Source organism: Vombatus ursinus, unplaced genomic scaffold (genome assembly GCF_900497805.2).
Source record: "Vombatus ursinus unplaced genomic scaffold, bare-nosed wombat genome assembly UNPS02015088.1, whole genome shotgun sequence".
Lineage (NCBI taxonomy): Eukaryota > Metazoa > Chordata > Mammalia > Diprotodontia > Vombatidae > Vombatus > Vombatus ursinus.
Genome location: NW_020954866.1, coordinates 167,807 through 221,949, shown reverse-complemented (window position 1 = coordinate 221,949; position 54,143 = coordinate 167,807). Strand labels below are relative to the sequence as shown.

Here is a 54,143-nt window from a genome sequence, read left to right as displayed (position 1 = left end):
GTGCACACCCCATATATAATTCCTATATGTCATCATTCTTCCAATGTTGATGTGTGTATTTCTGGGAAGACATGTCCTAGCTACAAAAGAGAGCAATGCATTGTCTCAACCTTGCATCTCAGGGCCTTGACCCAGTATCTGATGGTACCACAATGCCCAGAGGTGTCCAGAGATCAGGTCACATCCCAAGATCACTGACTGTCCTGTCCTTGACACCGGGTAACTTGGATGTTGAGTGACCCTAGCATCCAAATGACCACCTGTGACGTAAGAAGAGGAAAGTAACAGATTGAAGGAAGAGAGTTTCTATTGATGTGCCCAAGGGAAATATTTAGAGGTAGAATCTCAAGACAATTTCTTCATTGGAACTAATTTTCACCGGCCATCAAGAGATAAAATATCATACAGAAGAAGAACTTAGAATGCAGGGTAGAGTCAGGTCTGGAAGAGAACATTTCCCCTTCAGGAGTCTGCAGGGAGAGAGGGTCCTCTCTCTGATAGGTGGAATATCCCTGGGATATCACTGTTCCTGATGACCATCTCCCTCCCCCAGTCTGAGATCCTGCTCTGAAATGGTGCAGGCTCAACCCTGTCACTACCTCGCCATCATCTCCATGTCATTAATGATGTCCTATCTAGCAGGTGTGAGTGGCAGTAAGTATGTAAGAATATAGTGAAGGAGTGATCCCCCTTCACCCAAGCCTTAAATAATATTTATTTGGGACAGTTGTTCCCTCTGTCAACTGAATTTTGTTTGAAAAATCAATTACAAGCTTCCTACTCCTTTAATACACATATGTGGGATAGGATTCTGGGAAGATGGCAGAGTAGGTCAGAAAATCCAAGCTCTCAAGATTTTCTCCCACCAAAGAGATAAAATAGCTCCTTAGGGTGAACATAGAGTGGTAAAAATAAAGAAGAGTAGGTGCAGAACAGGGGTCCTTCCAGGAAAATCAGAGAAGATCTGAAGAAAATCCCAGAACAAGATTTTGTCTCTGTGAAGAGTAAACACATCCAGGTTAGGTCTATTTAAACAGCAAGTAGCAAGTCCTGGGGTTAGCTGTGTTGGGATGCTGCACTGGCCCCAGCCGCAGGAACTTTTACCCCCAGGACAGTGAGGGGAGTTAGGCGTCTGAGCCAGGGAAAATCAAAGAAAACTCTGCTGACAAGGAATGCCAGACTCAAGAGTGCTATGGAGATGTGTCCTAGGGTGAGAAGGAACCAGCATATTCCCGGTGAGTGCAGAAGCAGTGAGGCAAGAACACTGCTGGCTCTGGGCACTTAGGGGAGGCTGGAGGTCTTGGTTTCAGTTACAGGCCAGAGGGGAGAACTGAAGGAGGATCTGAGGCCACAAGCCTCATAAAAGTGATTACGTGTGCTTATACAATCTTAGAAGCAAAGACTATTAACAGAAAGATAGAGAGATAAAGAGGAAGAAATACATCACCAATCCAAGGAAGCACCAACTCCTGAACATCTGGCTGGGGGAGTCCTGGATCACAGCTGTCAAGGTCTCGGTTGGGAAAGTCCCTATGGCAGAGTGTCCTCTCCGAGGGAGACTCCCAAAGTCAGTTTCCCAAGAAAGACCCTTTTTATCAAAGAAGGCAGGGAACCAAGGAACAGGTGATTGATCTTAAGGATCTGAGAGTTTTGACCGAAACTCTCCAACCTCAAGAACAATCTTTGTTATGCCAAATATGTCTTGGGTCAATACCCAAGAACTGGCCAAGTCCCTGGGTGTTTACCTCAAGACTTGTTTTTTAAGGAATAGCTCCCCAAGGTGGGTCTGGGTTGAAACAAATCCCAGAACCATACATTAGGGAGGCTGTGGGTAGGGAAGATCTTATACATGAACTCTTCAAAGGATAAAATATTATGAGCACCAAGGAAAAAAAAACAATTTAAATATGGCAGTGACACAATTAGAATCACACAAGACCTAGCAACAGCTACACTAAAAGACTGCAGGTTTTGGAACACTATATATGGAAGAACAAAAGAACTGGTGTTCCAGCTGAACATATCATACCCAGTATAACTAAGCATGATTCTGAACAGAAAAAAATGGATATTTAAAAAATTGTCAGACTTTCAGGACTTTGTTTGAAAAAAAAAAAAACAACCTGAACTTAATAGAAGATTTGACATACAAGAGCCAAGAGAAATATAAGATACATACCAAAGACTAATTACAAGAGACTCAATAAGGGCAGACTGTTTACCTTTTATGTATGTAAAATGTCAAACGTATTAGTAATTGGGTAGTTCATAAGAAAGATTGGGGTAGATATGACTTTAAAAAGTAAAACCATTAGGAATAGCTAAAAAGAGTAATTATCTTATACAAATGAGGTGTGAGAGGAAGAAATGACACAAAGGAATTAGATGGAGAAGGAGGGCTGTTAGTTCTGGAAATCTACTTTCATCAGGAATGGATTCAAGAGGGACATATATGTGTGTGTATGTATGAGTATAAAAGTCTTCTAAATTCAGAAAGAAATGAAATATTAAGGGTTGGGGGTGAGAGGATAAGGGAGGGATTTCTAGAGGGGAGGGTGAGGAAACAAGTTAAAGGGGGGTATAGAAGGTGTTTAGATTTACAGGAATGGGAGGATAAGAGAGGGGAGGTTAAGTAATAGGAGGGCAAGGTAGCTGGCAGAAGTAAAGTAGAGGAGTCAGGAGGAATACGAAATAAGAGATACATGCAAATATAAGAACAAAGATCAGGAGTAGAATTTGTTAAGGAAAGTATATGTCTATATATGTATATATGTATGTATATATATGTATATGTGCATGTATATATATCGATATCTATACATAAATATATATGTGCTTAATTGTAGCCTTCTTGGGGGGGGAGAAGGAAGAGGGAAAAAAGAATAAAGTAAAAAATGCACAGCAGAGAACAAAAGAAAACTTACAAGGAAGCAAAGAAAAGATGGATAGTTCTCAACACAATGCATAGTATTTATTATAAAGGCTTTCTTAAAATGGAAATGTATTGCTATATATTTTGAATCCTTTCTCATGTTCTGCTATGCACGACATACCTTTTTTTCTTTTCTGATTTTGTATTTGTTTTAATATTTAAATTTATAATGTTTCTTTTTCTTTTCTTATTATATAATTTAAGTTTTAGTATTTAAGTCTAAAATAAAAAAGAAAAATACAAAGCTTTGCATCAGGACTGACTTCCAGGACACAAGGTGGTCTTCCTAGAACTAGCCAAATATGAGTGGTGGATATAACAATCACGCCTCTATTTGAGGATTCTCTGTGTTCTTCCCAGAACCATCTGAATTTGAGTGGAACCATAGCTCCTCCTAGTGGCCAAAGGTGTCATAATCACTAGGATTTGCCCTTGCTCCTTAGAGGAGATGGGGGTCAGAAGGTAGCTGTGGCCTTAAGAGAAGAAAGAATAGAGGGCTAAAAAGATGGTCTTATGATTTCAACAGTAAGACCTCCTCCTTCTGTTCTTAGTCCTAAGCACTCGTTATAGCCAAATTTGAACTTCAACTCTTCTTACTCCTGAAAATTCCCATTACCTGTACTTCTATCCTTCAACATCCCCTTACGCAATAGTAATAGTAACAATTACAATTATAATGATGACAGCAACAATAATAACTAGCACTTATATAGTATTCTGTGGTCTGCAAAAGCATTTTGTAAATATTATCTCATTTTGTCCTTACATATACTCTGTGAGATAAGTGCATTTATTATCCCTATTTTACAGATGAGGTAACAAACATGTAGAGGTTAAGTGACTTGCCCAATCATACAGCTATTAAGTGTCTCAGACTAAATTGGAACTCAAATCTTCCTGAATCTATGTCCAGCACTCTATCCACTATCCCCAACTGCCTATCAGCTTTCAAATAGGATAAAATATCCAACACAACAACTTATCTTCTGACTCTCTCCCACTGCTCCCTACTACCACCAGATAAAGTCTCTATAGCAGTTGCCAATAAGGGATTGAAGAAAGTCTCCTCCAAATATGTCACTGTGGAGTTGTAGTCTTTACTTTTTTTCCCTCTTTGTTACCTCTCTATCATAGTGACCCTATACATCTCACATGTACGGTTGGTCATTTAGAAGGTAAAGATCATTATGAAGAAACTGTCATAACCACAACTTATCAATCAACAAACATTTTTTTTTCTGGTGAGGCAATCAGTGTTAAGTGACTTGCCCAGGGTCACACAGCTAGTAAGTGTCAAGTGTTTGAAGTCTGATTTGAACTCAGGTCCTCCTCACTCTAAGACCGGAGCTCTATCCACTGCACCACCTAGCTGCCCCAACAACAAGCATTTATTAAGCACCCACTATATGCAATGTACTTTTCTAGGTACTAAGGATACATAGATCAAAATCAAATAGATTCTTGCCTTCAAGGATATTGCATTCTGTCAAGGGACTCATCATATTCACATGTAAACATGTCAGATTTGGTGAAGGTCTTATTTACCCACAGCAAAGGGACCATGCAATAAGCTGTCAGAGAAAAGGTAATTTCCCCTCCCCTTAGGCCTTGTGACCTCAAGAAATGGGCTTGGGGTTTTGATCTGTTTTGTTTGTGATTTTCCATTCTAAGTTCAGGGATAGGGTTACCAGATTCCAGACCCTGAGCCATGTGATTTTGAAGCCCAGGATTTCAGGTGAGATGTTTCAACCAGCCCAGCAAGGAAGTCCTGGGAAGCCCAGGGGCACTTTGGACTTAGAACTTGGTGGTATTAATGCAGTACTAATAGGAATTGAGTTATGTTTTGAACCTAACCCCTCTCTCATCCCCAGAGACTGATGGAGGTAGGTGGGGAATTATGACCAGGAGAAGTTGTGGGAGAAGAGGATGTTTGTGTATTTGTTTTCACTTCATCTTTGAAGTCAATATTCCTTCATAAAAGCTAATCTGATTGTTAAGTAGTTAAATGAAACTGGGATGTTAGGACCCACCAAATTAGGAGAATATAATCAGTGGGGGATTGAGCCAGTAGAACAGACTAGACACCCCCTCCAACCACATAAGGAAAGCAATAGAAATGTAATATACCTGACCTTCAGACAGTGGGGCTTCACAGAATCACTGTCACATACCTAATTTGGGGGTAGAAGTACTGCCATCTGGGGAGGGAGGTAGAACCCTAGCTATGCTTTGAAGAAAGCATAATGGAGGTAAGGAGGGAATGGTAAAGATGAGGAGGGAATGTATTCCAGGCATGGGAGATGGTCTGTGGGAAACAGTGGGGAATAGAGATGAAATGATGCATGTGAGGAACAGCAAAACGGTCAGTTTAGCATGAAGGGACATAATGTGTAATAAACCTAAAAAGGTAAGGAATAGCAAGGTTGTGAAGGGCTTTCAATTACAAGGGAATTTATATTTAGTCATTTAGATAAATAGGGAACCACTTGAATTTATTGATGACAGGAATGATACCATTATATCTGTGTTTTGGGAAAATTGCTTGGCTAGGGAAATAGTTTTGGTGTGGAGTCTAAATTGGCGAGGGGACAGACTTGAAACCAGGAAACCAATTGGAAAGCTACTGCAATTATCCAGGTGAGAGGTATGTAATCTAAAGGTATTCAGTCTAGTAACTGAATCCATTTGGATTTGGCTTAACAAAATTAAACAAATTTTACATTTTATTTTAGGTCTATAGTGCTTTCTTGTTGCTCGGTTCTCATAGTAAAATTTCTAATGCCCTTCATTGATATTAGATGACTTATTCATATATAAACAGGTTAAATGTCTACGTAATAAACTGCAGTGCGAATATTCTTTTTTTTTCACCCAGGCTCAAAGAACAGAAACATGGCATCCCAATTGCAGCAATGGGGGGGAGGGGGGAGGAGTGCACTTGACTTCCCATCTCTCCCAAACTCCTTTATTCCCCATGACTTAGTGGGCGCTCTGATCTTTCTGTGTGTTAGGTTGATGAGTTTCTACCCTGTGTCTGTCATAGTGAGTGCGATTCATTTTAGATAGTAACTGCAAGAAAGAAAAAATCAAGGATGGAACTTCCTGTTTATGACACAGCACAACTCCACACATAAATAGTGATGCAGTTATTCAGCGGAGAGCACGCAAGAGCATATGACGAAGAAAAGGAAGTTCTAAAGCCAGAGTTCTTAACCCATAGTCCTGAGAACTTTGCTTTCAATATATTAATAACTAAATGTTGATATAATTGGTTTCTTTTGTAATTCCATAAATTTAAGACATTTTGAGAAGGGATCCATAGGCTTCACCAGACTGCTGAGGGGGTCCATGATATACAAAAATAAAAATAATAATAAATTGTTAAGAACCCCTGCCCTAGAGGGAAGAAAATATATGCAAATTAATAACCTATAGTGTTAATGAGGAAGATTTCCCCACCATATCTCAAAACTGGGGTGGAGGGTGAAAGGGGAAGAACTACAGAAAGAAATGAGCCCACTGGGAAAAGGATTGAAATGAAGACACCCCATAGTATAAAGTAAAGATTATTCCTGGTGTTATCTAACCAGGACTCAGGAGCAAAGCAGCAAAAACTTAGAATGCTACAGACAGAAAAACAGAGAAAGAGAGCAAAACAATTCAGTCATTACAATGATCACTTCCTAAGAACCAAGTGTTGTGACAGGCACTGGGCTAGGCACAGGGAATACAAAAAAATAAATAAATAATAAGACAATCCCTGTCCTCAAAGAGTTTATGTTCTAGTAGGGGGGAGATAATGAATAATATGTATTGCAAAACAAAACAAAAAAAAAACAAAAGACAAACTAATATCTATATAATCATCCCAGTAGAGAACTCCCAGTGAGGAAACTTCCTCTACCAATGTAAATCAATAACTATTTTTCAAGTTACAGTATTAGAGATTTACCTGAGGTGCTGGAGGTTAGGAGACTTCCCCATGAGTACACAGTCAGTATGTCTCAAGGCTTGTAACTTTAAGCCACGTCTTCCGTATTCCAAGGGAGGCCAGCTTTCTATCTGCTCCATTCTCAATACTCTTAAAAATATTCCCATAAGAGCCCCTCTTCTCTGCTTTTTACTGTTTCTTGACAGCTCCCTCACTTCATCTTCTACCCCTTCTCTAGACTTTTGGTGGCTTTCTAGGGAATGCTTAAATTTTGACAGAAAACTACAATCTATCCTCTGCAACCATTCCCAGTCACAACTACTCCTATCCCATATCCATTCTCATTCCAATCATCAATAAAGAATTATAAAAATTTATAAATAGAAGCAACTTTAGAGATCATTTGATTGAGCCCCTTAATTTTATAGTAAACTGAAGTCTAAAGATTTTAAGCCACTTCCCCAAAATCATTCCTCTTATAAATGGTTTTAGATTGTTCAATAAGTATAGTTTATTAGGATTTAGGATGTTTTCTTATCTTGCAATAGCCATGAGGAACTTTCCCAAGGAAGGCAAAGCCAAGAGATATATATTTGAATACCAGTAACAGCAGAGTAGCCAGGAGGACCGATGGATACCTGATCTAGTAAGGGCTTTCTTCTTCTGGAAAGGCTAGAGGCTAGAGAAACCATTTGAGGACTTGCCCAGGTGACCCTCTTGTTCATGGGTTAGGTGAGGGGTTCTTATCTTTTTTGGAATCATAGGCCCCTTTGATAGTCTGGTGAGGCCTTTGCTCCTTTCTCAGAATAATGTTTTTAAATAAATAAAGTAAAATAGGATTGCAAAGGAAATCAGTTATATTGATATAAATATGTATTTTTCCCCATCCAAGTTCAAAGACCTCACCCTTTAAAACCTGTACATGGACTTCAAGGGTCTGTGGACTCCAGGTTAAAAACTCTTTGATTAGGAGAACCTAAAAGATTGGGGGAATGAGGGAATGATCCTGGCTAAACACACAAACAAATTCTGAACTCAAAATTTAGGGGCCCTCCAGTCAGAAACAATGACATTTCTCTCAGTTGTCTCATTTCTACATCCTCAATTCCTTAAAAAGAAAATTTTAAGGTAGTACTCTTCCCTAGAGGTCATCTGGTCCATCCTTCCATTCAGGACGTAATTCCTCTTGCAAGGATTTTCCGGAGACCCTGATTTGAAAGCCTAATATGTTATTAACATTTAGAGTTATGTTTAAGATTCCTCATTTCTTTCCCTTTCTATCCATGGATACTTATTGCTGACTTTGTTCTAGTCTCTAGACATCATTTATCTACCATCTATATCACTATATAGATTTTATTTTTTATAGGTTTTATTGAGGGCCTATTGAATACCTAGGTGGTACAGAGAATTGAGTGGCAGTCTTGGAGTCAGGAAGACCTGAGTTCAAATCCAACCTCAGACACTTACTAGCTACATGACCGTGGGCCAGTCACTTAACCAATGCTTGCCTCAGTTTCTCATCTGTAAAATGAGCTGGAGAAAGAAATGAGTTTACGAAGAGTTGGACATAACTGAAACAACTGAACAACAACTGAGTGCCCAGGTCCTAACTGTTGCTAAAGAGTTACAAACATGAATAGGAGCCACATACTGGACTTGGCATTACCAGGAGAATATTGGTGTTAAAAAAAAAAGATGGAATCGGTTGCAAGGAGAAGCATGGGGTTCAGATAGAAACAGGGCCCACTAAGCCTTGTAGAAGGATCCCTGTGAGCCACTTATAGTCTCATAAAACCACATATTAACATTATCTTTTTTTAAAATTTTTACTATTTTGTTAAATATTGCTCAATTACATTTTAATCTGATTCAGCTGCCCTCCAGAGTGTTGCAGGCTGCAGCAGCCAGAGAGCCACACGTTTGACCTCTCTGGACCTAATGCCCTCTGAAAGCCTTTCTTTTTACCTTTTCAATCTCTATAACCCTGTTCTGTGATCCCTTCTTGACCAACATCCCATAGCCCTGCTCATCCCCTGTTGCTTCTCAGCTGGTGTCTGATGAGGTTTATGCACGGGGACCAAGGAACTCTGTAACTCTGTGGTTGAACTGCTGGCACAGAGATATGTGGCTGTGTCCTCTGGTTGAAGAAGTTTTATCTGAAGATTCAGTTCTGTCTTGAGAGATTCCACTTCAAAGCGATTGGAATCAGTCTCATTTATAACAGGTTTTTGATAATTGTAGACAAACATAACACGGATCTCATGGTTGGTGTCCTGCCGATACCAGAACATAGCATCATCACCTAAGTCCTGTTCACATCTCAGGATCCCCTTCTGTCCCTTTCCCTTGATCAGAAGCCTTGGGATCTGTGTGACTCCAGCATCCATAGGGTCTGCAGGGAAGAAAAACAGTAGCTGGGAGAGAGAGCTTGGAAATCAGTTTATTTTATTGCAGTCAAGAGAAAGGTTTGGAACAGTGCCTTAGCAAATCAGGAACTAAAAATTCCCAGTTATTCAAAGCTCACCTGTCCCCAGGAGAAAAATGGTCACTAAAAAGAGAAACCTGGTGCTCATTTCAGTTTCAGTAGAAAAATGGGTCTTTTCCTATCACAGGGCTTTGTTTTCTAAAATAAAGAAAAATAAGAGAGGTCCACCCATAGGTGGAGACAGTTTGTGATGTCACTGCCTTTATTAGCTCTTTACTACTATTACCTGTGAGCTGAGATAGGACTTTAAGAATATCAATCTGGCAGCTGAGTAGAACAGAGTGGACTAGAGAAAGGGGGCACCAAAGGCAGAGAGATGGGGGATGGCTTCATGAAAATCCAGATGAGAGATGAAGCACTTAGCTTCTATCAGTGAGACAAAAAATCACCATGTTCTTCCCAAGCCAAAAACACATTCAGCTATGACTGCCTCCTTCAGAAAAGGAGGGTCTTTGTGGTTATACATGAGTATATTTTCTCTTCTCAGTGGTTTTTTATGGAATCCATACATTTTTCCAATATTCCTGAATGAAGCCAATATATTAGTACTATCTCTCCTGTCTTCCTGTTCGGAACTTGATCGAAACCTTTTTCTTTCAGTAAGTCTTCTCTGGCAATCATAAATTCACTCTAAATTTCAATTCTATCTTCACCTTAACACATACTCCCAATTTCAGTCATGAAACCTATATTAAGCATGTGCTAGTTACTATGCTAAGTACTGAGGGTGCAAAGAAGGGTAAAAACACAGTCTCTGACTTCAAGAAAATCACATTCTAATGGGTAAGACTACGTATAAACAGTTATGTGAGAACAAGATACATATGGGATAAATTAGAAGTAATACAGTCTGAGAGAGAAGGCATTGATGGGGATTGGGAAAGACTTCTTAGAGAAAGTGGGATTTTAGCTGAGACTTGAAAAGCAGGAGAGAATTGCAGGCTTGGGGGGGGGGCAGCCAATGAGAATTCACTGAGTCAGAAGATGGAGTATCTTACGTGAGACAAAGCAAGGAGACCAGTGTCACTGGATGTTAGAGTGAAATGGAAGAAGACATTTGTTTTTCATGTATCCCCTGTAGTCTTTGCTTATTTTCTTTAGACTTGTATATGCATCAAATCTGGTTTTATTTTTTTTTCCATCCTCTTCTCATAGGAATAATTGTTCACAACATGCAACAAGACAGTCAGTCAGCCAACAAAGGATTAGAGTTCAAGACTATCTTGAAGGACCAAGCTCTGTCAATTGACATAGAACATTCTTTTGAACCCATGAGGTAAAGAAATTGGAGATAAGATGAAGATTTTTACTTCAGAGTAAAATTTTTTGATAAAAATTTTTAAATTTTTGCTAAATATGATAAAATTTTTGCATTATTTGATGATCTAGTTCTTCTAATGTTAAGTACTTTGTATGTGCCAGGCACTATGCTGAACCCCAGATACAAAGAAAAAGAAAAATATAGTTCCTTCCTTCAAGGACCTCACATGCTAATGGGGAGAAAATGTGCAAATAATCACCTATATACAAGATATGTACAGAGGTAATCTGAGAGAGAAAATGCTAGCAGGGGGCGAGGGTCAGAGGGGGAAGGGCAGGAAAGGCCTCCTAGAGAAGGCGGTATTTGAGCTGAGACTTGAAGGAAGCCAGGAGGAGAAGGTATCAAGGGAGATCATTGTGGGGCAGCCCATGAAAAGTTAAGTCATGAGGTAGTAAAATGGCATGGAAAACATAATGATAATATAAGAAAGAAGGTGGTGAGGGCAAGAATCATAGACATTCCAGGTGCGATAGGATTGCAGCAGACACCTAGGTCAACTCACATTTGATATAGGAAGTCCTTCAATCACCCAGGCCCTGCCTGAATTCCCTTAGAGGCAGAGGAGGTGAACTCTTTATTTCCCAAGGCAGCTTGAGCTGGGGTAATACCAGATCTGGCAGGTCCTAACCGGCTTGCTAACAAACAATTCAAATTTCCCCATTCTCTTCGAAAACCTTGAGTGAAATTTGAGTTGCTCATTAGTAAGTACATCAGGACATAACAGGTCTGATATTACCCTGGCACTTAGTCCTATGCAATATGAGGTTACTTCATGCCACAAAAAGACTTCTAAGCAGTAAAAAGAAAAAAAATTATTATTATAGTAAGCCCTCATTATTGTTAATTATGGTTATCATCTGATTCACACACTCTAGTCCAAATTTTGTTGTATTCTCAGCAGCCTCTTTCCAATAGCCCACATTGCCCAAGGCTATTTCTACTCTAGAGGACTGGAGGCCAGCCAATGACTGAGGGAGGATGTAGAGTCTAGACTATTGTGCAGCCTATGATTAGCTTCGTATAAATATGCTTTATAGGGTCTTTTCTTTGGATGACTGGTCCTGCTCATTATGGTCTCTTGAGCCCTGGGGCTTCTAGGCTGTCCTCACTTTCTTCCACCCTTACCTCCATATATATTATTTAACCTGAACTGAATGTCTCTGTACTCTGTCTAACAAAGCCATCGTCTCTCTCCTTAACCTCTTACATTTCCTATGTGGGTCATGTTTATGGACAGAAGGGAGGTGATGTTAAATCCCTGTGGCTTTACTGCTAGCACAGAAATACATAGCTGAGTCTCCTTTCTCTGTGGGTTCAATTGTCAGGCTACAGGGTGAGTTGCTGGACCATTCAACTAAGAATCAATTCTGGAATAACTCTGAACTCTCCATGACTTTGTTATCATGTAAATAAATGAAGAACTTCAATTCTTCTTCCAGGAGCTTTTGATATCAGTTAATCTAACGGTGTCCTTTGATCGGGTCACATTTAAGCACCACTTTCTGTTCTTTCCCTTTGACTATGTACCTTGGTATCTGAGTGACCCCAGAATCCATGAGGCCTAAGAGGGAATGAGATAAAAGACAAGATTTGGAATGTGGGGTTGAACCTGGCATTTGTAGCCACAAGGTAAAGGTTTGAAGCTGAAGATGGGCCCGGGATTTCCCATCCGTGCCACTGGACTCACCCGTTCCTAGGAGACAAATGGCCACATAGGAGAGGAGCCATGTTCCCTAGTCATAGCAAAGGTAAAAATGAGGGATCTTCCACCTTCAGTTACCCTCTGATATAAGGTGGTTCTTTCTGTGTGACTTCCATTTAGCCAATCAGAAGTCTTTCTCTATGATATGACTATCCTTAAAGAGCCAAGTATGACCCATTTTGGTATAACATGACCACCTCACAGTAGGAAAAGGAAAGTCCTTTTCTAGGACTAAGGCTCCAGGACTATGAATGCCAACAGATTCTTCTAGTTATTTTGGAATCGAGGATAGCACCATGGACTGTGATTGTCATTATTTCATCCAAAGTGACACTCCCCTGACATTTGTAAGAAATCTGTTACTATCTCTATTATCTGATTTTTACCAAAAAAAATGAGCTAAGTATTTAAGTCCTGCTGCCTCCACTACTGGTAATCACAATTTTAAAAAGTCTGTGATGGAGGCAGCATGTAGTAGGACATAGGGCACTGAATTTGGAATCAGAAAGTCCTGAGGTCAAATCCTACCTCAGACACAATCCTAGCAGTTTTACCCTGGACAATTCACTTCACTTAACTGGGTTTCTGTCTCCTCATCAGTAAAATGTAGGGGATGTACACAATGGCCTCTAAGGGCCCTTCTAGCTCTAATCTATCATCTTAAGTCCTCCCTACTTTCAGCTGTGGTCTTTATATTGTTCTTAAACCAAAAATTTAGTGACTAGTTCATTTCCAGCTCTTATCACTGACATTAAGTTGTTTTGAGGATTAAACTCAATAATGTACTTGAAGGCCCAAAAAAACTCTGCAGGAGCTAGGGTCCGGACTTTCTGTTTCATTGGTTAAATTCAGTGGAACTCACAAGTGAGGAAATCCCTTCTGCCAAAGCAAATTGCTACCTTCTCTGTGACTTGTAATCTTACAGAGTTTTCTAACACTATCAAGTTAAGTGATTTGCCTACAGGGTCACACAGTCCATATATTTCAGAGGCAGAACTTGAACCTAGATCTTTCTGACTCCAAGGACAGTTCACTATCCACTATGCTATACATCCTTATTTGCATGTTATTTTCTCAATTTCACCTTTCTTTACGTCCCTAGCACTTAGCAGTGGCTGGAATATAATAGATACTTAATAAAAGTTTATTGAATGACTAAAGTGCTATAAATGTAAGTTATTATTGGAAGGAATTATAATAATTAGAATTGATCTCTCCATATTATATCTTTCTCTACTTAAAAAAAGCCTTTATGATTAACTTTCCTGAAACATTTCTCTGAGTAGCGTTTTCTTGTTTTATAAAACCTTCAATGGGATACCATTACCTTCAGAATAAAATCTAAATTTGTTAGTCTAGTATTCAAGGTCTTCTAGGATCTGGCCCAACTTAACAATTTACCCTTATTTCACTACTTTCACAATATACTTACATAAACTGAAGAAAAAAGTTTGCAAATGCCAAGGGACACAACACAAACTAGAAAGTTAAAGAGGTTATGAATTCCTTTATCCTTTAAATACTTGAAAACAAATAACTTTCTATTTACAGTGGTTTAAATCTTACTTGATTAGAAGCAGGGGACTGACTACGTAGTCTTTCTTTGAATTCTAAAAATTAGTCCTACCTTCAAAAACTTAACCCATATTATCTGAGATAGTTTCTTCCTCTGCCTATGTTTGCCATCTGGAAACAAGGACGGGCCCACCACAAGCTCCTTTCTGCTGGCACACAGCTGCGATGAAAGACTGGTTGCCAGGGCTCAGGTCTCCACAGAACCAGCTGAAGATCAGTAATGGATGCTGTGAAAAAACCTGTATTCTAAGGCATCCTGCTTTCCTTCACATCAGTTTACCCAAACCTGATTTAAACAATGCCAGGTCACCTGGAATTTCCATGGACCCACAGTGCCTCCTAGTGGCCATTAGGGCAATCACCAGGAATCACATTGTTCCATAGCAAGACGTGCAAGGATGCAGCAAACACATTAGAAGATGAAAGAAAGGAGGTTGTATAAACACTTTCATTGACTCAATCATATTCTTCTCCTGGAGTTCCTAGCAAGCAATTCTTAAAAGTCACAGGCAGAACTTCAAATTATCTTGGCAAATTCTCTTTAGGACCAGACAAAAAGTATCTAGCTAAAACAACAATTTCTACCTCCCCTTACCTCTGTCCAAATAACAACCAAATAATGACTTACTTTTATTTAATTTTGCATTTTACATTCACATTAGATTATTATATTACATTACATTTAAATTATATTTATTTATATTTTACATTTATTTAATGATAGAGGGGGCAGCTAGGTGGCATAGTAGATACAGCGCCAGGCATGGAGCTAGGAGGAAGACCTGAGTTCAAATCTAGCCTCAGATACTTACTAGCTGTGTGACCCTGGGCAAGTCACTTAACCCTGTTTGCATCAGTTTCTCCATCTGTAAAATGAGTTGGAGAAAGAAATGGCAAAGCACTCCAGTATCTTTGCCAAGAAGTCCCCTAAAAAAGGTCCACAAAGAGTTAGAAGACTGAAAAACAACTCAACAGCAACAATAAACATAGACAATGTTTTCTTGCTTCTGCCAACATGGGAACAAAGTATCTCTTCTCCAGTACGCCCCAATTATGTTGGTTATGATGGTACAGATATGACAGCATCTAATGGGCCTAGGCACTTCTTTGGAGGTCCTAGGTAATCCAAAATGGCCTTCCTGAGATGGACCTTGTATCAGGACTACAGGTGGGTACACTCTTAAGGGTCCTTGGGGCTAAGCTGAAACTGTGTCAGCTTCCAGTCTCCTCGAATGTCGCTTTCTAGGCTGGGACCAGACAAGATTATGCACAAAGGGAAGATGAGTCTGTAGCACTGTGTCAAGGCTGCTAGCCCAGAAACACAGGGCTAAGTCCCCTTGCTCCAAAACACTGAGGGAGAGGTTGAAGCATAAGTTGTTTTGCTGTTTAGCATTGAATTAATCAGAGATCTGTCCCTTTTCTCTAAATTCTTTACGGTAGAAGAAAAGACTTCGTCCCTGTGTCTGACGGTACCAAGCGTGCAATTGTGTCCAGAAATTAGGTTACTACTATAGCATCACTGACTGCCCTGTTTTTGAGACCAAGTGCCTTAGAGTTTGGATGGCTTGTCATCTGCTGGATCTGTGGAAGAAGAAGAATGCTGAGAGATAGATCCTAGGGAGGAGGGAAAGAAGGGACTAACATTGTGTACTTCTTTACAAAAGGAGAATGACTGGAGGTGGATTTTGGAAGTCAGGATCGAGATAGCAATACATAACAATACCTCATGAGAGTCAAGGACTTAGCTTTTTTTTAATTAATAAATTTATTTATTTATTTTTGGTTTTCAACAATCACTTCCACAAGATTTTGAGTTCCAAATTTTCTCCCTATCTCTCCCCTCCCCCCACCCCAAGATGGCATATAAATTTATATAGTCTCAACATATACATTTATATTAAACCTATTTTCAAATTAGTCATGTTGTAAAGAAGAATTAGAACCAAGGGAGAAACCACAAGAAAAAAGAAACAAAAGAGAGAGAGAGAGAGAGTCAAATAATATGCTTTGATCTGCAATCAGACTCCATAGTTCTTTTCTGCATGGGGGCAGCATTTTCTCTCATGAGGCTTTTGGAGTTGTCTTAGATTTTTACATTGCTAAGAAGAAATGTTTGTCAAAGTTAGTCAGCACACAGTGTTGCTGTTACTGTGTACAATGTTCTCCTGGTTCTGCTCATTTCACTCAGCACCAGATCATATAAGTCTTTCCAGGTTTTTCTGAAGGACTTACTTTTAAGAAATAAAATATGATGCAGAAGAGAAATCTAGTACCCAATGGAGTTTCAGGGCAGGATGAAGTCATCTTCCCACTCAGGACTTAGGGGAGGCAGTGTGGAGCAGTGGAAAGAGCATTGGATTTGGAATCAGAGGGTTAAAAACCCAGCTCTGCCACCAACTCCCTGTGTGACTTTGGACAATCACTCAAACTCTCTTGGACTTGATTTCCTCATCTGTAAAATGAAGATGTTAGACTAGGTGACCTCTAAAGGGCCTTCCAGTTCTAAATGACCTTCCAGGCTCAGAGGGCTAGTTCTCCGAGAATCCTGAGTAGGACAGGTACTCATGTCTACTCAGAGAATATTCTGACGTGGCACACACTCAACTACTTCTTTGTCTCCTCCTCCCCCTTTTCTTCCTTCTCTTTTTCCTTAACATGTTTTGCACTGCCTCCTACATATCAGAATACACCAAAGTGTCCAAAGATATGGTCACATTCCAGTATCACTGCTTGTCCTGTCCTTGAGACTAAGTAACTTAGTTTCTGGGTAGCTTCGGCATCAGGGAAACTTCCCTGGCCGGGTGGCATGGAAAGAAGTTGGGAAATACTGACCAAGAAGAAACCTTATGTTGGAGCCACGAGGCAAACGTCTAGCAGAATTCTTAACCTGGGATCCATGACTTTATATATGTGTGCGTGTGTGTGTGTGTGTGTGTGTGTGTGTGTGTGTATTTATACTTTATTTCAATTTAATTGGTTTCTTTTGTAATCCTACATGAAATTTTAAAAATTTTATGCATTAAAAAAAAAACCAGAGAAGGGATCCATAGGCTTCACCAGATTGCCCATGAGGTCTATAGCCCCTTAATTTTAAGAACCCTTGTCTACAGGTAGATTCTAACAAAACCGTGATAGTTGTTTCTGATGTGTGACCAGGGCTCACCTGCTCCAAAGAGGTAAAAGTCCCCCCTTCAGCCCTCCAGCCCAAAAACAAAAGAAATTGGTGTTCCCGGCAGAGTCAGGGTAGGAATGGATCAACTCTTAGCTCAGCATTCTTATCCCCTAGGCTAAAAGACCCAGTACTATGAGAATTCTGAAGGAATGGTTGTCTCACTACTCCTTCTGGCTCCACTAGGACTAGGGAATTCTTTGATATGCTCTCAATTTCGCTCCTCTTTCACTTATCGTTTCTCCAAATAGCTTTCCCTAGAGGTGTTAGGATTGTAGCATGAGTGAGTTCTAATAGCCCATGATTTGACTGAGATACTCTTTCCTTCTCTCTATAATTGACACCTAGAAACAAAGACCTGCTACCATCAGCTCCTCTCTCAACAGATGCACAGCTGCAGTTCAAAGCTGGTTTCTAGAAAGCAAGGGCTCCTTCCGAGAACTCACACATCAGTTGTGCATGCAATGATCAACTCTGTCTTTGAATTTCCTTTTGACCCCCTCCCCCACCTAGACCTAATACCCACCCCCTCCTTCCTGGAGCCTCCTGGATTTTAGTGGAACAACAGTTCCTCCTAGTGGGCAATGTCATCAGGAGTCAGTCTTCAGTGGGAGCTAAGTTGCAACGTAGGCATGGAGTTAGGAGGGAAATTAAAGAATCGTGGATCATAGAATCAGAGCTACATAGCTGAAAGGAACCTTAGAGGTCATTTAGTTCAACTTCCTCGTTTTACAGATGGAAAAACTGATGACCAGTGGGATCAAGTGACTTGCCTAAAGTCACACAGGTAGTAAATGGCAATGTGGGATTTGAAGTCAGGTCTTCTGACTCCAATTTGTTTGCTTTTGAATTGAGATTCGATCAATTCCTCCCTCTGGTCCTACTGTTATCTATTCCTTAAAGCCTCAAGAGTAAGTTTAAGTCCTCCTACTTCCCTGAAATTCGTCTTTACTTGTACTTCCATGCTCCAGGATCACCTTACAAAAGAGGACATAATATCCAGGTTGTTAACCACCCTAGGATAGGCTTCTCACAAATATAAGCAAAATTGCCTGTTTCCATCTCCATGGGATGGGGCAGCTAGGTAGTGCAGTGGATAGAGCACTGGGCTTGGAATCAGGAAAACTAAGTTTCATGAGTTCAAATTTGGTCTCAGACATTTACTAGCTATGTGACCCTGGGCAAGTCACTTAACCCTGCTTCCCTCAGTTTCCTCATCCATAAAATGAGCTGGAGAAGAAAACAGCAAATCATTTCAGTAATTTTGCCAAGAAAATCCCAAATGTGGTCATGGACAGTTGGATACTGAATAGCAACATACTCTTTGCCTTTATATTCTCTCCTCTTATTCTTTTCTAAACTCTCTGCTGTCCAGATTCCAGTATCATCATTCAGCTGAAACTGTTCTTCCCAAAGTTATCAATGACCTTTCAATGATCAAATCTAATGGCCTTTCTTAGACTCTCTCTTGAACATCTTGCACCAACAATAGTCTGTTTGTCATTTCAGACTAAATGTCCCAAAGGTATCTCAAACTCAACTTATCTAAAACAGCTATCATTCTCTCTCTCCCTCTACCACCCCTGCATCCCCTCCATACTAACACTTCTTCCAAATGTCCTCACTTCCAAGATATCACTGTCCTGGTCACTCAGCATCACAATCTTCAAGTTACCCTTAACTCTTCTCTCTGGCTCACCCTACATATCTGATGAGTTATCAAATCTCATCATTTCTACCTAAAACTGTCTCCCATCTCTTTCCTGTTCTCTCTTCTCACACTATTTCAGTTCTCATGCACTGTTGCATGACTACAATAACCTAATTTGTTTCCCTGTCTCACATTTCTTCCCTCTCCAATCCATCCTCCATACCACCACTGAAATCATTTTCCTGAAGCATATGTCTGTCTCCATCCACCTCCCCAATACACACACACACACACACACACACACACACACACACACACACACACAGACATGTAATACCTCTAATTGTTCTCTATTACTTCCAGGGACAAATATAAATTCCCTATTTTGTCTTTTAAATCCTGGTCCCACCCTACCTTTCCACCTTTATTACACAATACTCCCTTCTACACATCCTCTCTTCACCTCTGTTCATGTAATCCCCAGATGTCCTTTAAGTACCACCTTTTCCTAATGCATATTGCATCTGCTGTCTTGCCTGGAACAAGATGACCCTTCCAGAATAAGCTCATCACTTCTAATCTCACCTCCATGCTGCTAACTCAAACCTTCATTGACTCCACCCCCCTCAGTTTCCTCTCTGTTTGGAGGTCTAGAGAGCAGAGTACCAAACTCCTCCCAATGCCTTCCTTTATAGAGGGCAGATACTGGACTCCCAGATCACTCCACTTTGCAGCTGCTGCTCTGCCTGGTTTAACTCGTACAGTACAAAATGTCCCCACTTTGGGTAGCCCTCATGTCCTATTGCCCCCTCCCCAGCTTTCCTGATTCCTTTTTTGTGCTGTCTTCCCCTTTAGATTATAAGCTCTTTGAGGGCAGGGACTGTCTTTCTTGTATCTCAGCACTTAGCAAAGTGCTTGGCATCTCACAGGTGCTTAATAAATGTTTATTGGATTGGATTTTTCAAATAGGGGAAAGAGGGAGAAAGAACAAGTATTTATTAAGTGCCTAGTACATACTAGGCTCTGTGCTAAGCCCTTTATTATCTATTTGATCCTCACAACAACCCTGGTAGGTAGGTGCTAGTATAATACCCATTTTACACTTAACGAAACTGAGAGAGAGAGACGTTAAGTGACTTGCCCAAGATCACATAGCCAGTAGGTGCCTGAGATGGGATTTGAACTTGGGTCTTCCTGACTCCAGTTCAGGTGCTCTATCTACTGTGCCATATAACTGCTTCAATCAGAAAAGGACATTGATTACTCATTGAAGGATATTAGAGATGAATGTCTGTAGCAAACTCTGCTTAATCACTTCCTTTTCAATCTTGGAGCAGCAGCTAACAACCATTGACCTCTGAGAGCCAGAGTTTCAGGTCGTCTGGGCCAAGTTTGCATCGCCTACATCTTTCCCTGTGACAATATGGCTGTCAGCAATCCATGTCCCTCCAGCCCTGTGGAATCTCTCATATTCTCTTTCAAATCACCTATACTGGAAATACTCATGTACAGTCAGTCTGAGCTAGATGGCATCACCAAGTTGAAGGTTGCCTCACAGTTTCTATGGGAAAGGAAGTTCAGAGAATTCCAAGAAATCTCAGGACACTCTTTGCCTCTACCAACAACTTCTGTACCAGAGTAACACATTCAGATGGAGATGCCTAGCAGGCTATTGGCAATGCAGCACTGGAGCTTAGGGGCAAGATGGGGTCGAAATAGAGATTTATAGTCACCTTCATAAAGGTGCCTAAGGACCCCGTAGTCTTGACTCAGTCAGACTTTAGAGTGTTTGAAATCACTAAGGAACAAGGTGAAGAGAGAAAAGGAAAGAGATTTGAGCTATCATTGAAAGACATTGAGAAGAAAACATTCAGACAAAGGTGGATCAGAAGACTATGGTGTCACAGCAGTCAAGGGAGGACAGCAGTTGGAGAACTCAATAGCCATGTCAAATGCTATAAAAAAGTCAAAGTGGAAGAGATTGAGATTTGAGATCACTGGTTATCTTGAAGAATGAGCTTTCCAGAAAATTGTTGGGTCAGAAGCAAGAGTGTGCTGGAGCTGGCCGGGCAGCTAGAAAAAACTTATTGTTAAATTTTCAATGTGAGCTTTTAAACCTTAGAATCTGGCAAACACTACCAATCAGACTGGATTTATGGTTTTATTGACAGTCTAGATTTGAGCAAGTGATGGAGAAAATGTTAATAATGAAGATTAAATTTATAAGTGTGTGGGTGCATACGTTTCTCCCCAGGGAGTTAATTATTAAACATTTACCAGTCGTTTGCTAGAACATACTTCAAAATCTGAAAGTTTTAGGAAAAAAAACCTCATTAGGTCATTTGTTAGAGGAGAGCAGGCCAGAAAAGCGGGGAGGTTTCCTCTCATCCGGGCTCTGGAAGGTTTACATTACATATGATTTAGACAAGAGTATCCAAAAATGTACCACATATACACACTAAAGCAATTTTACCGAAAGGGTAATGTGACCAAAACACAAGCTTGAGTGTATCATCGAAAGTCCTGGGTTTGCCGAAACAAGAATGATTTGGGTGGATCCAGAACCTGGGGGAACCCAAAATACCCTGTAGTCATCTCCAGTATCCCTAGAGAGTTACTGGAGTCAAGAGACATTCTGTGTGTGGACAACCTTTAATTGCATGCAGTTGGATTTAGACAATGTGATTTTTCCCAAACAATATAACAAATCATGTTTTCCTACACAGCACACACCTGGTTGGAAGCCAGGTTGCTGTGGTTCATGGACTGAATAGATAGTAAGGAAGTAGGAAGGAGGTGCAGGGAATATGGTGGCTGTTGTTGTTCAGTCCTTTCAGTTACGTCCCACTTTTGGTGACCTCATTTGCAATTTTCTTGGCAAAGATACTAGAGTGGCCTGCCATTTCCTTCTCCAATTCATTTTACAGATGAGGAAACTGAGGTGACTAGTTTCTAAAAGTTGAAAAGTGAGTAGGAAAAGAGATTTAAAATACAAACTTGAAGGGAGGTCAGAATAAAGGAAAAGTTTTGTTTGTTTTTAATTATATATGCACAGTTATCTATGCAGAGTAAGAGGACCTTTCAAGTTCATCTCGCCAACCTTCCCCATTTTACAGATGTGGAAATTGAAGCTGAGAGAGAAGTGATTTTCCCAAGGCCACACAAGTACATTGAGCCAAGACTCAAAACACAGGTCCTCTTGCCCAGAAACCAGTGACAGGATCCCATTCATGTCAGCGGTTGTAATTCCTACTGTTAGTGAACAAACTAATAGCAGACCTTATAAATCAGTCCCTTGTGAATTTGTCTAGTGTGAGTGCCTTCCATGGCACCTAATTACTTTCTGGGAGATCTGATAAAAGTGGGTTCATGAGCTTCTGCAAAGCTGAGAATGACAATGGTCCACCTGAGATGACCTCCTTTCCCCATCCCACCCCTGACTCACAAGGAATGACTGTTGGCCCCCCTCATCTCCCGCTCTTCCTGTGGTGTGGCTGGGGGAAGTTTGTAAACAGAGAAAGTGTGACTTTGGAGCACTGTGATAGAACTGCTGGCACAGAAGTAGACAGCTGTGTCCGTGGGCTTGCAGAGGTTCAATCTGAAGGTTCAGTTGGGCCTTGCCCAGACGTTTAAATGTGAAATGATTGGAGTTAGTAAAGTTCCCAAGGAGCTCTTCATTATTCAAATAAAACATGGCCTGGAATCCTTCCTTGTCATCCTGCCGATACCAGTACATATGGTCATAATTCAAATTCTGTTTACATCTCAGGGTAGCCTTCTCTCCCTTCTCTTTGATTAAGAGTTTTGGGGTCCATAGAACCTGGAAAGAAAGAAGAGAGAAGGTGGGAGACAGAACTTGGGAATGAATTTGGTGCTACCTGCCACCACTGCAGAAAAATCCAGAAGCTAACCTGACAAATTCTTTTCACATGCCCAGAACTCACCTATCCCCAGGAGAAAAATGGCCATGCAGGAGTGGAAATTGGTGCTCATGACTGGGGTAGGAATAGGATGTCTCATCATCACTAGGCTTTGATCTCTAAGGTATGCGAGGGTAAGAGTCAACCTGGGGTTCTTGGTGGGAGAGGTACCCACCCCTAGGCGGTGCCAATATGTGATGTCACTATTTCCAGTCATTGTAAAGACACTTGTGTTTCATATGGGACTTTACCCTGTGGCCAAGACAGATACATAGCCAGAGAAGGGATGATCTTAGTGTTTACACAGGTCACATATATGTACTTTTTCTTCCTCTCTGCTTAGCATGAAGAAATCAATTTCCCACTATGATTCTCAGATTCTATGGTCTTCTAGGTTCAGTTTAAAATCCTACATAGATGAGGAACTCACTCTCTCCCAAGACTACCTTTTCTATTTTTTGGGCTGGAAGCCAGGTAGCACTCTAGATGGAGTGGTGAACTTGAACTCAAATCCCATGTCAGACATGTACTAATTTTATGACCCTGGTCAAGTCATCTACCCTCTGTCTCAGTTTCCTTACCTAGAAAACGAGGAAATAATCAGCCCTACCTCCCAAAGTTGTTGTGAGGTTCAAATGAGATATTTGTGAAGTGTTTTGTAAATCTTAGAGCATTATATAAATGTTTGCTGTTATTGTTAAGGCTTTTTTCAGTTACAGTGAGTCAAAATTTGCATCTTTCTAGCTTTTCTATGTTTCTGTTCTCTAGGGCCAAGCAAACAAATTTAATCTCTTCTGAATGATAATCATTCACATCTCCGAAGACAGCTCTTGCTTACTCCCCAAACCTCTTCTTCAGGCTAAATATCAGTCTTTTCTACGGCATAGTTTTGGGTTCTGCCCGCATACTATTCATCTTCATTTGGATGTGCCCCAACTTGTCAATTTTCTTCCTTAAATGTGAGGCCCAGAATCTGAAAAAATAGTCTAGATGCAATCTGACTAGAGCAGAGCATAGTGGGTTTATAATCCCATTTGCCTCTGCATTGCATGTTTTAATATTGAGACTGAAACTGAGCACAAAGCATGGAGGAAAAAATGTGACTCAACATGCAAATAGTGGAAAAAGAGCTGGATTTGGAATCAGCTTTGGCTTCCAGTTCTACTATTTATTACCTGCTGTGACTCTAGACACAGTTCTGTGTCTTGGTTTTCTCATCTGTGTAATGTAGTGGTAGGACTTTCAGGGGCAGGGTGGTCCAGTGAAAAGAGTGGTAGATTTGAAGTGAAATGACTACCATACAAATTTACTTGGGTGATCTTGGGTAAGTCTCTGCTCCCTGGGCGTAAGTTTTATTTTTGTTTCATCAATGGAGTGAAGAGGTTGGGTTATAGGACCTTTAATTTCCCTTCTAGCACAAAATCTACAATTCTTTGCACATTAATTTACATGTTAATTCATTTAATCTTCCCAACGATTTTGTGAGGTAAGGCTATCCTTACTCCCACTTTACAGAGGAGCACAATGAGGCCTAGAGGGGGTAAATGATTTATTTGCCCAGGGTCACACAGCAAGTAAATGTCTGAGGCAGGATTTGAAATGAGATTGCCTGACTCCAAGCCCCACCCTCCATGTAGAGTCTTTTCCCAGATGTCACACTGACCAGCCTCTCTCCCTCAACTGGTGACTTAGAAGATCATAGAAAGATCCATAGAAGATCCAGATATATATATATATATATATATATATATAATATATATTCACATATATAAATAACCAAGTATTTATTGTACAACTCATATTTAACTCCATATAAAAAAATACTTTGAAAAAACATGGAGTTCTGGATAGAAACTGGCTGGGAGTCAGGTGAACCTGGGTTCAAATCCCACCTCTGTTACCTATTGGCTGAGTGATCCTGTACAACTCACATGACAACTATCGGTGCCCCTGTATGTCTCTTGATGACAGTAAATTGCAGAAAAATAGACAGTCTGCATTGGTGAAGGGAACTTCGTTACTGGAAGTTCCCTATACCAACAAAATCATGGGTCCAAACCAAAAAGATACTATTAAGTATGACAATGTGCTGAATTGTGGGACCTCTACCCACTCTTACCCTGCCCAGGTACCACACAGCTTGAGGTTGGTCTCTGCACCCAGTGCCTGAATTACCCTCAGTCTTCTTTTCCCACCCCTGATGTTTCCTGTGTGGAACCATGGGAGGTTTTAGCTCAGGGAGGAGGTGTTTCTGCTTCACTGTGGATTCACTGCTGGCACAGAAATACACAGCTGAGTCCACGAGCTCTGTAGGTTGTATTTCTATCTTGAAGATTAAGTCTTCCACATGTTTAGCCAAAAATCGAGACTTGGGCATCCCTGACTCATCTACCTTTTGATCGTTCTGAAAGTAAATCAAGAATTTAAGGTCTTCACCCAGGAACTGCCTGTACCAAAAAACATAGGAGTGTCCTTTAATTGGATTACATCTAAACACCGCATTCTGCCCTTTCTCCATAATTAGATGTGTTGGAGTCTGGATGACTCCAGCATCCAAGAGGCCTGTGAGGGAAAAAAGAATGAAAACATGAATCAAAACCTGACCTGGAAGATGTCATTGCTACCATAAGAAAAAGCTTGGGAGGGGGTAGGCTGGCAAGCACAGGATAGCATTTGCATGTGTATCTGACACTCACCAGCTCCTAGCAGACAAATGGAGACAGAGCAGAGGAGCCTGGTATTCACGGCCATCCCAAAAACAGAACTGAAGTATCGCTCAGTTTGGGGCCCTCGTTGGTACGGATGGTTCATAACTTGCCTATGTGGATTCCACTTCCTCATTCAGAAGCTTCTCTAGGAGAGAGTTGAGTCCTCTAAAAGAATGAGTCAGCCCTACCTACATGTGTGAGCAGGGTGGTGTTTAATCATCATCTGGGCTAGGGGAATCTTAACCCCTTTGATGGTCTAGTGAAGCCTATGGGCCCCTTCTCAAAATAACAAATGCTTGTTGTAGAAGGCCTCTGAGGTCCATTCCAGATTTATGGTCCTATTATCTTAAGTACCTTTCTACTCCTTTTTCCTAGTTTCTGTATTGTCATTTAACAAATAGTGCAGAAGGTTACTATTTTCCCTCCACTCCTCTTTCCCATCTCCATTCCAGGGATAAGAAGCAAATTTAATCAAGGGTCTTAAGTATTTTGATTTTCACTTTATTTTTTAAAATGTCTGTAGTGCTCTTAATACAACTCAGAGAGTGTGCATTGAGTGGTCACTGAGTACAAAGCACTATACTAGACACCAGAGATACAAAGGCAGAACTCAAACAGCCCTTGCTTTTAACACATTCTATTAAGAGGACAAACCATGTACACAGATAAGCAAATGAATAATTCTGTCCTATTGGTGCCCTGCTTTGTAAATGCAACACAAATACATTCACATAATTAAATTACACACAAAAAATGGTATGTTAGTATCACGCTATCCACTACCCCATACATCTTCAAAGTATCTCCTTATATGAGGGGAGGGAGAGTAAATATAGGTTATACAATAAATGTGTTCATTTGTGTTTGTAACACATATTGATGAATCTAGTCTTGGCTCCTTCTGGTCACCCAGTCATTTTTCAATCATATCCAACTCTTTGTGATGTCATTTGGAGTTTTCTTGGTAAAGATGCCAGAATGGTTTGCCATTTCCTTCTCCAGTTCATTTTACAGATGAAGAAACTGAGACATTTAGGGTTAAGTGACTTGCCCAGGGTCACACAGCTAGTAAGGCCAGATTTGAACTCAGCAATTTGAATCTTCTTGACTCCAGGCCAAGCACTCTACCCACGGTACCACCTAGTTGCCTGGATCCCCCTAAGTCATTGGCTAGTCTCTCAGAAGCTGAAAAAGTGCATGGTTAGTTCAGCATATGGAGAAAAAAAACTGGGTAGAGTGTTAGAGTTGGAATAAGGCACACCTGAATGTGAATCCTGCTTCAGTCATTTACTTGACCCTGGTCAAGACCCTGGGATAAAAAAAATAGCATCTATTATAAAAATAAATCACAGGTTTGTTTTAAGAATGAAATGAATTTGGAGTGTTCCAGCCTTGCAACTGGCACAGAAATACTCAGGAGGGTATGCTGAAGTTCAATTGACAGACCTTGGGCCCTTTAGCTATGATTGGATTAGCAATATCTCCTGTGCTTCAGAATACTTTAATGTAAAAATAAAACAGCATTTAGAGACCCTGCCCTAGTACCTGCTGGGGCCAAAACAAACCAAAGTATCCCAAGATGGAGATGACATCTCAGTGCCACTACCTTTCCTATATCTGAGCGCAGGTATAACAGGCTCTAAGTTACTCTAGCATCTAGGGGGCCTCTGAGAGATGAAGAAGAAATCTGGGACACAGACTGCAGGAAGGAGTCTGATGTTAGGTAGCCAGAAGAGAGACCTCCCACCTCTGCTCTCAGCTTGCCTGCTCCCAAGAGACAAATGGCCGCACAGAACAAGAACCTTGGGCCATAGCAGGGTTGGGCAGGAATGGGACTCTCCTCCCCGCCCCCAATTCTGGTCCTTTAGGCTGAGAGTTAAAATGATATGGGGCTCAAGTTCCTAACAGATGGAGTGAACCTGTTATGTCTCTTTTCTCACTGACTCCTCCAGATTCAAAGTATTCTCTGACCAGGCTAGGCTCATTTCCTCTTCTTTTCTTTCCTATACTCTATAGAGCCTTTTATAAATTAGGTGAGAATTCATGGGTCAGGCAGTCTTGTGGTTGTGGGTTTCTCCGCTTCTCCATCCCTGACGCCAGTAGCTTCACAGGTCTGGTGATAATTACTGTTTCTGTCAATACGTGTACTATCTACTTGGGAAGGGAAAACCACAACCCTGCCTTCCCTTTCAATATATAGATGCAACATAGGGCAAGCCTTTAGGAAAGAAGGGAACACAACGAAAGTGAAGAATTCTGTAAGCAATCTTATTTTTAAAGGTTTTACATTTTCCCTTTCTCCATTCATACCTTATCACCAGCTCCTGCCTGAGGATGATTAATTTCTGTGGAACCACAGTACCCCCTAGTGACCAATGAGGAAGAGTCACCAGGGCTCATCTTGGCAGAACTAGACGACAAGGTATGGGGCACATCTGGTATAGTGGGAATAACTCTGGGGTTTACTACCTGTGTGACTTTAAGTAAATCATTTAATTTCTCTGGGTCTCAGTTTCCTCATCTGTAATATAGAGGGGAGGCAGTTGGGTGAGATGGTTCCCAAGGGCATTTTTAGTTCAAATTCTGTGATTGTAAAGATTAGAACTTAGACTGAGCAATGATCTAATAAAAGGTCTTTCATCCCCCAATTTACTTTCCCTGTGCCTGCCAAGTAGCCAACATTTTAGCACATTTGCTTACTTCTTTTACCTGTGTCTCTTCCCGATTTTTGCCTTAAATGTAAAGAAACCAAGAGTTAGCTAGAGAGAAATCACAACAAAATTGAATTAGGGTAATGAACCAAAGTTCTGTTTGGATTTTAGGAATTTTCCTAACTGGGATCTCTGGGTTATTGTGTTTGTACTACTAACTTTTCACCTCATACAAACACCATGAAATAGCAGAGGAAGGAATCACATGGATCTAAGAGGGGTATTTGGCAATATATGAAAGATTAAAGCTGCATTAAGACTTTGGGGGCAAGCTGTTTTACTTGTATGTTTAAAATTGAACTAATTTTTGTAATAAATATTCAGAAAAAAGGGATAATTGCTTGCCAACATGTCTTTCATTTTATTTTAAATTTTAATTTTAATTAATTTAATTTTAAATTAAATTTAAAAATTATTTTCTAATTGTATTTATCATACTTGATGACTAATATTCTATTTCCTTTTAATGCAATAAATTTCAATTGGATTCTGTATTCTATACAAACAAAAAAAAAGGTATTAGAGAGGGCAGTGACCAGAGGAAAGATTCTATTCCAAACCACCCTGCCAAACAAGAGAGAGCCAAAAGGATCTGGCACCAGCCAGCTGGATACATCCAACACAGTGACACCTGCTGTCATCAACTCCCTCCCTATCTTAAAGATTGTTTTACCATTGAACTGTAAGACCTCAGATTACCACTCCCTCTGGAGCCTTAGGGAAAAAGGGACTTATTGGCAGAAGAATTCATTGCTCTTTCTGGTAAGGAGGGCAGGTGCTTCCAATGCTCGAGGAAATATTTCTTGGCTTTGCATTCCTCTGGAAATCTTTCCCAGGTCATTTCCAGGTGAGTAAATATACAAATCACCAGCTCCTGGCATTTCCAAATACCAGGTCTCAGAAACACATACCAGATGAGTTTTCTCATTATTTAGAATCCTGACCTTAGACACTTTTCTGTTCCTTCCTATGTCTCTGGATAACATTCATTCAGCCTTCAACTTATAAGGTTCTTACAGGGTCAGAGGATTTTAGATATAGAGTTGGATAGGACCTTACAGGCCATCAAATTCAACCCCCTTATTTTAGAAATGAGGAAATTAACACTTAGGGAAGTAAAAGGATTTGCCCAAGGTCACATACTAAGGACAATTCCAAGGTCAGCAATCTAAGTTAAGCATCTTTTTCACTATCAGACCTTGCACCAAGTGCTAACATACACATAGAGCAAAAGCAGTGTCCCTGATCTGAAAGAGCCCAAAATACAGAGTAACTCTAAAGTCTTAATGCAGTTTTAAGCTCTTTAAGCTTTAATTTCAACTGATCAAGCTTCAATAGCTTAAAGTTGTATTAAGATTTTTGGGATACTTTGTATAAATATGGAGTGACAGGGAGTAAAGTAAAAAAAGTAAATTAAAAAAAGATCTGAAGTAAATAAAGAACAATGACTCATTTGGGTAACAATGTTGTTGATGGTGTTAGTGGTGGTGGTGGTGGTCCGTGACCAGTGACATCACAGGGTGATGTTTTCACTTGCATCTGAATTGGATTTGAGTGAAGCTGAGTTACACAAAGTCATCAGCCTCACTCTCTCTTCCAAAGTCATCAAAGGCCAGTGGCAGGACAAAAATCAAGATGATTGGTAATGGCTTGGAATGCAGTGAATGACCTTGACATCTTCGATGTCTGACCAAGCTCCAGGTGCTCCACAGTGCCTGCTTTAGCCTCCTTCATGGCCCCTCAGAACAAACTGTTCTCATCCTCCCATTCCAATGGGGGAAGACTTCACATGCTTGGGGTACACATTCCCCTAACTCACTGACAGGTGTGAGGCCCATCAGTTACCCTCAATGATGCTCATCAGTGCTAAAGGGGCATGAAGTAAAGGAGTCCTCACATTTTGGCAGATTAGTCACGGACAGCAATATAGAGACAATGTGGTGCAGGTGTGCCAGACCTGAACTGAGATAGTTATTATCATCACAATTTTATAGACAAGGACAGTGTCTCAGAATGCTTCATTGATTTTGTCCATGATCACACAGTTAATAATCGTCAGAGATGGGATCTGAACCCATACCTACCTCACTGGATGTCCAACATTCTATTCAACATCACCCCAAAAAGTGTTGGAGAGTCAGGAGACACCTGGCTTTGTATCTGCCCTCCTGCCGATCCCAGCTGTGTGTAGCTCGGAACCACTCACTAAAACTCTCTGGGGGTATCATCCATAAAATAAGAGTACTAACAGCACCCATCTCACTGGGTTATTTTGAGAATCAAATGAGAAAATGCACACAAAACCCTTGGCGAACCCTAAAACTCTGTTTAACATCAATACTATTATAGACATCTAGCATGATTTTTAAAGAGTACTTGTCTTGAAGTCAGAGCAACCTGGGTTCAAATTCCACCCTCCATACTTACTAGTTATGTGACTAGGGGCAAATCACCTATTCACTTTTGTGTCCCAGGCCCCTCCTTAGGCCTTTATTTAATAAATCATAATTCTGAATTGGAAGAGGGAGTTGGTATCCTAAAGTCTCCATATATTTATGTAATCATGGAACATTTTTCAGTGCAGGGGATTTCAATTCACATGTTAGTGATAGAAAAATTAAATTGACAGAGACTTTTCTTTGAAAAACTAACACATAGAGTGATGGGGGGAGAGGGCAGCAGAGGAAAGGAGGATGGTAGCCATCCTTCCTCCTTATAGCAGACAAGTAGTAGAAGAATCTACTCTCAAAGCTTTGAGCTACTCCCTTAATGAGTAAAAAAACTTTGGCTCCTTCAAATCTCACCAACATGCCAGTCACTTTAGCTCCCCAAATAGTCTTCATTCATTCATTCAGCGAGAATTTATTAAGCTCCTATTATGTGATAAACATTGTGCTAGATGCTAGGCAAAAAAACCACAAAAATTAGACAATCCCTATACTCAAGGGTAGAGGCATTCTGAAGCAGTGTAACTCTTTATTCCCCAGCTTCCTGATAAGTAAATGTTGCCAGAGGGATTAAGGATGACATATATACCTACAAAAACAATACAGATTTTTACCTACAAGTCATGAAGATGGTGATTTTTAAATTTAAGAGTTTGAATCTCTGGGAGAGAAAAGAAGAAAGAATACACCCCAGCAATCCACATAGAGGAATGGGATTGAAGGGTTAGAGAAATGGACCCTACTCTTGACTTCCCTCCCTATTCGGTTATTCGTATAACTCCAGGACCGAGGTGATGGATTGCTGATGGGGATATTGGAGAATGGAGATAAGGGAGATGGCCATGTTGAGGTTTAGGAGTTTAGGGGTGCTGGGACCCTGAAATATTGACACATAGGTCCTGCCCAAATGAATTTGACCCAATCCTTCTTTCAGCCAAAAACATGGTTTATTAAAGATTTGCCATATTGGCCAGACTTTTAAGAAATCTGAACATTTGTGACACTTTTCGGGCTAGATTAAATCTGAGCACTTTAATGGCAGCCAAGATGGATCTTATATACAGAAAGACTGTGGGAGGGATCTAGGAGTGGCCAAGTAGTTTGGGGTGACTGGAGGAGGGGTCTAGGAAGGCTCTTGATGAGACTGGTCAGTAGGCTGGGGTGACTGGAGGTCAAACCCTGGGAATGTGGTCGAGATGGGATCAAGGGTGGGAAGTAGCTGGGGGCCATCCTGAGGTAATAGATAATGGAGGGCTGGACTTGGTTAAGGGTAACAGAATTGGGATATTGGTCATAGGTGATAATGAAAGACCAGTTGCTAGGATTGTAGCCTCAGGCCAACACTAGAGACTTACTTGATCAAGTGGAAAATTTCAAGGAGAGTTCAAGGTGGAGTTTTCCAGGGCCAGACAAATAAGACCCAAATTCTTTTTGGGGTAAGGGGCAAAGGTCTTGGCTTGGGCCTGTGCCCCATCAGCCCCAGAGATTAAACAGGAGCAAGTGGCATGCTGGTGAGATTTGAACTGCCAAGGGCCAACTTTTCTTTCCTCTATTTATTAAGGGAATAACTCAAAACCTATGATAACCAGGTAAATCAAGGGATGATCACTTCTTCCCAACCTAGAGAGGGAAAGAGAGAATGAGAGGAATGTACAACTTCACCTTCCTAGGCTACCAACCCCAAAATGAAGCATGCCCATACTTTTGCCCTCTTTACTGTGACTTTCAATTCTGATGCTTTTCCAATAGCTTGATATGCACTAGAAAAAAGGAAAAAGAAAGAAAGAAAAGTTAGTAACTACTAGTCATGAGTAGTGTCATTAATGAAGGCAGTAGGGAGAACTTGGGAGAAGGAGAGTTTCTTTTGCCCTTAAGGGGATGACAAGAGCCGAAGTGGGAGAAAAAGATTATAGGTTTTGTATTTTGTTTAAAAAGTTAGGACACACTGTTCCTTAGCAGCATTTACTGAGGTGAGGTGGGGAGAGGAGGGTCCCCACAGGAGAGAGACAATATAGAAATAAAAAGTCATGTCTGAAACCACCGTTATTACAAATAAGCCCAATCATAAGTGGAGAGCTCTCATCTTTCACATGCTTCCATCTTCTACCTCTGAATTGCAAGGGGAAACCACATGAATACAGATAAATAAACACAAAAAAAATATACAATATATATCCAAAGCAATTTTAAGAGGAAGAGCACCAGCCACGGGAAAGGATCAATAGACGTCTCATATAGGGGATGGCCTTTGAAGTGAGTCTTTGAGGAAACTAAGGGTTTTATGAGGCAGATGTGAGAAGAGAGTACGTTCCAGGCATAGGGAATATAATTTATGCAAAAGATGGACATGAGAGATGGAATATTTTATCTGAGGAACAGCAAGGAGGCCAGTGTGACAGCAATGTGAAGTAATATGAAGGAGAATAATGTACGATTAGCCTGGAAAGGGAGTCAGGATTGTGAATCTTAGAGAAAATGGGACCTCTGGAAATACTTGGTGACATGGTCAAACCCATGTTTCAGGAATATCAATTTCAGAATGCTCATTTATCCACTGTGGGTTCAGCATTTCCTATTGTTGTTTGTCGTTTGCTCTCAAAAAGGACCATGACATCAGGGAGGTGATGCCGTGACCCATAAGTGAATTGGATTTAAGAGAGGAAGGGCTGTGCAAAGTCACCAGGCTCGCTTTCTCCTCCAGAGTCATCTGGGTCCAGTGATGAGATACAGGTCGGGATGACTGGAGGTGGCCCTGGATGCAATGGGAAACCTTAACCTTTTCAAGCTAAGGTCTTCAACAGGTCTCAGTTTGACTGAGGCAGTGCCCACTCAGTGATTTAGGCTTAATAAAAATCGAGGCCTCTTTACCTAGCAAAAAAAAAAAAAAAAAAAAAGATCTGGGAGGGGAAGATGCACGGGGTTTCTGGCCAAAATATTGCTATTTACATTCATTCTGAGCCAATCAGGGCCCATCCAATGACTAAGTAAGACTTGGCCTAGATCCTATTGTTGGCCAATCATTGAGAGCCGGACTGATTTGAGTTTGAGATCAATCTTTTAGAAAGACAAAAAATAATTAATTAATTGATTTATTGGAATTTTTAAAAATGGTTTCAGAGATTAAAATTTACATTCCCCTTGGTCAGAGAACCTGCAGGTAAGAGTGTGATACCCTGTGTGGACAGAGTGAAGGGCAAAAAAGAGAAAGAAAGAAAGACAGAAAGAAAGAAAGACAGACAGAAACAAAGAAACAAAGGAAGGAAGGAAGGAAGGAAGAAAAGAAAAAGAAAGGAAAAAAAGAAAGAAGAAAGAAAGAAAGTACTTCCTATCTCTATGTTAAAGGGAAGTATTTTAAAAGCTATTAGTTGTTCCAGGATAGGTCCAAAACTTAATTATTTTTTCTTACTTAAATTGATGGGCTACTTTAAAGCAGCCCAGTAGAGTGGTTGTTTTGGACAGCTAAATGGTTCAGTGGTTAGAGCACTGGGCTTGAAGTCAGGAAGACACATCTTCCTGAGTTTAAATCTGGCCTCACATAGTCAAGAGCCACGTGACCCTGGGCAAGTCACTTTACCCTGTTTACCTCAGTTTCTTCATCTGTAAAACAAGATGGAGAAGGAAATGGCAAACCACTCCAGTATCTCTGCCAAGAGAACCCCTTATGGGGCCCTGAAAAATCAAACACGACTAAAAAATAACAACAAAGAGTAGTTATTTTAGAATTCTGTAGACACAGATCCTCTAGCTTTAATGCATATTTGTCCGTGCCTGGTCTCCCCTTATAATCACAAGCATCTCTGAGTCTCAGTTTCCTCACGTACAAAATATTTGTGCTCCTGATTTGTACAGTGTTGTCACTGTGCCCATAAAGTACAATATAGAAATATATATAGGTATAGAATAAATAAAGATATAGGCAGATGTGCATATATACATATACATATATGATACAATTTCAATATATAACACAATTTATATACAAGTGTTGTTTAGTAGTTCAGTGGGGTTTTCTTAGCAAAGATACTGATGTGGTTTGCCATTTCCTTCTCTATTGTGTTCCCATTTCACAAATGAGGAACTAAAGGAAATAGGGGTTAAGTGACTTGCTCAGGGTCACACTGCTAGTAAGTATCTGAGTTCAAATTTGAACTCATGAAGATGACTCTTCCTGATCCCAAGCCTGGTGCTCTATTAACTGTACCACCTAGCTGTCCTCCCCACACCCCACCACCACATATTGTATTACATACAATATGATATACATGTTACATGTATATATGATCTATAAAACAATTCATATAATCTGATAAGTAATATGATCTATACCTATCACTTTATGGGTACAGTGATAGCACTATGATGGGGTAATGCAAATATTTTGTACATGAAGAAACTAAGAGTCAGATATGCTTTGTGACTGTAAGGGAAAACTAGCTTGGCTAAATGTGCATTAAAGCTAGAGGATTTATCTGCATCTATACAGTTCTAAAACAACCAGTTGATTAGACCACTTTAAAACAACCTATCAATTGAAGAATGAAAAAAATTATATACACATATGTATGTATTTATATACATGTAAATTATTATCACACAGTGACCAGGAAGAGGGACCAAATTTGTGTGACTTGCTCATTACTGTGCCACGAACAGACTGTGCAGAGAAGTTGAATAAAAGTTTGTAGGTGGGTGGTTAGATTGATTCAGTGAAAGCACTGGGGCAGTAGAAAACATATCTTATCCCTAGATTTCAGAGTATTAGTGCTAGAAGGTTTGTTAAAATTGCATAACCCAGTCGTTCTGTTACAGATGAGGGAATTGTGACCAGAGAGGAGAAATGACTTGCCTGAGGTCACTTGGGTCACAAGAGGTAGAGTTGAGACTTCTACCCAGATTTTCTGACTCCAATTAATCTTTCAACTATTCCACCTACACATATGCTGGGACAGAAACTTTAAACTTCCACTCGACCTCCCACGCCATCTGCCATCACCAACTCGTGTAGTTATGATGTAATCCCACCTGCTTCTCCTTTTTTTTCCTCCTTCCTGTTTTCCAGGGACTTTTGCCAATAGTAAAGATGATGAAAATATTAAAGGTTATACCTGTGCCAAGAATTCACCTACTATCCCTCAACATTGACTTTTGTTTCTGCAGGAGGACCCTCATCAATAATAAGCTCTGGGTGAAGTCAACAGCTGTCTGCTACAGATAATAGGTGTGGTCTAAATGCTTCTCTGAGTCTAAACCTAAGCAACCACTTATTAGTGCACCAAGACCTAGAGTCGATAGTTTCTCCATGGGATGGGGTCAGGAATCCAGGTCTGAGAGACATAATGGATTTTAAGTGATTCTAGCTCAGCACATACTCTCCCAAGGTCTACAGGGGTAGGAAACTTGTGGCCTCAAGGTCACAGGTTCTCCACTCCTGTGACTCAAAAGATGCAAGTTGCCTCCTTCTATTACTTAAAACAAACCCTTGCACCTGGACCCTAGTTTCTATACTTAAACCTTCCTCTGTCGCCCAAGCATCATCAAACCCTTTCTCTTCACAGTCCTTCCACTCTTCCTTCAAAAAAACATAGGCACCACTCTATTGAAAGCAATTTATGTGTTCTTCATGAACGTTATTGTTAATGTCCCAAATATTTTGAATGAGTAGTTTGCTTATTCTCTTTGTAATCCTGCTATCTGCTTTCAGGTCCTGTCAAAATGCTAAATGGATAGGGCAGCATGGTGTAGTAGATAGAGCGCTAACCTAAGAGATTAGAATACCTGGGTTTAAATCCTGCCTTTGATATTATTCCTAGGTAGTGAGGGGTCTTTGATCCCCCAATTCCACTTTTACTTGAGTGACCAAATTTATCGTTAATGTTTTTAATCTTTTTCTTTTTGTATAATGGCTCATTTTGGCAGTGTGGTGAATGAAGCACAAGGACCTCTTCAGAATAGTGTTTTTAAAAGCATAAAATAAAATACAGAAAATTGAAAAGGAGAAACCAATTATATTGAAATAGAATTTATATATACAAATGTATTATATATGTTTTATATATATGTGTGCATTATACACACACACATTTTAAATCTCATGGACTCCAGTTTAAGAACACTTGATCTAAGGACTGAGTGAGGTTAGTGTGAATTTGCCCAGCTCTGGGGACCAACATAGGTACTACAGAAAAAGGTATTTTGATTATTTGTTTCATTAACATCTCAACCTATGTAAGGCAAGACTTCTGGATTCAATCTCTGACATTTCTTGGTCATACTAGCTTCTTAGTTCTAGGATGAGAGAATACTGTGGAACAAGGAGAATGAATGGAGTGGTTCCAAAAGAGACCCAAGCTCAACATAGTCCTCAACTTTGATAACATATCTGATTGAAAAGCATAGACACTTAGACAGACCTATTCCTTTGAGGCTCCCTGTGAGGCTATGAGTTAGGTAAACTTCATGACCATTATTCTGAGAGTGCTACCAAGGAGTCTGGTGATAAGGAACCATCCCTTCAAGTTGGACTATTCTCCTGACTTCCCTATTCTTGTCAATAGTTTTATGATTCTGTCATTCATCTTTGACTCTTTCCCCTCCCATATCCCACAATATCCAACTGCTGTCAATTTTGTTTTTATAATACTTGTTTTTAACCTGGGATCTGTGAACTTGCTTTTAAAAAGAAATATGCTAACTCTATTTCAATATGATTGGTTTCCTTTATAATAGATCATTTATTTTATGCATTTAAAGACATTTTGCAGAGAAGAGATCAATAGGCTTCACTAGAGTGCTAAAGGGATCCATGATACAAAAAAAAGGAAGAAAAGAAAAGTCCAAACATTAATGCCCCTGGATTTCTTCACAATATGGCCACAATCTATCTTTTCCACCTTATCACCGCCCCAGCTTTGCTTCTTGGCTTCCTTCAAGGCTCAACTCAAATATTACAGTCTTGAAGAGGCCTTTCAGGCTCTCAATAGCTGTTAATGCCCTCCTCTTTCTGAATGCCTTCATCTTCTCTCTATATATCTTCATGTACTTAGTTGTTTTCATGCCCTCTCCCTCATTATAATACATACTCCTTAAAGATAGGGACTATGCTTTTATTTTTCTTTATATCTTCAGCACATAACATAGTTCCTGGTACATAGAAAGCATTTAACAAATACGTATTCACTGACTGGCTATCTCCCACAAACTCCCTATTCATTCACTACACTGAAGCCAAATCAAACAGAGTACCATTCTCTGACCGTGCTTGGCATTTTCCTCAACCTTCTGCTCATGCCATCTCATCACTTTCCCCTGAAATGCTCTTCCCTCAGATCCCATTGCAAGATCGTGGGTATTGATCTGGAAAGGACTTCAAAGAACATCTAGTCCAATCCTCCCATTTTACAGGTGAGAAAACTGAGGCCTACATCATCCATCACTAGATTTGAAATCAGAGAACCTTGGTCCAATTCCAGGCATTACAACTTTTTGTCTGACCTTTTTTTTTGCGGGGGGGGGGCGAGGTGAAATCATATAACTACTCTGGGGTTCTCAATAAAATGAGAGGTTGGGTCAGATTATTCCTAATGTCCCATATAGCACCAAATCCTGCCCTCCACTACATTTATGCCATCTCATCCATGAACCTTTCCCTAAGCTCCTTGACCAGATGTAGTCCTTCCCTCCTTTGATTACTTATAGCATTTTATATTATCTTTATAGCATTTTAGCTCTCCTGCATAAAGAAACTTTAACAAATACGTAGCTAATTCACCTGTTTCCCCAACCATAATCCTTTCTTATTTTAGAATTATTTGTTGTGTTTATTTTTTCTGTGTCAACAAGCATTTATTAAGAATTTGCTAAACGCAAGGCACTCTGCTAGGAGATACAGAGGCAAAGATGATATGGTCTCTACCCTCAAGGGACTTGTTTGTTATTTTCTAGCTCCTTGAAGGCAGCAACTTTCCACTACTTTCTATAGCCAGCATGAGCTAGGAGGACTTATAATGACAGGATCTGTACAGCTCCTTCCCATCCCTGGCATGAGGGATGAGGGGGAGGGGAAGAAGAATAACCATTTATATAGCACCTACTATGTACCAAGCACCATGCTAAGCACTTTACAAATATTATGTCATTTGATCCTCACAGCAACCCCAGGAGGGGGGTCCTATTATGACCCCCCATTTTACAGTTGAGAGAACTGAAGCTGGAGAGCAAGGCTGAGACAGAAAAAGCTCAGCAGCAGCAGCAAGAAGATCATGGCAATTTTTGGCTTAGGTGGCCATGAGGAACCCAGAGCCAGCCAAGTTCCAGCAACAAACTGGTAGCTTCTTGAGCTGATGGTTCATCTCTGTCCCAAGTGTGACAGGGGCCAAGCAACATTCTGAGAGGCTTTGAAAGAGAGAGAGGATGCAGGTGTGATGGCAGGTGAGCAGATGCTGTAGCAAAGGATTGAGCAGACTCCAAAGGGAAGCAGGGAAATGGTCAAATGCTAGTGCTACCCATTCACTAGGCTTCAATTCTACTGATATTGCTAGGGCGTCATTAAGTACTGGAGTATGAGTTTGCAGGGACTGAGATTTAATTGAGAGAGTGGAGGAAGAGGGAAACAATGAATCAGGAGACTACTGTGAGTCAACAAGTAAAGTCAACATGCATTTATTAAGCATCTACAGTGTGCCAGGCAGTAGGCTAAGTTCTAGGGCTACAAAGAAAGACAAAAATGTCTTCTGCCATCAAGGAACTTATATTCTAATGGGGGGGGATAACATGCAAACAAGTATTTCCAGTCAAGATGTAGATAGATTAGATAGACATATATATATATACACAAACACATACACATACACATACACATACACATACACATACACATATACATACACATACACATACATATACATATACATATACAGGATAAATTGGAAATCAGAGGGAAGGAACTAGCATCAGGAGAGATAGGGAAAGGCTTCTTGCTGAAGGTGGGATTTTAGCCGAGACTAGAAGGAAACCAGGAAGCCAGAAAGGAGAGAGGAGGAGGGAGAGATAACTATCACTTTACTGAAGGGAGGTAGATATGATTCACTCCTTTGTTTTTTACTACCTTGTCCTATGTTTAATGTCTTTGTGTCCATGCTTTAAGTGGGTTAGGGGAACTTAAGAGACAGAAACCAAATTCTGTTGTTCCCAGAGGATACTTCTGGGTAGAAGCCTGATCTACACATATCATTGAGAAAGGCTGAGATTGTATCTTGGTCCTCCGTGCATGAGGTCTAGAGTCAGAGAAAGATCACATCTGTATCGCCTAGTGTATCTTCCACATATATCAGGGTTTTTTCCATTTTTTGTTATTGAATTTAAATAACTCCTTTATCTCTAGGTCTTTGGCAAGAAATCTAACTAGGTAGAAAATTCTTAGTTGAATATTACAAAAGAGCCATTTCCTAACCTTCAGGGAAGAAAAAATATCCTAAATAAAGGGTCCGTGATTCCAATTTGTTGTAAATCTCCAAAGTGGTTACCTGATATTATTGCCTTCAGAGCTTAAGCAACCATTGCAACCTTTAACAGATGAATAATTGTTATTTCCTCCTTTGGAGTTTCCAACATATATATTCAGCCCAATCTTGCCCAAAGAAAGGAAGGGAGAGGAGTGTGGGGAAAGCCCTTGAGATAAAACTGTAAAGTCCGAGGGATCCAGGATAAATTAGTAGTAAGAGGAAGGTAAGGGCATGAACTGATGATTTAGCCAAACCTGGGGTACCACCCGACCAAGTCTACCTAAGGGCTAGAATGTAAACTTGCTTGCTTTATCTCCAGATCAATTTAGAGAACCAGTATTTTGTTTTTGTTGTGTGGTTTGTGTAAGAGAATCAATTTAGTGAGGAGAACAAGAAGCAAGCAGGAAAGCTATTCCTTAATTCTTCTTCTTTCTCTTAATATCTCTGTGATCCCAGGCAAGTCCTCTAACCTCTCTATGCCTCAGTTCCCTCACTTTGAAAATAAGGATAATAATATCATCACTACCACCACTGCCACCACTACCTAACACAGTTGTAAGGGTCAAGTGAGATAAGACACGTGAATGCATTTTTAATCCATTAAGTACTACACAAATAATGAGCTATTACTATTTCTTTAGCACATTGAGCACTGAGCCTGTACTCTGGAAGACCTGAGTTCAAATCAAGTCTCTGACACTTGGTAGCTTTGTGGCCCTGGACAAGTCACTTAACCTCTGCCTGCCTCACTTTCCTCATCTGTAAAATGGGGACAATAATAGCACTTACCTCACAGGTAAGATCAGATGAGATAAGAATGTCAAGCATTTAACATAGTACCTGGCACATAGTAAGTGTTCTATAAAGATTATTACTGTTATTAATATGTCATTTTTTAATATAAGTTCCCTGCTAAATCTTGAATATTTATGGGTTTATTAATGGGAAGGTTACCTCCCAAGACCATTGTGAGGATCAAATAAAATAATATTTGTCATATTTATAATAATATAAATATAGCAGAATGAATAACATTTGTAATAATACAAATAATATTTGTAAAGCATTTAACACAGTACTGGCATGTAGTAAGCACTATACAAATGTTTATTCCTCTTTCCTGCCTTACAGAAGACAGAAAAGAATAGCACATCCCGATGAGCCAGTGGGTAGGGTTAAAAACAAGAAAACAGATCTACCAAAGTCAAAGGCATTAGGAAGGGGGCAGGGAGGGAAAAGGGAAGGTGGAAGGAAAGAAGGGAACAAGGGAGGAAAAGAGTGGGGGGTGGGGGGATAGACGAAGTGGTTTATTCCCCCAACCCAGCCTCAAGATCTCCTCTACACGTGTGGGAGCAATTCTTTGGATCCAAGGCCACTTTTCCTCCAGGTGCAGAATCCTCCATGGTCTCATGAGAACACCCTTCCCCACCCCTCTAACTTTCTGGGAAAGATCAATGACAAACACAATTTCATTAAATACAAACACTGATAATCTGGGGCATATGATAGATAAGTTGAAGGTATTTGAAAGCTTATGATACAAGAACATGTTGAAGCAAGTAGAAATGTTTAAACTCAAGCAGGTATGAGGGGGAACATGATGGCTTCACTCAAATTTTTCATGCAAATATCTGAACAATTTATAGCATTTGTTTTTACAAAGTACATACTTGATCACCACAACCTTGTGAGATAGGTGTTACTAGTATTATTGATCCCAGTCTATAGCAGGGGAAACTGAAATTCAGAATGGTTATGTAACTTGCTCAGAGTCATTTAGTTAGTTAGTATGGAACCAGGATTTGAACACGTCAACTACTTCCACATGGAGGCAGCAGGAAGATGAGAACTCAAATCTGGCCTTGGACGCTTACCAGCTGTGTGACCCTGGGCAAGTCATTAACCTCTGACTGACTCAGTTCCCTCAACTATAAAATAAGGACAATAATAACTTGCAGGGCTGTGGTGATCATTGCATAAGATAATGTTTGTAAAGCTCTTAGCCCAGTACCTGGAATATTTGTTGTTCGGTCATTTCAGCAGTGTCCAACAATCCATGACTGCATGTGAAATTTTCTTGATAAAGATATTTGGAATTATTTGTCATTTTCTTCTCCAGCTCATTTTATAGATGAGGAAACTGAGGCAAATAGGATTAAGTGACTTGGGTCACATAGCTAGTAAGTGTCTGAGGCTGGATTTGAACTCAGGTCTTCCTGACTCCAGTACCTCCGTGCACTGTATCACCTAGCTGCTCATACCTGGAATACAGTAGGCATTTAATAAATGCTTATTTCTTTCCTTCCCCAAGAGTTGTCCTGCTAATGAGTAAATGTATCTTATATTTGTACTCAGGAGATCTAACTAGATACTACGGGTGGAATACAAGATTTCTGCTCAGTATAAAGAAAAATTCCACATCAGCTTGAGCCATTTTGAAAGTGGGATGGGATGGGATGGTTCAAGAGGTAATGGGTTCCCCATCACTAAAAGTCTCCACATTAAGCCCACTTGCTCAAGACATCATATGGAAGATTCCTATCTAGACATGACTTGAGAACTCCCAATTAACTATGAGAATTTATGTCACATAAATCTAGAACAATACTATTTAGCCTATATTATTACGAGGTATAGCAATGAAGTTGAAAATATAGTCTAGGGGAATATGATATAAAAAAGTGTCCCAGATTTAAGAATAGCATTTTTATATATGTCACCATATGAAATACTCATCATCTCCAAACTACAATGGAAAACTTCCAAAACAGAGATCTAGAGGAGGAAATCAACAAGAGGCAGGACCAGAACGAGGTACATATCATCTCAATTGTCCCTTCGGCCATTAGTAGTGTCCTAAAGAGGCTTTTGGTGAGCCCTACAGAAGACGGGCTCACATCTCAGTGTTTTCATTCCATTACAGAATGCAATTTGTTTGTTTGTTTGTTTGATCTACTTTGTGATAGTATGCAGATCAGCCAATCCAAGAGAATAATAGCAGGACAGTGACTTTCCCTATCTGAACTCCTTCAAAAATGATGATAAAAATAATAACAATAATGACTGATATTTATAGTGCTTTAGGGTTTTACATAGGTTATCTTACGGATCCCCATAGTAACCTCATAGTTACTGTAGCTGTGTTTACTCCCATTTTACAGATGAAATGCATACACATCTAAGTTTGAAAGAGCCAGGGATATTTGGCATGGAGAAGTGAAGCCTTAGGACTGGCATGCTAGATGTCTTCAAATATCTGGTATTCAAAAAGTCTTAGTGCAGTTTTAAATTTCAATAGTTTTTTTTAAAATAAATGGTTAATGAATATGAACTAATTAATTAAATCAGCTGAGCACAGACAATGGTTTTTAAGGGATGAACTCTATACAGATAGGCAACTAAAGGGCACATAGTTAATATAGAGCCAAGGCTGTGAGATGGCTCTTAGCATTCCTTGAACTTGAGGCCTCTAAACAGTCCTTAAAATCCACATGTTCTCACTGCCAAGGTCCCTTGGCCAGCTCAGACAAGAAATCTCTAGTATCACTAGACCCAAAGTCCCTTTCTGGGTCTAGTGGACCTTCCCTCCTCTACCCTGACTGACTGAGAGTCCTGTGACTTTCCTGAATCTTAGCATCTACTAAATTAATACTCCTTTAAAAAAAAAACCTGCCTCCTTCCCAAGTGTCAGAAAACTCTCTTTGGTAGATAGATAGATAGATAGATAGATAGATAGATAGATAGATAGATAAACAGATACAGACAGAATGACTTGTAGACAGATAGACAGACAGGTAGACAGGTAGATAAATGATAGAGAGATAGATGAATAGATGGATAGAGATAGATATACATACATATACATATATATATATTATGTATATATGTATATATGTGTGTATATGTGTTTATGTGGATATATATGTATGTATGTATATCTTATCTCAGGGATATCATTGTATCACAACATGGGCTATCCAGCAGTTATCCCAGTTATTACTCACTCTCACTTCATGACCAATGTGACTCCTTTTTCAATCATACTTCTGCTTAGTGACCTTCTTTATGTTCGTTCTTCTTCTATTTGTTATGTGTTGTGACCTTCTCATGCTCACCATGCATTTTTCCATTTTCCCTCTGAGTGATTCTCCTTCTTAAATTATTTTGGGGCCTTAGTGTTCTATGCCTTGAAAGTGTACCCCTGGGATGAACTTATGAGAGGGCATGTCCAGGATGGGTGTCTGTGAACAAGGTGGTCAGAGAAACATCTATCCCATATAGGCTATGGTACTTGTTTCTCTTTCCCACCCCTACCCCACCACCAACAACAACAACAAACAGCAGTGAAACCTTTGTGAAGACTTCATCAGTCCGGGGGTCTTGGGCTTCAATTATTCCAATGAGCTTCCTGGTCATCTAGGTAGAAAGGCCTAGATAGAACAGGTAGACTTGGAGACTCAGGTTTTATGTAATCTGCTTACAGGCTGCACCATTGTGGCAAAGCACCCAACTAAATCAGTGCTACACCCTTGCTGAATGTCTTTTCTGAGCATTTGTTAAGTAAACCTTGTTTTGTTAAATGCTAGATGGTCTATATGCATCTCATTTCATTCCAATCTAGAACCTGAGCCACTGCACCATCCTGAGTCAAGTCAATCAAAATAAACAACTTGGGATTTGTATCATTGGAGGAAACATTAATATCAATTGGAGATCACTGATCTAGGTGAGTATGTAAATATTTATATAAATATGTATAATAAATGTGACTGTGGTGTGTGTATGTGTGTATGCTAACATCCCCAGCCAGTCTGACCTGCAAAATCATCCTTAAGTCCCAAAGGGGCTCCAGCAATATGTGTATGTATATTGATGTATATATGTATGTATACACATACATATACACACATACACCATGATCCTATTTATTATACATATATTTACATAAACCATATTTTATTATATACATATATATTTGTGTATGTGGCACCATGTTGTGGCATCATATTGTGTGTTATGTACATACAAATATGTACATATATAAATATATGTTTATATATAATTTTATGGAACTTGTGACTATATACACATACATATACACATATATACATACATGCATGCACACATACATATACGATTGTGATTTTTTTTCAGATTTCTTAGATGGAAGAGGGGTAACAAATTTGCCAAAGTGAACCCTATGACTCATTCTTTAAGAGTTCTGATATGTGTGTATTTATATGTATATGTGTTTGTGTATAAACATATGCATATTTACATACATAGACACACAGACATATCTATATATTTATACCTATATCTATATAGAGTTGGTTGGTTGTTGTCCTTCATTCTCAAAGAGGACTGAAGTGACATCATTGTGTCAGGGTCAAGGTGTAGTATATGCGATTGAGGCTGATCCAGACCAATGCAAGCTTGGAAGGCTGTATCAGAGGTCAGGCACAAATAGTCCATGTGAACATTAGGAGTGAATATGGCTCTAAATTTGCACATCTCACGTTTCTTTTGAGCTACTACAATTCTGCTTCATATATATATATATATATATATGTATATGTACACACATATTATATATATGTGTGTGTGTGTTCTGAAATACACGTGTGTATATGTATATCATATGTACAAGCATGTGGGAGATAGGGTAGTACAATGAAAACAATGTTGGATTTGTAATCATAGAACCTAGTTCCAAATATTGTCTTCTCTGGTTACTATCTATCTAATCTTGGACAAGTCATTTAACCTCTCTTGGTCTCAGTTTTCTCAATTGTAAAACGAGGAATTGGCCAAGACATCTTTGATTGTCCCTTTCCTCTCTAAACCAGTGGTCCTATGATCCTACATATATGTTATATGGACAGAAAGCATCAATATAATCACAGTTTTCACACCAAGGAAGTCCTAATTTCAGGTAAATTTGATTGTGATTGACAGAAAAGGGCCTCTCACCACAGTGGTCAGAGGTCACAGTAATCGTGGGAGCCCATTCAATGACAAATTATCAAGAAGTTATGTGGATAAGTAAAAAGATTTCTGTCTGGGAAGTAGGACATCTGGTGCTCCTGCACCTGTAGCCTAATCCTAACTTTATGTGGAGGACAATCCCTCCCAGGTGGATTCTTATTCTCATTTCCCAAAGCTCCATGAACAATAGAAATGACACTTGACGATTAATATCAATACTGGAGTCTCTTCTGTCCTGGTCAGAGTGAAAAATTAAATTGAGAATTGTGAATGAGTGGCTGAGTCACTATTTTGATTCCTCAGCAGCATTTGGTGCCAGGTGGAAAGGGTTAAAAGCAGTGAGAGAGAACTCGGGGTTACACCAGTGTGTTTGGATCCCTAGAATCACTATGAAGGCCCTTGTCTTCCTTGTTATCCTAGGAGCTGCTGGTAAGTCACTCTTATACATTCAGTAAACATGTATTTATTGAGTCCTATCATTATGCTAGTGATTGTATGGAATGCAAAGAAGTATATGGCATGGTTCTAGCTGTCAAGAAGCTTGCAACTAAGTTGGGGGAACAAGATTTAATGTAAGTAAGTAGCAAATGATGCATCAATAATGATGTTTTATTCTATGGTATAGACTCTATGTGTCATGGGTATTCAGAGAAAGGTAAACACGGTCTAGAGTCATTGGAAAAGGAAGCAGAAAGAACTTGAACCAACAGGAAAGAACAGGAAAGATTTTAATAGCTGAAGAAGACATTAAAGGAAAAGAGAATTCATATCTTCTCCTTTCCACATATTTGGGGTCATTAAAAAAATAACCATGATAAATATGTGCTAGAAACAGTGTTTGGAGCTGAGGATTAAAGACAAAAAAAAAAAAAAAAAAGGATTATCCCTACTTTCCAAAAGGTCACAGTCACTTGAAGGGGACTAAGTATATTGGTGAGGGAAAGGTTGTAAAGAGAGAAGAATATAATATGCGCAGAGATAAGCATCACAAAAATAGGATGTAATAGGGGGTAAATGGGAGATCACTTTTGGACAGGGAAATTGGGGAAGAGTTCATGTAGTAGAGAGCACTTGAAATGAGTCTTGAAGAAAGAGAAAGAATCTGAAGACTGAGAAAGGAGCAGGAGTGTATTTCTAGCATGAGGGATGGCTTGCCCTAAAACATAAAGGTAGCAGATGGCATGCCAACTTCAAAAAATAGGCAATAGTCCAGTTTGCCTGGAATGTAAAATTCTAAGTTGACTCACCTCTCAAAATTAGAAGTCTGGCTTGGCTGTTGAAAAATGTAGGTTTCTACTACCCTTCCCTTAGCTCCAATATAAGATGAATTAGTATACATCAATACTTCAAGGATGCTAGAACTTATGTATGTGTGGGCCTTCCTTCTCTCCACAAATGCACGTCCCATTCCATCTGTGTTCCAATGGATAATCTGTGAAAATTCTTGTGGCCAAAAAACCCTCATCATCACCCTGTAACCAACTTGTGGGTGATCTTCTCTGAAGATTACTAGGCTGGATCATGGAAAACAAACATAAATACTGTTGACAGACCTGTACATGAAGCCTTTCCCAGTTAGTTGGACCAGAGTTTGTAGGTGGTTCCCTAGGCAAATATAATTCCACTCTTCTCTAAAGTCTACTTTAGCTCAGGTCTGAGGATTTTGGAAAAATAAAATTGTCTCCTTTAAAAATAAAACTAAATAATAACATTAGGTAAGGATTTATGATCTTTTTGCCCAAATAGTCTTACCAAGTAAAATCAACATAATTTCCAGTGAGACAATAGGGTAGTGATTACAGTTTTACATACACAGAGCTGGGAATTAACATCATTGCTGGACAAAAGATATCAGGATATCTCGTTAGACCCCAGAAGATTTTAAACCCAATAATGGATCTTTTTTTAAGGTTTCCTGTATTTTTCAGGGGAAGAAACTTAGGCCTTGAGGGAAGAGTGAGACCATACTCCTGAAACTTTAGGAAGGTGTCAGAAGAGCCAAGATCCCTTGGTACTATCATTATGGTTTCCTCTTTGCATTTTCCAGACCACCAGGCAGATTGCTTTGTTTGGAAAAACAACTTAAACTTGAAAAAATTTCTCTCTTTATTTCTGAATTTGAAGGTCACACAAATACATTCTTAAAAGATTTTGAATGATAGCGGTGGTGGTGGCAATGGCTGTGGGTAGGGGATGGGGGGGTAAGGGTTGGGGTGGGCAATGGCAATGATATTGGGTAATTATTCTATAGCAATGGAGGAAGGTGGGTCACAAAGCTAGGCAGATAAATGCCTATAGGGAAAAGGATGGGCTGAGAGAAGTCTAGAGAAAATGTCTGTGAAGACTATGAACCTCTGACAAGATTGGAAATTTGACAACCAGAGTTCCAATGTTGTGACATTCTCTGGCAGTTGGCTGAAGCTTCCCTATCCTTGATGACTCACCTTCCCTTCTTTGCTCTAGAATAATTACCTAATATCTTTGTCGCTGCCCACCACCACTGTCATCCCAAATCTTTTAAGAATATATTTGCATGAGATTGAAGCATATTTTTTCTTTATTTTTCTTGAGTTTTTTTTTCTGGTCTGTGTTTTCTTTCACATAATAACTTACATGGAAATGTGTTTTGGATGACTATACATCATAACCTATGTCAAATTGCTTGCCTTCTCAATGGGGGAGGGGGTTGGAGAAAGGAGTGAGGGAGAGAATTAAAAACCCAAAATTTGAAAAAAAAACAAAGCAAAAAGAATGTTAAAATTGATTTTACATGTAATTGGGGAAAAATAAAATATTTGTTTAAAAAAAGAGTATACTTGCATGACCTCCAAATTTAGGGATAAAGAGAGAAAATCTTTCAAGTTTAAGTTGTTTCCAAACAATAACCTAAAGGTTACTTAACTTAGAAGTTGCCAAGAATGTTCTGCCAAAGGGTGTTGTGTCAGGGCAGCTAGGTGGTACTGCGGATAAAGTTGCGGCCTTGGAGTCAGGAGGACCTGAGTTCAAATCTGGCCTCAGACACATGACACTTACTAGCTGTGTGACCCTGAGCAAGTCACTTAACCCTGATTGCCTCAAAAAAAAAAAAGGTATTGTGTCTACCCAGCTCCTGATCCCAGGAGCTATAATTCAGAATAGCCACTGCTATGTACCCACAATAGTATTAGTGGACCTGATCTAAATTATAACTATGAATGGGCAGTAGAGTACTTACATCATGTGTATAGCATGGGTGTGAAGATAAGATAAGTATATAATTGAGACACCTTTGAAGAAAGTAGCCATAGAACACTGATGTCCCAATTAGATAGGGCAAAGAAACATTATTAGCTAGCTTTTCTCTGCTTGACCTTGGAAGGTATGGTGGAAGAGTGAACATTTCAAGGGAGATTGGTTTAACCAGTAATTCCTATTTCTTTTCCCCCTCAGTTGCCTTTCCCAGTAATAATGTTGAAAGGATCATAGGAGGAAAGAACTGCGAAAAAAGCTCAGTACCCTACCAGGTGTTTGTAATTAACGACAACTTGATGTGTGGCGGTTCCCTCATTGATGCCCAGTGGGTACTTTCAGCCGCTCACTGCTACAATTCGTAAGTGATTCGTAATCACTCCCTAAAACAAATTGATTTACTAGAACTCCCCAGAGCTTACTCTGGGCTGAGAACCTAGGAGTCCCTAGATAGGAGAGAGTAATACACTTGAAGGTACTTGTCTCTCAAAACTGCAGTATGTACATAGGCAAGGAAGAAATTGCAGATTAAAGTTAACCTAGACAAGACGATGGCAGCCTATGGTATCTAGAAACAAGCTTTAATTAAGCACTTACCATATGCTAAGCACTGTGCTGAGGGCTGGGGATAGAAATACATCCATAAAGAAAGACAGTTCCTCTTCTCAAGGATCATACAGACTAATAGGGAAGACTGCAAAGACAGTACATGAAAGGAAGCTGAAAAGCAGGGGAGAGGTGTCCAGCAGGGCCATGGTTTTAAAGTCCAGACAAAGCAGGAGCAGGGATAGGAAGAGAAGCCTTAAAAAAGTAGGATAAGAAATTTTTGATGATTTTTATTGGTATAGGGAACTCACAGGTGAGGTCATTCCCTCTACCAAAGTCACCACCTTCTTTAAAACTTACAATCTTAGAAAGTGGCCTGAGTTCTGAGAGGTAAGTGCTTTGTCCAAAATCACATAGACAGTGTGTGTCATAAATGGGACTTTGTAACCTCGAGGCTGACTCACTATCTACTATGCCAGGTGCCCCTACGGTAGATATAGATATGGACAAAACCCCCAATAGGAAGGAATTAGCTAAGTTCAACCCTTCATTCTTTAGTTCTTCCTCTAAATTCACTGGGCTTTCAAATTTAGTGCCCTCTAGAATTTTTGAAGTCTTGGGTAATTGTCCAGAGATTGTCCTTGAAGCTCCTCGACGAAGAGGATATGGGGAACTCAAATGAAAAAATACTCCAGTACCTGTATTTATCTGAGTCATGAAATTTAGGGGTTACCCTGGCTTGGAAGGGAGAGAGATCTTTGGGGAGAGAATTTCCAAAATCACAGAGGATTGATGCACTGGGATATCCTGGAGAAGGAATGGAAGAGGATTGTAATCAGGATTGATGATAAGTCAAGTTGCTCTGTGGAGAGAGAACTTTACAAATGATTGAAAATGGGGGAGAGGAGAGGACAACTCACTGTAATTAAGAGTCCTTCAATATAAAATGTCCAAAGGAGCCCCTCAGTCTAAAATTTCCAAGAACATAGAGAAACCTCCTCTCCTGATGACAGCCCTTCAACCCCATACCTAAAATAACCCTAAATAGGGAAAATGGTAAATGATAAATGAATACCCTTGATTCTCTCTTCTTCTTCCACTCCCTAGGGAAAATTGCCAGCCTTATGCGCTCTGATATAGCAGCTGTCTATGAGAAGCAGTAATGTCAGGAAGGGGCAATATTGGTTTTACCATCTTTAATATGACCATCTGTGGAATCCATGTTCCTGAGTCTGATGGTGTTGGGGGAGGGGGTTACAAGGCATAATTGGTTCTCTGTTTGAAGGATTGGAGGAAAAGCACAGAAATCAGGTTGCTAGGGATGTTCTTTTTTTTTTTTTTCACTTATCCAGCCGAATGCTGGTGATCTTGGGTGCCTACGACCTGAACGTCCTTGAGGGCACGGAGCAAATCATCAGCTCTACTAAGGTGATTCGCCACCCCAGCTATAATGATGGGGATACCAACCATGACATTATGCTGATTAAGCTGACTAAGTCTGCCACCCTTAACTCTCATGTGTCTACAGTCTCCCTGCCCACTTCCTGTGTGGCTGCTGGCACCAACTGCCTCATCTCTGGCTGGGGTACAACTCGGATCAGTCTCTATGAGTGGCTAGCTGAATTAGAACCACAGAATATGTTCCCAAGAGTTAACTTTCCTAACATTCTTCAGTGCTTGAATATTCCTGTGCTCTCTGACAATACCTGCCAAGATGCCTACCCTGGTAAGATCACCAGAAATATGATCTGCCTGGGATTCATGGAAGGTAAAAAGGATACCTGCCAGGTCAGTCCTCTCCCCACTCCACCCCAGCACTACCTTAATCCCATTCTTTCTTTTTTTTTTTTTTTTTTTAGTGAGGCAATTGGGGTTAAGTGACTTGCCCAGAGTCCCACAGCTAGTGAGTGTTATGTGTCTGAGGCTGGTTTTGAACTCAGGTCCTCCTGACTTTAGGGCCACTGCACCACCTAGCTGCCCCCATTTTTTCTTTTCTCCATATTTCTCCTCCCATGAACCAGCAGGAAGCCATCTCCTAGCTGGGACCCTCTGAAGATGTAACTAAATGATGGGATGGAAAGCTCTTCTGGAGGTGTGGAAAGAGAATAACTAAGAATGTTCCCTCTGAAATGGTTTTATGGTGAGGAGAAATAGAAATACAAAAATGTCTGTATGTGTGTCTCTTCAGGGCAGCTGGATGTTGCAGTGAATAGAGCGCCAAACTTGGAATCAGATGGACCTGAGTTCAAATCCAGCCTTATACACTTACTAGCTGTGTGACCTTGGGCAAGTCACTTAACCTTTTTTGCTTCAGTTTCCTCATCTGTAACATGAACTGGAGAAGGAATGGCAAACCATTCCATTATCTTATCTTTTCAGATAAGACATGTGGGTTATTAGAGATATATAATTTTGAGAAAACTCTTCGCATCAGTCTTCAGACCTGACTGAGTTTCTGGTCAGCATAACCTAGGTCCTCAGCTAAGGGTCTCTAAGCAGCAGGGAGAGGTGGTCCAGCTTCCCAGACACACAAGACTAGGTTCAAACAATGCAACAAAGTCCTCTCACAATTTCCACAGTTGAATACCTCAAATGGGATCCCAGAGAGTCGGGCATGACTGAAATTACTCAACAATAGCAACACAAAGTGTCTCTTCAACATGGGCATCTTATGAAGAGATTATGTAGGCAATACTTTGGAAAAGAACTGGGACAGAAAATATGACATAAGAGCCTACCTTCCCTCATCCCTTTTATCTCTTCTGAGTTCTCTATGGGCATACATGCTAGGGAGAGGAAATATGCAGGGAGCAATATGTTTGGCTGTAAACTCTGTCCTCTCAAGGCTGAAAGAAAACTTTGATCTTCTTTCCCATTGTATTCCAGGGTGACTCAGGTGGTCCTGTGGTCTGCAAAGGTCAACTCCAAGGCATTGTTTCATGGGGCATAGGCTGTGGCCAGAAAGGCAATCCTGGTGTCTATACCAAGGTCTGCAACTATGTGGATTGGATTGAAAAGACCATTGCTGACAACTAAGCTCCTTTCCCTACTACCACCCCTCCTTGACTTCCTCCTTCCTCTATCACTAGAAAGGTGATGCAACAATTTTCATTCTAACTCCAGGCCTTGAAAATGACTTTAATAAATTTTTTTAATATCATACAACATCTCAGTGTAGTTATTATTACATATTGTTATATGTGTGTGTATATATATATAGTGTGTGTATATGTGTATGTATATGTGTGTGTGTGTATATATATAATATATATATATATATATGTCACTTTGAAGTTTGTGAAGTGCTTCACATAATGGTATAGCTAACATTTATATAGGGCTTACTACATGCCAGGCACTGTGCTAAGCATTTTACAATTATTTTCTCATTTGATCCAATAATAATGAAAGGTAGGTGCTATTATTAGCCTCATTTTACAGATGGCAAACAGATGTTAAATGACTTGCCCAGGGTCACACAATTCATAATTATCTGAGACCAGATTTGAACCTAGGTCTTCTTGACTCCAGTCCTAGTCCTCCATCCACTTTACCACCTAAATCTTCCCAACTCTGTGGGGCTACACATCCCCATTTTGCAGATGAGAAAACGTGAAGTACAGGGAGGCTAAGTGACTTGCCCTGGATTTCATAATTAGCAGGTATTTCAGGCAGATTTAACATTCTACCTACAGTGCCTCTTGATGTGTTCATAGATCAGAGAATAAAGAAGGTCACAGAGTTGTAATGATGTCAGAGACCGTCTTGTACAACATCAACCTCATCAAGAATTCTCTCTACCACACTGCCAACAAGTCGTCATTCAGGACTCAGTAACTTCGGGGCAGGGGTGAGGGAGGAGCTATGCCTATGAGCATCTTAGAGGTGAGAGGAAAGAGGAACTTGCCCTCTTGAATGTGAAGTGCTGTATTCTGAGGGAAAAATTGAATTGGAGCTAGGTCTGTGCAGAAAATTTATTCTTGTAACTGTTAGTCAGAACTATGTGATCTCAGTAAAGTACCTAGATCAATCCAAGTTTCTCCAATGTAGCTTTTGACACTTGATAGAAGGAGGACTCGAATTTAACTGGAGTAGCTCATATTTGAATTACAGGATTAAGTTAGGTCAACCAGTTGATAAATATTTATTAAATGCCTACTATTTGCTAGGCTCTGTGCTAAGGGCTAGAGTTAGCAATTAGCCTATGTTTTTCTTTCAAATAATTTAGCAGCACTGATATACATTGACATACATATACATTGATATATATAGATAGATGGATAGATAGATAGATAGATAGATAGATAGATAGATAGATAGATAGAT

The 54,143-nt window shown here is 40.0% G+C and overlaps 2 protein-coding genes and 1 gene segment (V, D, J or C); 1 reads left to right on the top strand and 2 right to left on the bottom strand.

The window, feature by feature from the left end:
- Nucleotides 1-1,056: 1,056 nt before the first annotated feature.
- Nucleotides 1,057-9,480, bottom strand: LOC114031146. The segment is given in 4 exon segments: nucleotides 1,057-1,205; nucleotides 1,448-1,530; nucleotides 8,874-9,258; nucleotides 9,391-9,480. Coding segments are annotated over 4 exon segments (666 nt in total).
- Nucleotides 9,481-24,706: 15,226 nt separating this feature from the next.
- Nucleotides 24,707-25,602, bottom strand: LOC114031145. Its single transcript, XM_027846162.1, has 2 exons — nucleotides 25,386-25,602; nucleotides 24,707-25,251 (listed from the first exon to the last, which is right to left on the bottom strand). Exons 1-2 carry the CDS (start codon nucleotides 25,528-25,530, stop codon nucleotides 24,707-24,709), a joined length of 690 nt encoding a protein of 229 aa, XP_027701963.1. The 5' UTR covers nucleotides 25,531-25,602.
- A 19,103-nt stretch (nucleotides 25,603-44,705) lies between these two features.
- Nucleotides 44,706-52,870, top strand: LOC114031150 (trypsin-like). Of its 2 annotated transcripts, none has more exons than XM_027846168.1 (5): nucleotides 44,706-44,781; nucleotides 46,350-46,472; nucleotides 49,473-49,632; nucleotides 51,170-51,605; nucleotides 52,704-52,870. In XM_027846168.1, the coding sequence occupies exons 2-5, from the start codon at nucleotides 46,433-46,435 to the stop codon at nucleotides 52,851-52,853; spliced, it is 786 nt and encodes a 261-aa protein (XP_027701969.1). In that variant the 5' UTR covers nucleotides 44,706-44,781; nucleotides 46,350-46,432; the 3' UTR covers nucleotides 52,854-52,870. The 2 variants fall into 2 exon arrangements, with proteins under 2 accessions (XP_027701969.1, XP_027701970.1); XM_027846169.1 differs by having other exon boundaries at nucleotides 44,714-44,781; nucleotides 46,347-46,472.
- The last annotated feature ends 1,273 nt before the right edge of the window (nucleotides 52,871-54,143 follow it).

What these genes read in the sequence shown, in the direction of transcription:
- LOC114031145 (XM_027846162.1), bottom strand. Translation starts at nt 25,530, where the DNA reads ATGAGGAAGTGGAATCCACATAGGCAAGTTATGAACCATCCGTACCAA. An exon ending in CATTTGTCTGCTAGGAGCTG is followed by an intron (nt 25,252 to 25,385) that starts GTGAGTGTCAGA and finishes TTTCCCTCACAG; the next exon opens with GCCTCTTGGATGCTGGAGTC.
- LOC114031150 (XM_027846168.1), top strand. Translation starts at nt 46,433, where the DNA reads ATGAAGGCCCTTGTCTTCCTTGTTATCCTAGGAGCTGCTG. An exon ending in GCCGCTCACTGCTACAATTC is followed by an intron (nt 49,633 to 51,169) that starts GTAAGTGATTCG and finishes TCACTTATCCAG; the next exon opens with CCGAATGCTGGTGATCTTGG. An exon ending in GTAAAAAGGATACCTGCCAG is followed by an intron (nt 51,606 to 52,703) that starts GTCAGTCCTCTC and finishes ATTGTATTCCAG; the next exon opens with GGTGACTCAGGTGGTCCTGT.